This window comes from Leptosomus discolor, chromosome 1 (assembly GCF_034619465.1).
Source record: "Leptosomus discolor isolate bLepDis1 chromosome 1, bLepDis1.hap2, whole genome shotgun sequence".
Lineage (NCBI taxonomy): Eukaryota > Metazoa > Chordata > Aves > Leptosomiformes > Leptosomidae > Leptosomus > Leptosomus discolor.
This window is the reverse complement of record NC_141391.1, coordinates 176883275-176955363: the sequence shown is the minus strand read 5'-3', so window position 1 is coordinate 176955363 and position 72089 is coordinate 176883275. Positions and strand designations below refer to the sequence as shown.

At 43.3% G+C, this 72089-nt stretch overlaps 2 protein-coding genes across 4 annotated transcripts; both read right to left on the bottom strand.

The window, feature by feature from the left end:
* Positions 1 to 23440: 23440 nt before the first annotated feature.
* Positions 23441 to 23902, bottom strand: PHLDA1 (pleckstrin homology like domain family A member 1). The gene has a single exon (XM_086471588.1). The coding sequence runs from the start codon at positions 23900 to 23902 to the stop codon at positions 23441 to 23443; it is 462 nt and encodes a 153-aa protein (XP_086327714.1).
* Positions 23903 to 31788: 7886 nt separating this feature from the next.
* NAP1L1 (nucleosome assembly protein 1 like 1) lies at positions 31789 to 62307 on the bottom strand. Of its 3 annotated transcripts, none has more exons than XM_086471563.1 (15): positions 62266 to 62307; positions 48363 to 48397; positions 47560 to 47648; positions 44910 to 45012; positions 41452 to 41593; positions 40925 to 41005; positions 40548 to 40676; positions 40020 to 40091; positions 39221 to 39360; positions 37292 to 37437; positions 37189 to 37208; positions 35817 to 35939; positions 34776 to 34808; positions 34321 to 34371; positions 31789 to 32513 (listed from the first exon to the last, which is right to left on the bottom strand). In XM_086471563.1, the coding sequence occupies exons 2-15, from the start codon at positions 48377 to 48379 to the stop codon at positions 32478 to 32480; spliced, it is 1182 nt and encodes a 393-aa protein (XP_086327689.1). In that variant the 5' UTR covers positions 48380 to 48397; positions 62266 to 62307; the 3' UTR covers positions 31789 to 32477. The 3 variants fall into 3 exon arrangements, with proteins under 3 accessions (XP_086327689.1, XP_086327704.1, XP_086327696.1); XM_086471578.1 differs by having other exon boundaries at positions 31789 to 32510; XM_086471570.1 differs by having other exon boundaries at positions 34321 to 34368.
* Positions 62308 to 72089: the final 9782 nt, after the last annotated feature.

Genomic DNA, 72089 nt, shown 5'->3' with positions numbered 1-72089 from the left:
TTCAGAATACTTGGAGGATTGGAGCATTAAGCTTCCTTGTCAGCAAAAGGTATTAAATAATAAAGGCCCAGATTATGCTGCAGTGAGTCGTGCCTTGGAAGTAGATCCACAGAAATAAATAAAATGGATGTAACAGGACTATTCAAAGGCTTCATTATTGTTCACCAGAAGGATGTCAAAATCTAGTCTCAAATAAAGTAGGTTCTGTTCCTTTCCCTTGTTCATCTTATGATATTATTTGCAAGACTCTGATCAGTCACACGGGCCAGTTTTTAGTTAAAACCCAAGTATTGTGCTAATATGAATACCGGTCGTGACCTGAATGGTGCAAAGATCTGAAATAAGAGACGAAATGAACTGTGGTCAGTTAGATCATCCTCTGAATAAAACCTGGGCAGAAATGTTAAACCCCCATGAAGGCCGGGCACAGGAGGGAGTGCACAGGCGTGTTGGCAGGGCAGACTAAGCTCTTGCCACCGGACGCGGATGAGCAGCTCTGTGTTCAGAGGCTGGCTACCAACTGGCTTCATCCAATCCCTACTGAATCCCTGAATTGAATTCAATCCCTATTACGGGTGGTCATGCAAGAATGAAACCCGGCTGAAAGACAGCAAGTAGCAGAAGATCTTTCTTAGAAACAAGTAATGTACTATTTTAGCGGATTATTGTTGAGACTAATGCCCGATGTACAAGGAAATGAGCGTGGGATAACGTTTTCAAAATAGACCGTGACACTTTTGCTGCATCGGGCCCATGGTATTCTGATGAGTAACGTCCGTCCTTATCAATGTGCCGCATGATTCATGCCCAGGAGCCACGCAGCCGTTAACGGGGTCCAAATGCCAGCCAGCACCGCCACGCCCGCCCTATTACACGGAGCAGCCATCAACAACGGATGTAAACCTAAATTTGCTCCACGAGAACAAAAAGAAATTGTTTCCTTTGTTTTCACAGCTATCCCTGAACAAGGCACACTGGGCAAGAGAGTTTTGGGGTGCAAACACCTTCCTGGAGTGCTACCAGCCCAACCATAGGGCCAGAGTGGCCCTGGTGGCCCTTCACAGCTCCCTGGCACCAGATCTATGTCCACCTTCCACAGGGCTGTATCCTCACAGCACAGCTATTGCTGGCACCAGCACAGAATCCAGGAGGGCATTTCTGTGCTAAATTAAAATTCTTCTACTCTGGAGACATGTCAGCTCTTCCACATTTCCAGGATGGCCAAGTACATGGTGTGAATTGCTGTAGGGAAAGAAGTCAGAGACAAGAGGTATATGGAGAAGGGGAGAACAACTGGAAGGGTGAAAGCCGTATCCAACAGGATTTTATTGTTCTTGTCCTGATAAGCTGCCTGAAAGGTCTGGCACTAAACCCAGCTGGCCTTATGTGAAATGCACCTTCGTGGAATGTGGAGTGATGCTGAAATACTCATAGAAGTCCACGTCGCATGCCGTGAGTGGAAAGAAAATAATTCAAGGCATGAAAAAATCACAACGTCTTCTGATTAGAAAGACACAACCCATGTTTTCAGTGCCACGGTATACATGTTCTTACCGTCACCGTTTACAGTAGCAATAGAAATGTTTTTGTCACACGAAAAATAACAGTTTACATCAAAAAGATTATTTCTTTTCTTATGCATTTGTCTACATAGATAGTACATCAGGCAAAACCTCAAAATTATATTGCTTTTTTTCCCAAAAAAATGCATTTTTTCTTCACTTGATCCTAGCCTTTTCTTCCATCCTCATTCACCTACCCTCATAAGAAAAAACGTAATGTGGAAAATAAGGAAAATTAGATCATGTACCTAAATAGATGGAGAACTACTTGGACCGTGTCACAGCCCAGCCAGGATTTTGGAGTAGAATAAAGGGGGAGAGAAGCAGCTCAGTCCTGGTTACCAGGTGTCACATCATGCTTAGGAATTACTTTTTCTCGCTTGAAAGAAGTTACGAGGTAAAAGGAATTTCAGGGTATACTGGCAGTCTTTCCAACCAGATACTCTCCTTCATGAATCATTTCCTCTGAAGTTAAGGAGATGAGGTATACAATTGTATCATTGCACACGCTTGTATAAAAGGTACAAAAGGCCTTTTCTTTTAAAGTTAATAGCAGGAGAATGAAATAATCTCTTATTTTTTACAAGAGAATAGTTTCATTGTTCTGCCCACATACTTTAGTTGTTGAATTGACATCTGTAATAGTGAAATGGAAGAGGAAAGGGAAGCGGATGAGAGAAATAAGTGAATTAAAATATTTGGGATAAGCTTTTGGAGAACACTATACGACTATGTTTGAGTAAACTTGACATGATCTAAGCAATAGCACAAATAATCAAACACTCCAGGAAAAAGTCCACTCTGATCTGGTTGCAAACATTGACCTCTCTCATACATCACCCTTCCTACAGTGTTATTCTAATTTGCTTGTAAGGCTGTTCCCTGAAGGCCCAATTCCCCTTTGTGCGTAGACAAAATTTCCACTGCGGGCTCAAAGAGTTGGTTTTTTACTGTAACGTGTTTGCTTCTGACAGCAGCTCACTGTGCTGGGTTAACTCTTTCAACTTAAATTTTGTTCTCCAGTTTTAGATGCCCCATGGGATTCACACCATACTGCTGTGGACAGAGCCAAAAATATCTACTCAGCAGGGCTGAGAGGTCTTGTTCTTATCTCCAATCCAGAGTCCAGTCAAGCTGGCAGCCTCATGGCCTTGCAAGTTATGAACTAACCAACCAGGTGAAGAGAGCCTTTACATCCCACTTCTGCCAGAGAGGACCAACACATGCCCAATACCAGCAGCCCCAAGCCACAACTATTGCTGTGGGTGAGGTCCTGCCAGTGCAAACACCCTCATCAGGGGGATAACTCATGCAGAACAGGGCTGTCTGGAGGGCCAGCAGATGTCTGGCTTGGTGGCTCTGCTCCTGCCACGAGGCACTGGCGTTTGTGGTGGAGAGAAGGAGGAGAAGGCTGAACTGCAATGGAAAAAAAATACCCCAAGTTTTGCAAAGTTCTGATGATGAAGGCAACAGTCCTTGCTTTCCTTCCTTGTGCCAAGGATCTTGCCAAAATAACAAGACTGAGGACCTTGCATAGCAAGTTAGAAGAATTTGACACTGTGCAAGGGAGCCCCCCAAATTTTGCCAGTATTCCTCAGCATTGTTAAATATTCTCTGGGTGTAACGCGTCAGATAGGTTAATTAGCACTTACATTTTTATGTGGACCAGCTGTCCACTCTATCCGTTGTCAGAAATGCAAAGTCCTCTGGGAATCCCTATAAGAAAACACACTTTGTCTTCTAGGAACAGAATGGTTTTCTTTTAATATCCACTTCAACTGTAACTCATTCAGCTTATAAATCTTGACAACAGATTCTGGCCGCTGATGTATTGTTTTCTTATGCTAAGCCTTTTTTTCTCTCCTTCCTCCTTGGATACCTTATACTCTGTGTTTAAATGTGAGACACAGCTGTCTCTGCCAGCAGGAGTTCCCATTATAAAAATCACCAAGATTTACGCAACAGGTGTTCTACCAACCCACTGCGCTAACATTTTCTCCATGCAATGAAACAATATACTGGGCTGGGACAAAAAATAAATCAAATTAAAAGAAGAAGAAAACATTTGCTGGCTGGAGATTAGACTTGGTGCAACTTCAGCTTAAGAGCTCAGTTTATTTTTCTCTTACAAGAAACCTAGGTAGCTTCCACAGAAGTGGATGGGTGAAATTGGTCAGGCAGAGTATACACAAAGGAGTGACAACCCTGGGACATGCCTTAATAGGACGAGGATAGTTGGGAAGAATTTTCTTTTAAAATATATGCATATCAGTTGTCCTGATGCCACTTCATTGAATAGCCCAGGGACACTTACAAAGCAAAAGAAACAGTGCCACAAACTAATGCATTTCAACCTCTTGAAGCTTCCAGTCCTGTAAGATTTTTCCAGTCCATGATGAGCAGAGCCCTGGGCAGAGATTTTTAAGCCTAATGGCTTTTGTTTTTTCTTGTAGTCCCTTTTTGAAGATCTTTCAGTTACCCATAGACCACAAGTTTAAAATCATTGCTCCAGCCACACAAGGCTCATTGCTGATGAGAGCTCCTTCCGTCCTCCAAAAGCTGAAAACAGCTACTAATAGTTTTAAAATATACATTGTGTGTATACAGTATCAGCATATATACAGAGTCTATATATGATGTTGTTATATTTAAACGTGTGATACATAATATTACAGCAAAAATGCCCCTGCTGCCAGGCGGTTACAGAGAGAGGAACATTTCAAGTGTTTTATTCAGTGCAGTAAAGAAGCATTCAAAATTGCACACAGTATGTCTATGAGACACATTGACACTTGGTACTCAAGATTTCAACTGGATCAGATTAGTGGTCCCTCAGGAGGCAGGGTTACAGGCTCAGGAAATGCCTCAGCACTTGTCTGAATGCTTTCTTCTGACAATGTGTCAGGACACAGAAGGTGGGGACAGCAAGAAAAACAGCCATTTCACAGGGGAAATCCATGGTACAAAAAATGGCACCTGAATTCTAGGAGTGGGATCCTGCTCTTCACACTTAAAACGAAACAGATTTGAAGGCTCAGAACCCTTTGCACAAAGAATTTCCACCCTGGGCACGTCTTCCCATCTGCTGCCTCCTCCCATGTCCAATGCCTAGTGCTTGAACTGGCTTTATTCACACTCAAGAGCAGGACCACACTCTCCCAAGAGCTGTGCGGTTTTAAAGACAGATGGAGTGTTCACCCTGCCTTCTCCAAAGAGGTTTATGACAAGAGATTTCAACCAAAGAAAGAAGACAAGCTGAAAAGGAAAGCTGAAAGAAAAAATCATTTTTAGCTTACACAAAGATCCAAAGAGTGATCATACAGAATAGACGAGCTAGTACTGACCATGACCATACATATGTGTCTTTAATGCTAGTAACATATTTAAAGTAGAAAGTCTTGAATATTGTGTTCAAATCAGAGGATTCACTATCAAGTCATGTAAAGAAAAACATGCCAAATAGCTGGGAAAAAATTAAAATGTGGGAGGATTTTTGAAGTACAGTCATTTCTTGTTACTGACTTGTGGGTACCCATCAGAAAATTGGAATGTTAAGAAACTGGGCACAGTATGACCTGGAAAAGCATTGTGCAACTTCAAAATTGTCTGACATCCCTTTCTCAATTAATGCTGATCAGCTCAGTAAGATAAACCCGCTGCCTTTCAGTAGGCACAAAGGAAGCAAAACCTCCAAGAGTTACTGCTCACGTGAACAACAGTATCGATAAGCTCCTGAGGGAAATAAAAATAATTGTCTCCAGCCAAATGTTGACTGTAAGGATTTAAAACTCTGCTGAAACATGTGTTTCACATTCAAGCTTTTCCTGTGAATTACAGTGAGCTGTTCTGAGTATACTGAAGATATATGAGAAAGTCTTAAATTCCTAAACTGAATGGAGGGATTATATTTGTTAATACTACGCCACAGAGCTCTAAATCCCTGAGGATGAACAATACCTTCCTGCACGTGTGACAACTGCCATTGCGATTTGGGGTGCCTCTTTGTTAATCGCAATGCAGCCATCGGCACTAAAAGCATCCAGCATAGGACGTTACATTATTAAGACAACCTTTGTCTTTCTGCCGTGATTGGAGGTGGCTATAGATTGCTTTCAGAGGAAATGATCTGGCCTTCAGATGTGTGAAACGCTGAGACTTCATACTGACAGTTATTTAAAAACAAGGAAGCGTCAGTCACCTTCAGCAGGGTGGCAGCGAGACCTGCTCAGCTGGGGGAACCCCTCTTGCAATTGCCCACTGTGCTCACAGGAAGCCACAGGGGGTAGTTCGTTTTGTGCTTTCTGTCCTTAAAGAAAGCCTCCTCCCCCTGCTATGCTGTTGGCCTCTCCGGTCTCAACCACGGGCAGGATCGCACCACCACCTGCGCACCAGCCAGCCGGAGCCTGCCCGCAGCCCAGCTCCCCGTGCGGCCACTCTGCCTCGGTGAGCACCATCCCCACGCAGGGAGATGCTGCAGAAGATGCTCCTGCTTTGAGCCCAGCAAAGCCCTGACACAATGGGAGGGCCGTAACGCACAAGCACAACGCTTTCTTGGGCAGCCCCCAGCATCACCAGCTGCCAAGGCAGGTGGGGTCTCCAGGCAGGCTCAGCTGGCAGCATCCCATTGGTAGCACTGCAGACCCTTCGCTGCTGGGGTCCTCCTCCTGGCTGGCAGCCCTCAGATGACTGTACATGGAGCCACTTTGGCCAAAGATAAGTTATTGCCACAGGGTGTGATACAGCACAATTTCTCAAGGGCAGCCAGGGGCATATTTTGCAGGTGGCAGAGCGTGGTTCGGCCTGTCACTACCTCTGCCGCGGAGACAGGGCTGCTGGTTTGCCCCATGCTCGCTGCAGCAAGCACAGCATGGTCAGAAACAGCCTTGGCGGGAGGTCTGAGACTCCTAGCCCTCCTGTGCCTTGGAGCGAGCCCCGGGAGCGAGCCCTGGGATCAAGCCCTCCCCTTGCCTGCCTTTTCTGCCTGCTGAAAGCGAATGCACCATATGTTACCCCCTTGTAGCTCGTCTCCCTTTTAATTAGATTTCCTGTCTTACACTGACAGTTACCTCTGTAAGGCCACGGCCTCATGGCGGCAGTGTGAAAGGCCGAGCATAAAGCCCCGTGCAGCTCCAGGACGATGCTCAGATGGATGCCCTGTCAGGGAAACAGCTGGGAATATTATTTGGAAGTGGCTCACGCAGGAATCGCCGTCAGCCGACACACTCCCCTTCTACTTTTAGCCCCTCAGACCTCTGCCCTCCATCTGGACAAACGGGGAGATACATGACTCCGGCTTCAGCAGGAGCACTCCCACACCAGGGTGGGGACGGGATGGGCTCACTTCCCTCGCAGATGTCCGACAGCCGAGAGGGACCAGGCATTTGCAGCATGGGCAGCGCCAGGGATGGTCAGGCTCCGCTCCATCAAATGTGGCTGTACCCTGCTGGGCCCCCAAGAAAGCCCAGCCCCAGCTCTCTCCACCTGTCCTGGTGCTTCCAGCCACATGCATGCTAGGACGAAGGGATATGCTGGAAACCTCAGAGGGGTCTGGTGAAGAAGCAGTCTGACTTACCGCCACAGCTCCTGGTAGTCCTAATGGCAGCAATAGAGAGTATGGGGGAAACAGGGCAGTAAAAATAAATAACTCTGCTCTGGAGGAAGTTTTGAACATTTTAGAGCTTGCAGCTGGGCAGCTCTTCTGGAAAACATTTTAATACAAGGACTTAAATTTTTCCTGAGAGTGTGCACTAAAACTATCTCTTGAGTGAGAGGATGCATCCTTCGGGTGGTAATTTGCTGATGCGATTTCAAAAGCGTTGAGGAGGGTCACATACAACTTCTATTAGCCTCTCAGTCCTTTTAGTTTTTATGCTCTGCACTGTGGGGATGGGCTTACTCCATGTTTCTGCGGCTCGTAACACAGTGGTACCATATTGGCTCCTTAGTGTTAAAACACAGGCAAAGCCTGCAGCAGCATCACTTCTGCACTAACGCAGAAATTTCATTCCAAGGAGTAATCAGTCCAGCCTCAACTACTTTGTTTTACTGGCTTACTCCCCTTTGGAAAATCTTTCCCCTTCCATAACAAACAGGCATTTCAAACAAAAGCCCATCTTCCTAACAGAGGAAGGCATACTAGGCTTCCCTCCATCTTTTCTCTATGGGATACTTGCTTTGCCATCCAGGCAGTGATACATGTGAGTCCTTGCAATGCTTCCAGAAGAAGCAGGGTTTCTCACATACATGGCATACAATACCTACAATTTTAAGTAAACAAAGATATTTGTGACCAGGGATGAAAAATGATGATGGTAACTTGGCTGCAATGTCCAAGGGTCACTTAGGACCTGAAGGGCTTTTGCTTGGAGATTGTCACCTCTCTGGGCTGCTCTTCTGTGACTCATTCCGCAAACCAACCTCATTGCCACAGCCAGGAGGAAATGATTCATAAATACTGACCTTTCCCCTTGCCACCCCTGCAAAATGAGGTCTGTGTAAAAGCACTCACAGAGCTAGAGCCAAGGGAATTACAACTAGATAAACCATCCGCTGACAACAGCATCACACTACTGCTTCCCTGCCCGTGCTAACGGTGGAGATGTTTGCTGTAAGCTGGGCACACTCACAGAACAGATTTGGGCCAAAACAGAACAATTAGGCAAGGAGAAGGTGAGTCAGAACAGGAGAGGCTGAGAGGGAAGGGTTGGAGCTGGTTGAAATCCCTTGGTCTCTTCTTTGCAGGTACTACAAAGTCAATGTCTCACAGAAAAAGTAGACACAGAATTAATAAAACAAATATCCTTCATACCACACTCAGTCTGTGTGTGTCTCATTTACAATGGCAGATCAGCAGTCATTAAAGAGTAATATTGCTCTCTTATTATTTGCATAGGATGCCCAGTGTGTTGGGTGACCAGCCTGCCATCAACACGTTGCACAGACACAAGGTGATGAGGGGTTGTGACCCAAAGTGTTCTCAGCCCATGCTCTGTTTCCAGGGGTGGGTGCAGCACATGGGAAGCAAATAGGAGGGGGAAGGAGAGATTCCTCTTTGTCTCCCTTGTGAACCACCCTCACAACCTAGGAGGTCCTTACTGCTTCCCGGCAGACCTCTCACTGAAACTTCACAGTTTAAACATCCAAGAATTTATTTCAGTCCAAATATGAAGTCAATCAAAATTATCCAGGCCTTCCAATTCTTTATCACACCCTGTTGGGCTTGACCCCTGCCCAGCAGAGTGGTTTTCCCAGGTTTTGCAACGTGCCTTATACAGCTATATCCAGAAATGGCTAAACAAACCGGCAGGAATGTCACCAAGAACTGGCAAATGAGATTTGCTCCTTAGTTTTGAGTCCATACTTCTATGAGGAGCCACCAAAGAGGAAGACTGTCACAGCAAACTATTCACTCTCCTTCAGTGAGAGTTGTCTCTAACGACTAGGTACAAGTCACTCTTCACATACCAAATATAACGGACCCTCCACCTTTGGACATGGTGATTACAGATGGAGGGTATAACAGCCAACATGTGCTCGCAGGGAAAGCATCAGTCTTTAGAGGTGGGAATTTTCTTCAAGTCGAAGTGCTAGAGCTGGACCCAGCTCTGGCACACAGCTGTGGCTAGCCTGCGGTGGGGTGGGCATGCCAGGCTGCTGCAGGCACCGCTGTACCAGGGTTTGCGGCAGCAGCCCCACACACAGCGTTGCCCTGGCATGTCCCCAGGCAGCTGGTTCCTGACTGAGCAGCCGGCTCCTGACCGAGCAGCCCCGCAGCCACCAGCATGCAGACAGGGGCTTGTGGTGAGCGCAGGGAGTGTAGGACCACAGGGAAATCTCACCCCATGTGAAGGTGAGTTAAGCGCCTGCTCCTGCTCCCAGCACCCCACGATGAATTCAGACTGTCGTTTGTTTCCCTCAGCATTAGCAACATCTTTGCGAAGGAGAAGACGTCTGTGAAACCACCCTAAGCGTGGGGTGCATGGGGTGCTGGCTGCCTAGGCGCAGGCAGCTGCCTGACAGAGCATCCCTGAGGCAGCTGCGAGGGGGCACAGTGCCGCCTCCTCCATGGCCCTGCTCCCCGGGAAGCGGCTGCCCCACACAGCTCTCCTCGCAGGCTGCGTGGGACATGTCAGGGCTTGCGGGCAGCCGCAGGGATAGACAGCACAACCGTGACCCCAGCGGTAGCAGGGGCTGGCTCAGATGCAGGGTGAGCAACCGAGGAGAAGACAGCTCGGTAATGATTTATACTGCACAGAGAAAAGACTTACCAGGCAGCTGTTGGCAAGCAGGCAGGGGTACCAAGATGAGTCAGGCTTTGCAGTTTAAGAGCAGCTCTGCAGAACCAGTGACTGAGAGCAGCGTTTCAGCCACTCAGTGCCATACAGCGCCCAGCTCTGCCAGAACAACAGAGCTTTACCTTCCCCTCCACCGCCCTTGAGAAGCATGCTCCCAACTGCAGCATCCCACTGGCAGAGCAGCACCATCGGCGCCTGCCGGGTGAGGGAGGCCAGCGGGGCTGGAGCTGGGGTACCGGCAGGTTGGGAAGCCCAAGCGAGGACAAACAGGCCCCTACGGGCACAGCGCTCGGGGCAGCTGCGAGTGCCTCCCCCGGCTGGGCTGACAGGGCAGCTCTGGGCTTCGCTCCTGCATGCATGCTGCTGCGTGGGTGCGTGGCAGCTTTGCAACATGAAAGCAAACAGGCTCGAGCAGGGAACGAGGCTACGCTGCAATCAGGAGGCCAGGGAGATGATTCCCACCCTCAGGACAAATTTTGAGTAGGTGTTGGCCCATCAGGGTTTGCACAGGTTTCGCTTGAGGAGAACCTTGTGTCTGTTGTTGCAGATTGCCTGTTCCCTTTGGTATGTGCCCTCTCCTAGGATGCTACCTAATGCTGCCATGCTTGTTTTTCCTCACATTTTTATTATCAGTAGCATGAGAAACAACTCATGAAACTCTGTTGTTTCTGTACTGTTGTTGAGAAGAGGCCAACAGCTGTTCCTCCTGCAGAGGAATGTAAGTAATAAGAAAGATGGCAGAATTTAATTATTAATGAGCAACACCTATTTTGTTACCACTGGCTGATTTTGAATTCCCAGAGACAATCAGGAAAGTGGAACTGTGTTGAAATGGCTGCTACAGATTCAGGCCCAGGCCAGATGTCCCTTCAAGCATAAACAACTAAGGACCATGTGTCAAACAAGCTCTTCAACATCTTGAACAAGCACTGGAGCTTCTTCTGGGACCTGCAAGACTCAATTGTCAGAAATCACCCTATCAGAGGGTGAATATCTGAATATGTGAGGTTGTCGGTTTTGGTGCCTGCCTCTCCTTCTCCCAATAACCTAGTGGGTGAAACAAATTATGACAAGTGCAACTGAATTGTTTTTAAATGTCTGGTTTGTATTGGCAATTGAATAGAATCCCAAACTTCCTCCTATTTTGATCACAGACTTTCTGAAGGGACAAATCCTTCTTGACTGAAGTCAATTAAATTTTGTCATAGATTTCAGTGGTGCCATAATTTCACCTTTAGAGCTTTACTCTTTAATTTCCTGAATGCCCCATTCACTTTAGCTATTTCTTCTAAATTTTTGGAAAGGTTTAATTTGTGCTGTTACCGCAGCAAAGGTGGACTGCATCAGAAGCCCCAGAAGTGTGTTTGCTCTGAGTGGAAGAGGTCTTCGTGAGGTCAGGTAGAGGAAAGCCAGGTCTGGTCTTTGCTAAAGTTTCCACCAGCATGTTTTGAAATCTATTTGAAAGGCTTCCTTTGATATGGGTGCGGTATCTGATTATGAGGCTGGGAAGGAGCAGGGAGAGGCCCTGGTGTCCTGTATCCTCGAGACCTTTACATGGAGCTGCTGCTTTTGAGGTCACCGTGCTTTTTAAGCCATTTCACCGATGTGTCGCTCCCAGCGAAGGACCATATGCCACTGGGTAACGCTCAGGCTGAAGGGCAAAGGTTAAGGTATGGTATGCCCTTCCCTCTGGGGCAGCCTGCATGATTAGGAGATCATGTTGCCAAGGAGGCCATGCAGTTAATCAGAGGAAGGGGTGTGAATTATGCAGCCTCCTCCACTGTTCGCTTTCCATCAACTTGCATAACGATTGCCAGTAGCAAATCCATCCTCTGCAGAAAAGCCTTGCAGGGTGCCAGGGGATGAATCTGAGCTATTTCTCAAATTCTCCATCATGGACTCACCTCCTTCATGGGCACCTGGGCTGCAGTACCTGCCATGGAGCCCTCAGTGCCCCACTACTCCCATGACCTTCCCTGGGGATGCACACATTTCCACTTCTGTGCACGCCTCCACGCACACAGGCTTTCATTTCACAAGCAGAGCAGACCCCAGAGCTTTGCAATCCTCAGCTATGAAACATTGTCCCCATGTTCTGAGCTGTAAGATGTAGGAATATGACAGCTTCTCAAAGGTGGGCAATTATTGAACATCTCTGGCTGCTCAATAGACTAATTTTCCCTCATTCCTGGCACTTCACTTTCACATGTATTTGTGAAGGACTGGAACACCCTGAGTAGGTGGTGTGCAAACCCGGGGGCTGAAGATCTCTTTGAACCTGCTGACAAACTTAAGAGCAAGGTTTCTTGGAGGAGGGAGAAGTATACAAAAATTGAGTTTTCCTCTTCAAAAAGCTGCTAAAGGATGTGAAGAGAGAAGAGTGACAGGGTTTGTAAAAGCTGAGGATTTTTATGGTCTAGGAGTGAGCAGCAATTAAAACAGCTGATTGCAGTTCTGAGCTATTTAGCCCACTGACATTGCACCATCTATAGCAACACTGTTAAATAGACCAACAGCAGTAAATTGCAGACACAGCTTTCTAGCGTGATCAAGTCAACATCTGGGAGCTGAAAACCACTATGTCCTGGTGCCATTGTGCACAGGAACAGGGGTGTGACTCAGGAGTGTCCCTAAATCTGGGCTAAAGCTGCCAGCTCCAGAGAAATCCATGCTATTAGGAGTTGGGCACCTGCATAAGAATCGCACTGAATGAGGTCCTGGCCCTCTGACATGCGTTTTGGCATGAACTGGGAATCCTTGAGGTTATAAAAGCATTTTTCTTTTCCTAATGGTAAATACAAACCTTGCCACCCTGAGCCTGCCTCTCCCAGGCTGTGGGTCAGGGAGCTACCGGATTTTACAGCAGCTGTGGAAGTCAAGGTTAGAGAAAGGCCACAAGGAACAGGATTGGAAAACCTGTCAAGAGTATCACATAAATAAACCTTGCTTTTAGATCCATCGTTGCTTTCAGCACATCTTAGCTCTTGCCTGCAGCAGAAAGACCAACAGCAGCAGCAAAGGCAAACCAGATTTTGCCTTAATCAATCACGTGCGGGAAGCAATGTCAGCAGCTGTGAGAGGAAGCACAATCCCAACTCCTTAAAGTCTGCAAACACTTTTCAATGACTGCAGCAAAGGTGTGGCAATAAAGAAAAAAGCCACAAAGGACATTGGCGCAGGATTATCATTGTAGGGCTTTGCCTACCAAGTACCCCTAGGCTAGTTCGGGGCAGGCTGTGACAGATGAATTAAGAGCAAGCCCCAGCTATGCCGCAGTTTTATTTTACAAGGGCAAAGCCGATAGATGATGGCTGTGTACAGGCCGAGCAGAGGACATACCCGTGGCTGCTCAAGGGCTGCTGTATCTTTACAAGGTACTAGCCTCACCAGTGAGGCACACAAAATGGATGGCAGAACAGCTGCTGGCATCGTGGTTTGCAAACCTCTCCCACTAAATGCTGCGTGCTAAACTCAGAGATGGGGAAGGGAAGAGAGGGATGGAGAAAGACTAAGCATATCCAGAGCTCAGCAAAACTAAATTACTTCTCCCAAATTCAGCTTGATTTAAGGTTTCAACTTCATTTTGAGTGAATGCTTTGAAAAAAATCCTTAAGTGAATGCTCTGAAAATTAACCATTAAATCCTCTCAGATTCAGTTAAATTAAAACATTAGGAAATCAAAGCCAGCAAAATGATCTTTACAGCCATGCCAGCTTTGCATATATATAATCTTTCCTTTTATGCAAGCTTTGCACTGTGTTAGAGCCCTGCCATTGCCCAGAACAACAATTAAATACTACATTAAAGCTACCTGTGTAAGCACTTACCCTTGCTCACTGAGCTTCAGCAGCAAAAGAGACTGCTGCAGAATTTAATCTAACAGAAAAATTACCAAATTATTTAGAATTACCTTTGGGAAAAGAAAATACCTTTTGGTAGATGGCTCTGTGGCTGAAACATGCACTAGGGAAAACCTACAAAGAAAAAAAAAAGGACCTTAACCTTGCAAATAAAGGTGCCAAGCATGGGTGCTACACTCCTGCACCTGGGCCAGCTAGCAGGGCACTGGGCAAGGGGACCTCTGTTCTCAAGGTGGAGCTGAAGCGTTTCTCTCACACGTTCAGCTCGGAGCACCTTCTCCCCAGCCCTAATGCAAGACAGGTCAGCAGAGCTGCTTGTGAGGCTATTCACAGCAGAACTGCAGGGTTGAAGGTGTTTTGGAGACCCGTGTTAAACTTTCTGGAGAAGCCCTTGTTCAGCTGCTCATTCTCCATGCTCACACTCGCTCAACTGCGGCGAGGAACAGCAGCGCTGAAGCCACCAGCTAGGCAGTGGCATGGCACAGCCCTGGAGGGCTCATGAGTACCTTTGAGACCATTTACAACAAAGCCTGCTCCTCTTCTGCATGCATAGAGGCCTTCAGAGCACAAGTTGCCTAGGAAGGCTTCTCCAACCAGACATAAGCAGCCCCAGCAGGACGGAGGGGAGCCCTGAGCCCTCCTGGCAGCCTGCCCCAAGTCACCCCAGCAGGCACCTCCCTCCCAGATGACTAAGGATGATGGGGAGGATGGCAGGGAGCTGATCACCCCATGGCTGCAGTTGCACAATGCCAGACGTCTGTGGGCCATGACTGTGAGCTTCTTAAGCCCTCAGGAAAACAGAGAAGAACAATTTCCAAATTGTTTGGGAGTGATTGTAGCAGCTTCCCTGGGGCAGCAGTTAAGTGTTCCTTTGCAGCTGCTGCTCTCAACTCTCTCTGGGCTAATTCTTAAACACAGGAGTGGGCCCACAGATTAGCTGCAGAAGTGATCTCAGTTTCATCCCAGACATATCCACCCAGTGATCCATCATCCTCCCTTTTATGCAAGCTACTGTCTTTTCTCTAACAAGAAGGGGGGGGATAGTTTATTGTTGATAATTATCATAATTTCATAATGTCTTACTGCTCTCTGAGCCATAAGATACCCCTCTCTTTTTGCACCCAACCACTCAGCTTGTGCTGGCAGAATAGTAGCAGTCGCTTTGGGCTCTGCAGCTTCACATGTCTGACTCCACCTTTGCTCAGAGGTCGGCCAACCATCCCTCTCCATCTTCCTCAGCTCTGGAAGGACAGTCAACCTATTTTAGAGCCCCGGCTCCCCTGAAACAGCAGCCTTTTCCCAGGCCGGCTGGATGCCCTGGTGAGGAATGCTGACAATCTGCCGACCGGGAGCGGAGCTGTCAGCGTTACTTCCCTACTGCTGAGCCCTCAGTCATCACTTGCGTGAAGGATAAGCACGCAGCCCACTGCCTTGTGACAAGAGCTGTGACTTTGTTTAGGAGCCAAGCACTAGGAATGAGTACCAGGGAAATGTGGCTTAGTGGAACAGGAAATATTAACAATCTGTGATAAAAAATTAAAAAAGCAGCCAGTACATGTCTAACTCAGCTGGAGGCATCATTCTATGACTGGCTAAGAGTAGTAACAGCCCTCAAAAAAGCCAATAAAGAAATAGCTTTTCCACTTCAAGGCTGATGTTTAAAAGAACGGAGTAATCTTTCTCATGTTCATCTGTGTACAAGAAAAGCCCCTAAGCAAGGTCATCTGCATATTGCAGTAACCACTGGCACAGGCAAAGGCACAGAGGAGTTTTCAGCACCACAGATGGTTTAAGGGGCTGTTGCAAAAGCCCACAAGATAGACTCACACAGCTCCATCATCCTCCAGCAGTGGGTTAGGATAAGCTGGTTGTCTACGGGCTACTACAGCCTTGTGATCAACCAATTTTTTTTCCGGTTAGAAAAACACATGATTGGGACAAGTGTTTCTGGCTAAAAAGTTTTCTCTCAAAACTCCTTATTTCTGAATGAAATGGTCAAATTATAGTGGAATGGGAGAGAGAAGAAAATTATTCCTTTTATTTTTCTTCCTTGCGTTTCAGTTAAGGCAGGTAACAGGCCAGAAAAGTTGCATTAACACTGGATTCGTATCTATACAGTCCTTTCAATTATTATGGGGCTGATAACCTCCCTTTGTCCTTGTAATCTGCAGTAAAGAGAGTAACTTAATCGCTCCGGAAATGGCTAACAACCCGCAGATACCTTCACTCCTAGTACACTGGTTGCACAATGCCTAGCGCTGGGAATAACCAGAAGCTGATTTAATAATCTGAGGTTACCCAAAGACTCTGCTAAACCCCACATGAAACCTAAGTGTCTTGTCTTGCTCTTACCTCCACCGGGCAAGTGCACCACGATGATCTTTTAAGGCTGGAACTTACCTGGCAGGACAGTCACTCATTTGGGTCTCCATCCAAGGACCTGTGGCACTGGTGGGGGGCTTGGATGCTGCATTTGCAGTTGGCTCTAAAGTAGGTCCCTACCAAGTAGAGAAAAAGAATTGGCCTCTGCTGCAAGAGGCAGCGTTTCTCATGCAGGGACAGGGACCCTGCCTTTGGATGGAACGCTGCTCTCTGTTACCCAAGGCACGACCTTGGGCAGGCGGCACAGGCTCTCCGGTCCCGAGTTTCCTCTTCTCCAGAACAGAGATATGATATACAAGTGGGCTGAGAGCCTTGCAGAGAGGTGCTATCGCCGGTACAGGGAGTTATCGTCCCCAGGCCCAGGTCCAAAGCACACACCAACATGAAGGAGAGCTGTTCCCTCAAAGGACCCTGGCTCTGGCACCCAAGCCAAGAACAGGCTGGATTTATTCTCCAAGGGAGACACAGGTTCGCTGCTGTTACTGTATTCTGTGCTTTTACCTTTGTGAACAGCAGTAGGTGCAAAAGATCCCAAACGCTGAGTGACAAAACCCAACAAAAATTACAGTTAATGAAATAATCTCCGCCTAAACAGTATATGACCCAATTCTCCTGCAAGTTATAATCAAACCCATATGTACAGTCATAAATATCAGAAATGTTTACAAAACACTGACAAGATCTTAAAAACAAAAGCAGTGATTTCCTCATCTCGCTGGAAGTCTTACAAAACATGGGGTAGATTGTCTTGTTTAAAATATTTTGCTGACCACAGAGCACTGTATGCTTCATTGTAATGGCTAGGCTTTCTATATGTATTTACTGGTTCTGTTAATCTACTATGGCTGGTTACAAACTATTGCAAGACAAAGATTATGAAGCAGGGTCAATAAAAATCGTGTTTGTGTGTGCGAAATCCACTGTTGTCATAGCACATTTTACACAAAAGGTAAATGAAATCCCCATCCAACCAACCATTTGCCCTGCGCTGGCGGCTGGCACCACTAGAGACATCTAGCAGAATGACTTGGAGGGCTGTAAAACCAGCCAATTTAAAGTGGCTGCGAACAGTCTATACTGGGGTAAACACCTCTGCTTTGATGTTTTTCTAAAAACCTAAACAAAACAAAAAAATACCAAGCACTTAACCATAGAAGCCTCACCTCTGGCTTTGCCTACAAAGCCTCTTAAGGAAAACTTGCAGATGCTGCAATCAAAGCAGGCTGTTGACACAGAGCACGAGCTTCCCGTGGGCGCCAGCTAGCAATACAACCTCATTTCCCAGCGCCTCACCCAGGAGCTGACGCCCCTTTCCTTGTAAATTCAGTGTGTAGCACTAGGCCAAGACCCCACTAGTTACTGAGCCCCATGTGAGGTCCCAAGCAGCTCTCAGGTCCTTCAGGTGTCAGGACACCTTGAGGGTGTTCAGCTCTTAGCAGGACCGAAGTCACCGTCTTTTGCTCTGCCCATCTTCAGCACAGAAGGCATGGAGCAAGGCTGTGAGCGGCGCCTAACAGCTGTGCAGCGTTTCCAGGGCCCTTACCTCGCTCCAGTGGAAAGACAGAAAAAACATTATCAAAGACACCCATAATACCATTTATAACTTTATAAATTAGAAATATGCCTTTTTTTTTTTTTCTTTAAGACTTGAGTTGCCAGCCTTCACAACTGTTGATTTAAAAGAATATATGGGTAGGTGAGGAAAGTCATTTAGGTACTTTCTAGGAAGGACTGAGATGTTCCTGCTTAGAAACAGGCAAAGAAGCAAAGGCTTCAGTTTTGTAATTGAACCCAAAGCAGAACTAAGAAAATTGTTCCATTTCAGCTGTGCTGCAAATTCAATGAAATTGCAAGAAACCGATCTGGGCTAGATTTCGTTTCAGAGGGGAAAGATGACGTTTAGATTGGTCTTCTTTCATATTTTATTTTGCACAGAAAACATAGGCATTATTCCATCTTCTTATTCCTCTCCCCCTCATTTCATTGGCAAAGATGAAAGACCAGAATGTCAGTGTTGCCCTACTCACACACCATCACTACTGGCACAGATTATGAGCAAAAGACTTGCTTCGGGGGTTTCATTCCTGGGTTTTCTACACAGAAAAGGAGAAGCAGCCATCATTTTTGCAAAAGGTCAAAATCTGTCTTAGTCTGGAAAAATTCCAGTTGATTTCAATGGATTTTGAATCAGGCCCAGATTTTATCTTTGTACCTTGCATTGGTCCCAGAGTTTCAGCATTTTTTCTACTTTGGATCAGAGAGAACTTTTGAGAAATTCCTATTAAGACAATATTCCCCACTAGGAAATTAACAGCTCAATTTCTAGGACCGTTTCATATGTACCATGAATATGTGAGCAGCCTTATTTTATATCCCCTTAGTCAAAACTTAAAGCAGAGAACTTTCCAATGCACCTTTAGAAAGATAGATATCACTGTTGATGCAGGAGCAGAAACGACAAATTATTAAATTCTTGTTCTACTATATTTATGCCCTTAGAGAGATATTTATTTATCACTATTAGTAAAAGTTCATAAGGGACCTCTCTAAAAGCTGTAAATGACAGTGGGCCCTTGAATAGACAATAAATTCACAGATGCTTAATTGGCTTTTCTAAGCTGCCAAGCACCAGCGCTTGTGAGAGGTCAGCTCTTTAAGCCATTGTTTGTGTATCAAACAGTAAGTTCAAATGCCTACGTTTTGGATGTTTACTATTGAAAAGAGAACTTCTACTTGTTACAGCATTAGCCACCTTATGAAGGGGTTACTGACATTGCTCCAGTGAAGGCAAACGGCACCAGTAAGTCTAGGTCAATGCCCACTGTGCCATTGAAGTTAGTACGTTTTCGGAAGGTGCTTAAAAATGAGGACCTGCTGTAATACAAATACACCCCACGAGAGTTCAAGGCATCTGAACGGCTGCAGTTCTGCCAAGACCCCAAGGCAGCAGGAGTCATTGCACATTTTTCTTGTCATACCTCATTTCTTTTCCCACGAAGCTAGAAGAGAATGGGGCGGAGGATACGCTGAATGGTGGAAGTGTTCTTCCTGGACTACTTTCAGGTTACTTGAAATTCAATCACAGTGCTTCAGATACATAAAAAAGCAACAAGGCACATTTAATGCATCATCTCAGATCAAGGCGTTTGCGGGTAAAGATTATGAACCTGAAGTCCGTTTCTCAAAGACTCTACGTGGACTGTGATGCCAAGCAGAGTAATACTAAAATTAGTAGGACTCTGTGTGAGTGCTCACAGATCACACACAGCAAGAAGCAAAACTGAGGACTCTGAGCCTCGTAACCATGCTATGTAAAAACATTAATTGGAGCATCTAAGTGGTTCTTTCCTTCAGAAGGTACCTACACAGGTTCAAAGTGTTCCGCTTAAGCCCTTAGATGGAGTTTAACACGGAAAAGCTTAGATAAGGCTTTAATGATAACAATAGCCCACCAAACAACCATTCCTCCAACATACTGAAAGCTCTTTCAATAGATACCTCTTTATTTGAAATGGAATGCATCTTGAAAAATATGAAAAATAAATCACATCTCTCAGAAATCATTTATGAGTCATATTTACACACTTTTTTTTTGATGACACTGATATTTCTGCTCACAATAGGATATGCTAGAAAACATTTGGTACACCACTGCAGCTATAATTCAGAAGCTGGCATTTGCATATCATGAACCTTAAAAAATAATTACTTCAGGATGCCACAGAGATGACATCCACTTGATCTTTCTTTTCCCCCAATTTCTAAATTTTCTTGGTCACCACAGCTTGAATTTTCTTGCTGAATCTGCCCCTTAATCACTTCTTTTTTTTTTTAAGACGTGTAATTTTGACCTCTTTATAAACTGACTGTCCACACTTTCACTACCCATACCAAGCATTTGCCTCTGTGTGTGTGTTTTACTGGTATTTTTGTCTATTCTCTAATTTCTCTAATGAATTTACTTCAGCCACATGCTGTGTGCTTTTTTTTTTTCATAAGGGGAAGGACAACCTCATTTCTTTACTTGCAAAGCTCCAGTAAGATGGAGCATGATCTCCTAGACCTAATTTCATAGTCATTGCTTACAAGGCAGTGATGGACATTATTTAACCAAGTAGCTCCAATGCAGATTATGCAGTAGTAGAGGGGCAAGCCAGAAAAAGCCCAGAAGTACCTCAATTTCTTGGTCTAAAATTACTATCAGTCAAAAAAAAAAAAAAACCGCACCAAAACAAAACAACAAAACAAACCCCGTGGAATTTAGAGTGTGAGAAAGTTGTCAGATTGTCCACGTCAGACAATTTAGCTTTATTTATACTGACATGGCATGAGCCACGCAGTCCAACTGTCCCCAGGGGACCCCAGCCAATTTGTTCCCATTTAGTTTCCAGGAGACAGTCTGGATGCGCAAGGGGGAGGGTTTGATCCTTACACCCATTCCACAAACGCAGGCTGCAGGCACAGGAACAGCTCAAGGTGGATTCTGACACGACCACCTCCCACACTAAGAATTTGGCTGACACCAGCGTTTCTAAAAAGGTAATGCAGCAGGCAATGACAACTGGCAAAAGTTCGTTGGTCAACTACATCAGTCCAAACCATTTTGAGAGCATCCTCCAGACCAACTTAAAACAAGAAACAGAATGTGAAAGTGGGACATTGATCTTGAAGCAGTGAAAAAGAGCAGCAAATTCAAAATGAGAGCTGTTTCCTCAAACCTTAATGTCAATTACATCACTAAAGTTGTCATCCTCTGTTTTCAAAGCACAAATACTTCCAGAAGAGCAGTAAAATTTCAGGTTTAGACTACATCCATAGACTTTTGTGGCATTCAGGGGCTTGTATCCACTGAGGACAGGAATATCTGCCTCTCCTAGAGAAATAAGTGAGTCTCTGATCACACCGGAATTCATTTTCATCAATTACATTTATCCTTCAGTAGGCTAAAATGTATTTTAGTAGGTGAGAGATACCAGCGACACATCTGTATATCTGAAAAGGTGAATTAGTTACTCAGTAAACTGTAATTAATGACTCCAAAGAGAGGAGCCAAATCACAAATTACAGTCTATTTTGTGAGTCTTTGACTAGCTCATTAGAGAATCCCCTTGCAGCTCTAACATCCAAGCACTAGCAGAATGGTAACAGCAGATGTACAGAGAGGTGGAAATTGGCTATTACAATTGCCAAGACAGCGAATAGAATCCTAAAAGATGCAGGGCACCTTCGATTTCAATTAGTCTCACAGTAATAACTTTGTTAGGACAGCTGTAATCTACCACCCCAAGCTCGCCACGCAACCTCATCAAGGGACAGACCAGAAAGAAGCGCTCAGGAGGACTGCCGAGGTCCGAGCTTTAATTCTGCACCATGACATGTTCTGAACGTCTAGGTATGTGACCCCAATGCCTCGGGTCAAAGAACAAAAGAGGAACGCCAAAAGAGATCTCAACTTATTCCTTACAGGTCTGAGCTCAAGCTTAGGGTGCAGAGGAAGGGACCGTCACATGCAGCCACTTCTGAGATCTTCCCTTGAGTGTCACTTCAGCCTTTTGCTTTAAACACTTACAGAAACAGCTTGAACCAAGAATGCGGGGCTTTTACAGTCAAGCTGCGCCTCAGTTACACAAACAGAGAGTCCTGGATGTGCGGCTTTAAAAGATTTTGTTTACATTCACGTAACTTGTAAGGGGGCCAAAAGCCATTTCCTCACCATGCTAGTTAAAATAAATAGCTCCGCGGCTGCAACTTTTAACCTCGAACCAGAGATAATGGGCCACGTTGCTCCTTCCCGCTTACAACCTCCCCGCTCAATTCAAACCAGAGAAGCGGGGCTGCAGCGGCACACCGCGTAAAGTCACCCATTGCCTGACGGGCCCTGCCCTGGGAGCACGCCGGCCTGCGCCGGGCTCCCTCCTCTGCGCCGGGGCGAACGGCTCCAGCCCGCTCTCACCAGCGTCGACGGCCGAACTCCCACTGACTTTTGAGAGGCAGAGGAAGACACACCAGCTGTGCAATTAGCCCTTTGTTTTCCAACTTCATGGCTTTGTCAACGTTCTCAGAGGCGAGATCGCACGCCCCCCTCAACATCTGACAGCGCTAAACACCAAAATCCATCTAGTTTATCTCACCTAGAGAGCAACTTTCAGCTTATGAAAACTGTGACCAAAATAAACCGTTTGCACACTAAGACATAAATGGATTTTAAGCTAGGGGCTACTTTAATGCAAGACATTTAAAAACCGCCACGAAAATTCAAGACAGGTCGAGCGCCCAGACCGCTTACAAACCGACCGTGCAGAAGGAGCCCTGAACTCGGACACTGAGAAACGCTCACAAACGCGTCTCGGATCCGGCCCTCCAGCCTGGGAGCAAGCACATCAAAGGGGCAGCCGGAATCCAACTGCGATTCCTCTGTCACAAAAGAAGTTGGTCGGGTTCCCCTCCACTCACACATTAAACAGATTGGTTTTAATCTCAGAACAACAATCAATGATAGTTTTTTGAATAACCGAGTGTGAATAAATTTTATCATCTTACACAACGCATAATATTTTAAAGGAAAACCATTTAAAACCCAGGCTATAACTGGTACTCTTGTTAGAGAGAACAGCTTTCATATGCAGTACGGGTTTCAGCCAAATTCCAAACCACACATCACATTTTCCATGTTAGTGTAATACAGCATATTTCGGGTAAAAATGAAAAACTCTTTTGTCAAATTGCACACGGCCAAACTACCCAGAACTTTTTAGTTCCTTTAGGGAGCTAACATACACGTTGCGTTTTTCCTTTGCTTTTTGGATACGGCCTACATTCAGAAATGTCTTGCAAATAAGCCTTTAAAAAACCAAAACCAACAAAACAAAAACAAACAAACAACCCTAATAAATAAAATAAAAATACGTTAAAATAAAGTTACAGTACATCACGTCTCCTAGAAGTCCCATCACACCGAAAGATCCTTTCCAAGGTTCATAAATAACAGATTTGAAATGCTTCTCGGCACCGAGGGCGGCAAAGCAGCAGCAGCCAGCTGGGGTTCAGGTGGTCGAGCCGCTCCTCTCCACTCCGCCCGCACCTCCGGCGTGTGCCCGGCTTGGGACCAACCGAAGTACATCCGCGGCGAGGGTCGCTCAGTCCCGCTTCCCCGAAGCGCTCCGTTAACTTCACCTGCAAGGAGACAGCGGCGAGGCACGACGGGCGGGCGGCGAGCCCAGGGAGCGGCGCCGGAGCGGGTCCGCGGGGTCCCGCGGGCGGGTGGCGGAGTCCCGGGGGGAGCGGAGCGGGGCCGGCGGCGGGGTGCCGGGGGAGCGGGGCGGGCGGCGGGTCCCTACCTGGTCTAGGCGGAGTTGGAGGCGCTGCGGAGGCGCGGTCCGTGGGGCTGCTGCGCCAGGTGCTGCTGCTTCTGGCGGGTGGAGCGGACGGCCAGGATGGCCTGGCGGTTCTTGTACTGCACCATCTGCAGCGTGATCGCCGCGTTCCAGCCCTGCTCCTGGGCGCACCGAAAGTCGATCTCCTTCCCCTCGGCCATCACCACCGTGAAGTACACGTACTTGCCTTTCCGCTCCACGCAGTCCACCGTCTTCATGTTGGAGAAGTGCAGCTCTTTGATCTTGGCCGCCGGCTCGGCCGGCGGCAGCGGCTGCTGCTGCTGCTGCTGCGGCGGCTGCTGTTTGGGGGGGATGAGGAGCAGCCCCTCTTCGGTGAGGATGCAGCGCTTCTTCTTCCAGAGCTGCAGGAGCCCGTCGCTCCTCTTCTCCAGCACGCCCTCCTTCACCGCCTTGCAGCCGCTCTCCAGCATCCTCCTCGCATGGGCCGGCGGGCCCGGCCGCCTCCGCCCGCAGGGGCTGGGCTCGGGGGGCAGCCGGCACCAGCCGATGACTCTCCGCCCGGCGCCGGCCCCGAGGCGGAGGGCCGGGAGCGCCCCGGCCCGCAGGAAGCGGAGCGGCTGCCGGCCGTACCGCGGCGTGGCGAGCGGCGGCGGGCGCGCTGCCGGTGCGGGCGGCTGTGGCGGCGGGCCTCTCCCTCCCCCCGGCTTTTGAAGGCGCCTTTCCCACCCCAGAGTGACACCCAGCGGAAACGGCGACTCCTCCCGCCGGCCGCGGGGAAGCCCAGCGCCGCCGACGGCACGGCCGCGGTGCGGAGCGGCTGCCCCGCCCGCCCCGCCGAGGTGGGGGCTGCGCTGCCGCCGGCTGCTCGCCTGGCCCGGTCCGGTCCGGCCGCCCCTCGGCTCAGCAGCCCCCCGCAGCGCGGCGGCAAAGCCCGAGCGTGAAGGGGCTGCGGGGAGGGTTTCCCGCCGTGTTTGCTAACACGGGGATTAACCCAGCCCTTCAAGTGCTCCACAGCGCCGGCTGCTTCCACCGGGGTGTTCCAGCAGCGGGGGTTTGGAACTCAGTCTCCCCCCCGGGCAACAGCGGCAAAGGGCCCCCTCCCGCGTGTTTTGGGTTCAAGTCCAATAAAACCGGGGCCAGTTTTGAGCACCACCCCGATATTCAAACGCTCATCGCTCCGTTCCACAGAGGAGGGAGCCTGACACACAGAACCCAGCACCACAGCGTTACCCCCGCGCTCCCGCCTGCGCTGGGGAGAAGCACCTTCTGCCGTACCCGCACCACACATCTTCACTCGCAGCAGCAGGTGCAGTAACCTCTAAAGAAGGCAAGGAGCTAGAACCTCAGTACTCGGAAAGTTTGAAGGCAGATTAGGGGAATAATAAAAAAAAAAATAACCGAACTGGCAAACAACTAGACCATTTCTCGTTATCCTGCTTTGTTGCCATATATTTGCTTACTGTTTGGACACTCCCCTGAGGTTAGCTATTGAACTAATTTGAGTAGAAAAGGGACCTAAGGTTAATATTAAACCATTTATTTTTAAGGCCTTTGGTATTAGATGCAAATCAGAAGCCCACATAACTGAATTTAGCTGACAATGCCAGTGTAAACTGAACAGTAAGTTTCATAGTGTATTTGAAAGCACTTGTTTTTTTAAAACATGTATTTAACATGGCCATTAAAAAAAAACCCTCACAATAAAACTCAGCAGCTAGGAAATAGGTCATCCTGTAGCATAGGTCAGTGGGAGGACACTAGAGGAAAAAATATCAGTATTAATAACAGCTTTTATGTCTGGTAACATTTAAAAAAGGATTTCCTCTTATAATCTTTTCCTCTTGAAGTTCAGAGTTAATTTTGATAAATTGTTGAGATGTAAACCATTAAGGTAATAACAGCGATTAAAATTATTTAGCTGTTTTACCTTTCCTGAGGTAACTGGAAAACACTCAAATCAGTAAAAGGCAACTTGCTAGCCACAAACTGAACAAAAAAAAAAAAGAGGAGATTAATATCTTAAACATCCATTTCTCTAAAGAATAGTCCCTCCTCCTCAGAGCTGAACACATACACTATTGGATACAGTTCATTCTCACAACCACCTTATGCCTGTTTTAACAGGGGCACATGCTAGTTTCCAGGAGATCTGAAAACCACGCACAACTCTCTCGATCTGTAGTTCATTGCCATTCGAACCTGAATTCCCCAGCACAAATATTTGCATCTTCAGCTGCTGGTGCACTTACAAGGGGCCTCACATGCGGCTTGAGCGAGACAACAGAACTCCTGCTTTTTCACCTGATGTGTTGTTCTGCATCTATTTCCTCGCTCCTGATTAAGCGCCTCACATGAGCAGAGACTTAATTTTTAAATTGTCAAACTAAAGCTTAAAACACATTCATCTATACCAAACAACATTAAAATACTGAGTTTATGCAAGACATTGATGTAATTTAGGTAAGACATTGAGCTAAACCCACAGAGGATTAATTTCTAATAATTCACCTGTTCAGTTTTGGTTGCTGCTCCATTGCTGCAAACAGCCCTTCGCTTCCACATAAATGCACTAACCAGTACTATGAAAACTTGCCTTAGACTTAGGAGTCCCACATGTTATTCTGTAACAAGCATTCGAGAACTTTTCCTCCCCAGAACACCATGCTGAAACACTTAAGGACATTAAACAATCTATATCTATGTATTTTAATGTGAGCCTTTTTGCTTGTTCTCAGTGCTAGTAGTAATTTGTAATTAATCAAAGGAAAAAAAGCAAGACTAGTATGGAAGGCCAAAGATTTTGTCAAATATACAGGAGAAAGAGACTAAATTAGTTCTACTTTGGCCTTCCATGGCATAAAGCCCTCCAAAGTGTTGAGTGTCAGGTTTTTAACCCATATCTAAACACTGACAGACATACTCTGCTAATGTATCGACTCACAACAACTATTTATTCCTGGTGAAATTCACCTAAGCATGTGATCAGCAGTAAACATGCAAAACATCCATTCAAACTTGTACTCTGTAAGCCAACAAATCGTAACAGCCATTTAAAATACACTACACATTTGACCAAAACCACCAGGTCAGTCAAAAGCTAAGGGACTAGGGTAAGATGAAGTACTGACAGCTTCATGAGAAAAGAACAAGATAACCCAATTTAATTGTGCAGAACTTGCCACTAGTAAAGGATAGCAAACATAATTTTCCTAGGTGGAAGTCAAAACAACTTCCAGAAGTGTTTCTTACATTAGTTATTTTGGAAAACCACATTCACCACAGTTAAGCACACTACATTATCCCATTGAGATTTTACTGTACTTTCCCTTAAAACATATATTTAAACCACTGCAATGATATTAAATGTTCCACATCCACTACCTTTATCGAAGTTTCACTAAATACCATGCAGGTTCTGCAGCTGTTACTCCTAAAGTATGTGATGTGAGGATGCCTCCTACTGTCAAACCTGACATACTACAACCTGGAAAAACACTGAACCTTGAAAGTCTCTCCATCCAAGATATATTTATTCCTTACTGAATTCTTCTTTTTCCGTGTTCAAAGCTGACACTGGTAACAAATGTTTGGTTGTTAGATAACACTGGTCTCCAATATCATAAGCTACTTAGTCTCAAGTAGTTGAAATTTTGTATGTGTAACTTCAATTAAAGAGTAATTATGGTAAGAGTAATTGAAGTGTTCTTTTTAAACCCTGAGGCAAGTTAAACATTGTTTTGGGAAGCCACTGGGAAAGACTAAAAAGCCCGTAATTTTACTAGTGTTAGCCTGGGTAATGAATCTGCAGACAGCAGCTTGACACCAACTATCAACTATTAGTTTCAAAGGGACACTAAACCTATCCTGAGTGACAACCCTCAGATGTCATCATTTCTCCCGTTACTCAGAAATGGCTAAAACAAAAAAAGCATTAAGAGGGAAGCCTAAAGGAAATATGAGCTGGTCATTGCTAGACAGAAGGAAAACAAGGCAAAAACAATACTCAAGGGTTGAGAACACAAGACAAACAGAGGTGTTACAATATGCAGTTAAAACAATTAGACAGTACGTGGTTACTTCTTGAAGTATTTTCTTGACCTTTACTGTCTCCCAGTAATTTCACTGGAACTTGCTGCTGACGGAACATGAAGCACTGAACATGTGATTTTCTACAAATTACATCTCGCAGACACCTGCACGTACCCCACAGCAAACCAGGCATAAACAGATGGAAAATTTACCATAACTACCAACCACATCGCCCCAGACCCTGGCATTCCTTGTAACCCATGGCAGTACCAAACGAAGAAAACTGTGTGCAATGTACAGACTAGTGGCATTGCAGCTGCTCCAGCCTGGCTCTTCCAAAGTCCATGCACTTCCGAGATAGTTGTCTTCCAAAAATATCAAAAAGCACTTAAAGCACACATTGTAGAGCAAAGCCAGCCTGTAAGAGGGTTTAAAAGTTTCTCAGATTTGACCACCAGCATAAACCCTGCTGCAAGTCCAGAACATACTTCCTGCTTCTCATCACCTGCAGGGTAAAGGTTAAGTTTGTGCAGATACTCACGACACTTGAGCGTATAGAAGCAAAGCTCACAGCAGCTAAGTTCAGGAGCTAACCCCCCTCTGCACCTGCAGAGACAACTCTCATGGTCAACTCTGCACGCTTTAGACACCTGTGAAAACAGGAGCCCTTCTGCCGCACCCCCACACTCCTTGTGCACACACTTCTGGTATACACCAAGCAGACCCAAGTGTGGAATAGCTTCTCTTCTGCTTGTGGTGTGCTCTGTCTTCTCTGCTTTACTCTAATTTTCCTACAAAAGCTGAGACAGGCCACGTATGGAAGATTACCAGGTCGGAGCAGATGTCTAACAGGAGGATTTAAAGAGTGATGAGACAATTCTTGCCCAACGTGCCACACAGACAAACTTCCAACTCCTCTCGATAGCGTACAGAAGAAAGACCTACTATTTCCAGTAGATGGACTTACATTCACTTCAGGTAAGCACGAGCAATGAGAAGTCATTACTTCAACAGCCTCTTGAAAACTTGCAGGGAACCAGTGCATCTCAAACAGAACTAAGTTAAGAAATGAAACCCCTTGTGGTAGCAACAACTCTTCTGACCCATACAATAAAGTCTTGGATTGGAGAAGGCTACACCTGCAGAATAAAGGAGGAAACGCTGTAGAGCTGAGTCTACCTACTCCAACAGCAGTACAGCTCTAGCCCCAACCTAGCAGGCCATCAAGGCCATTACATACAGGAATTATTTCATTATCAGACTGTCCCCTTTGCACTGAGGGGTTCAGCATTTTATTTCCTTAAGACACTGAGTATGTCAGAAAAATCCTCCTCCCCAACACAAGGAATCGGAGAAACAACTGCTGCAAAGACACCTGTGGAAACAGGAAATGTCTGGCAGACATACACAAGTGGACGATTAGCTTAAGTTCCCTATCAATTTCTGAATCAGGTCTACAGCAATGGGCCTTAACACACAGGGAATATTTAAATGCCAGCTTGAGGACAAACATGAACACATTCAACTCCTGCTGTTTTCTATGTTCTGCCGTGCTTTTTCATTTAACAAACAAAAACATGTCAAAGTTAGAATATCTGCTACATAGCTTGGGAAACACCAGTTTCAAGAATCCAACTAAGAATCTGATCTTGTGAAACTACTTAGCTGTAGAAGACATTGGTAAGAAGCATTGCCATGCCTAGTGTTTAAATAACTCAAGGTAACATTTCTAACTGCACCTGACGTTGTCCTTCTCCAGAAAGCAAAACTGAAGAATGCTAAGCTTAAATATGGTCTACTACTTTATTTTAGCATACTGTATTAGTTTGGTTTTTTTTTTTTTACCATTAACAAAGTTACACCAGACAGGCTCTAATCTACACTTGCTTAAACTGTGGAATTACCAAGAAGCATCCCTCCCAGTCAAGCATAAGCTCTGAGCACCCCTCCCTCTCATCCAGTCTCAGTTAATTCTCCTGCCTCTTTCCTCACCAACCCCTTGTTTTTCCTTAAGATAATCCTCTTTTCAATACAGCAACCAAAACTGGACAGAAGACACCATTTACACAGACCTTAAATTTTGGTGCAATACTGCAACAACTGACCAAGAAATGCTATTTCAGTGACACAGTCTCCTAGCCTGAACTTGTAAAAACAATGCAACTTATCTTCCTCAAATACCAAATTAACGGTTTTCTCTACTGCTGGTGTAAATCCATGAGAAGGGAAAAGAATGAGTCACAATACTCCAATCAATGTTGAAAGTTTAATGTTCCTGCTACATACTGCCTTTCAGAATTGCTAAACAGTGTCATTGATCACAAAACTACGTTAAGCACCAAACCAGTTTTCACTTAAGCGATGCCATAAGAACTGGCACCTCAATTTGTATGGTTATATCCTTCCTTTCACTGCAGTCTGGAGAGCACAAGAACTGCTGATTTCAAACTAGTAAGTCAATCTAGAGAAGCTTATCAAAATCTATCAACAGAGATGGATTCATGGCTCTGGATCTTGCAGGCTGCAGGTGAGCTTTGACATCTAACGACTCCACTTTTCAAATACTGTATCCCATTGTATGATATTAATGAGACAACAATAGAAACAAGCCAAATTTCTCAAGAACAGTGACTTCCGAAATTTATTGGACAACTTTTAACAGTGCTTTCTTTTTAAGATACAGGTGCCAGATGCTGTTATTAAAAATGGGCTAGATCTAAGTAAGGACTTCAGATACTTCTCGTCCAAAAGTATGAACCCTAAAGCCCTGTATTAATGACTACTCAAGCTCATAACATACCATGAGTTTGGTCTCTGCATGCCCTGAAGTTTAAGTTAATCCTGCGAGACATTCAGAGAAGAGACCAGGTAATACCCAAACACCTTAGGTTCAGTGCCCCAGAGGATAAGCATATTCTGTCAGGATTTATGTCATCACAAGAACACAACCACATCTACTTTAACTCTCAGCAACTGGAGAATGATGTTAACTTTTCATTACTGTATTTTTCTATGCTATGATCTATGGGTTATCTAAAAAACACCTAAAAGCACAGCTTCAACAGTAGTTTTACATACAGCTATAAATAACAAGAGGTCCTTCTCCCAAATCCATGACTATCTGGAGCGGAGAAAGATGAAGCCTTACAGGGATTCTGAAATTAAGCAACATGGTATTTAAGTCTAAGGAATTAAAAAAAATCAGTTTAGTCAGAGCACACTAAAACTTCTCCCTCACAGGGGGGGCCTGAGGATTCAGAAGGGCACTTGGGATAAGCTTCATTCTGTATTACTTCCCTACCCTCCAGGCAAGAGACATGCTAGAGAAACTCTTCCACCAGCCCCATCCTCATGTGACTGTTGCCTCCTGCTTGCCCTGCTCTTTTCAAACCTTTATGGCTAAGTCAGTGTATCAGTGGCAAGAAGAAAAAAAAAAAAAAAAAGAGTAGCTACTGCAGAAATAGATCCATGGCCAGGCTGGACACTTCCTTCCAACCCTATGGGGATCGTCCTGTCCTTCAAAAAGTTATTTGAGTACTTGATTAGAAGATTAGAACTTCTGTAGTTACGTGAAGGACAGCACTGAGCAGAGTATAGTAGCATCTTACTGAGAAAACTCAAATGGAAGACATCAGTCCATAGTCTCTTCAAGCTGAGTACATTCAAATCCACATGTTATCAAGAGCACCTCCACTGCTAGGCTAGAGACAAGGTTAGGATAAGAAAGATCTTCTAGCCCATATGTTTCAACTGACAATGAACATCCAATATGGAAAAAGTACGAACCAGAACATGTAAATGTAAGCAAGTGAACAGAACATTAGGTGAGGAGAGAGGAATTCCTTGCGGTTCGTTTCCTCCTCTGTAGATGCTGGATACAGTGAGTACAAACTGGAATACAGCTAAGTGTTCTAGCACTCCCGTAGGCTGCAGGGCAGATTTTGTTCAGGACAACCTAGCTAGCTCTGTCTACCCAGACTGGAAATCCCTTCTTGGTTCCAGATTTCATACTAATAACCACTGCCTTAGTCAGGCACTGCAATACCGAAGTCCTTTATCAGATCTAGCCCCACTTCTAAAAACTTGCCTTCTCAAAATGGCAGTGTTGACCAATGACCAAAACACCTAGCTCAGATTCACAAGTATCACACTGCAAGTGGAAAGAATGGAAAGTTTGATCCAACTATTGCGTTTTTAAAATGCCATATAATTTACTTTTCAGTAACTCTCGGCTTTTGTTTCTAGCAAAAGATGAACTGCAGCATGAAAGATATGCCTTACCAGTTTACACATGCAGATACACACATCATAATAAAACAAGACTAGCTTCTGAAAATACTAGGTTTTATTCACACCCCAGTGGTAAACAATAACCTTAATATGATGACTAGGTTTCTTTTGTAGATCACTATGTCACATAAAATACAAAACCCATAGCATAAACAAGCTGACAGTTATGAATGTTTAATGTGGTCTCGTTGGAAATTAAACAAGTTATACTAGTCTTCTCAAGTAGTCAAATTCAAAAATGCATCATCATCTCCTAGTTAGTACAAGTCACTGCCATTTCTATAACAAAGTAATGAAGGCACAGCTAGTGCAAGCAGACTTAAACCCGTTCAGACTACTGGGCTGAAAAAATACTTTGGTTGGTTCTTCAGGAGAGAGTTTTCTCTAAACAAATATTGGTCTCAGTTAACAGTTCTGATAATCTTCACAGCTGCAGTCTAATAGCTACATGACAAAGACTTCACAAGAACCAAACTATGTAGCAATGAATTAACATTCATGCTTTAGGGGATTTACTGCATTCTACATATTGGCAGAAAATTATACTGTTAAAATGCTAGGTAGATTGAACCTACATTTTAAACTGGTTCTTCTGTGTTTGATTTTTTTTTTAACAAATTGGTTACTTAATTCTACCAAGATACAAAACATAAGGCTGTAAGTAACTAATAGTTGTGTTTAGGCTATTACAGTGCAGGTAATCCTCAAGGCCACATACACACTGCTTCACTGCTGCTTGCATTCTGCTGGGTTTTGATCCTTCTGTTGAGAAAAAAGGAAATATCAGTTTACAGGTATCAGTGTTTTAAAAGAACTATTAGTATTGCTAAACATACTTTCTCAAGTTCCAGTATTCAAGGTCTTCCTTCATCTTTTCCCTTAAAGTAATTGCCTAGTATTAGTAATACTGCTGTCTTTGGATGTGGCAGCATCCACAGTGCATTTATTTTGGGCTTTGTTAGTGCATAGCTGTATGATCCAGAACAAAAATCAGTTCAGAACTAAGTGTGGTGGGATACTCTGAAAGACATTAAAACCGGAAAAAGGAGGAGGACAGCTACACATAGTAACAAACAACTCTTATCAGAAAAAGCATCCAGGCCTGCTACAGTTTGAGGCAAAAGGAGCTTCTTGTGGTCAATAACAAGGGCACAGCCTTACTCCAGAAGCCAATGTAGAACAATGCAATGAAACACCAAATCATGGTACGCTCTTCACACTCTGGAAACTTCTTTCACAATAAATTCCAGTTGTTACAAAAGTCTAACATGGACAATTTCTTCTGTTACATTGAAGAGACAACCAACAATCTCTCACAGTAATACAGGAAATTAAGGAAAAGGCTTTTTGGGGGCAGAGTTCAGTCACAAGTTTTACTCCTTGGTCTGGACAGCTGTTCTAGGACCACAGTGCTCTAATAAATTCAGCTGGCTTTCAGCCTGTGATCAGCTTACAACTATTTATGCTTATGTCAATACACTATAGTACCACTACTGTGTCTAGCCCTTTGGCAGCTGCCTCTGAAACCAAGCATACAGTCTTGCCCTTTCTCAGTTCTCTTCAGTCTAGAAAAGCAATCTGAAGTGGTGGAAATATGAAACCCATCTTGCAGCTGTTTAATTCTGATTCCAAAACTTTCTTGAATAGGAAGCAATTTGAATACACTACAGCAGATGAAACATCACCAGCAGGCTGCACACTTTGATTAACAGTTCTATTCCCTACATCTTTTTTAGGTGCAATGCTAAGATTATGTAATTCTCTCAAAAGCACTTTGATTGTCGCTCACGCCATGCCTACTGAGAAATACACTGCTGCCTCGTTTGAAAGTGCAAGCGCACTTCACAGCGGACATTTTTAGTTCACACAGACTTCCATTTTCATGACTGCAACTTTCACCTACCGCCATCAGATGCTTTCAGGTAGCCAAACGTGCCCTTCCCTCAGCCAGGAAAAGCGCTATGAATGGAGTAGCTCACAACCACTTTTCCAGCAAACTGAGCCTGACTAGCGAATAGCCCATCCCATTGAACAAGCTGCCAGTTGCTCTTGGCTGTTCACATTTTAGTACTTGGCTGTAGATGCACTCCCGAACCTTGACTTCCGCTACCTCAAACAATAAAAGACTTGCTACTATCTATACCCCAAGAGTCTCAGTTTTGTACTCTGCTGGGAAAACTTGTTCTAGAGACAGCTTTTCACGAGTCCCCAAAAACTGAATCTGGATTACACCGTTCTCCGCAGGTCCTTGCAACCGTTATAGAACATTTCCATTATTAGCAGCAACTTGTTGCAAGACCAGTCCGTAGAAAAGCAGGCCTGGCTGATTTCTGTGCTCAAAGCCAAAAGTTACTTTTACAAAATGATTCCTGGAGAAAGAACTTTTTAAAAGTTTCTCTACCAATATTAAGTCTGTCAGAACTGAGACTGGAACAGCCTCAGCCAAAACATACTCACCATAGGAACTATTGATTAAATACTCCAATTAAAAAATCAAGATTTAACCTACATAAAATTTTAAGCATGCGTATGCACACACAAGCTTCAAATATTCTTTTTACTTCCTTACTTTTGGGTCATAATCAGGATCATTTTCTTCATCTGCTTCTTCTTCCCCCTCCTGAAAGAAAACACTTGTTTATATTTCTCTAGCTTATCTACAATCAGTTTCTTAAGCCATTTTCCAGAAAATTAAGTTATACTCTCAAATACTTTAATACAATATGCATAACTTAAAGCAGTAATTAGTTTGCCCTCCACGAAGCAAGTCATCTTTTTACATCAGTTGCAACTTAGTTTGTAAGATACCCTTAGGGCTGTCTTCATTTGGTTTGGTTTTGTATTTTGTAGGGTTTTAAAAATATTTAGCCTAGATCCACAAAACAATGCGTCTGTCATATTTTACATTAATAAGTAATACCTAAACTTAGTGTCCAGAGCATTCAAAAAACTAAAGGAACTCTTATTCCAGATGACAAACCACAAGAGGGAAACTATTTAAGTCAAGGCCATTTGTCAGCTTACCTCATCATCTGCCTCCTCACCTTCTTCATCGTACTAGGAGAGAAAATAAATAGCTTTAAGTGTCAAACACAGCCACTTGTGGCTCACATGCAGCCAAGTAACTCAGCAGATGCCAGAGACCACAGCGTACTGTGCTCTAAGAGAGCTTCCTATACACGACATACTTAAAAATGCTTTATGCATCAGCATGAACAATGTTCAACCCCTTAAGCTACCCTCTCGCAGAGAGAACTGTCTACCTTAAGTTCCTTACGTGCAACACTGGAAGAGGCCATTAGTTTGGGACAACCCTTCCGGGCAGCAGGGTGTCTCAAAGCCTAAGGCAATCTGTACAGTCCCTTCCCTCTCCCACCTCCCCTTGCCAAGGCTTTCAACTAAGAGTGACCATTTTACATTCTAAAAATTAATTTTAAGGCAGGACTTCTCAGCCAAATCAAACTGTCCTTTTTTTGAGTGGAGGTAGGGGAGAGAAAGTATTTTACCCATATAAAGTTCTGGGGTTTTGTGGGTTGTTTTTCAAGCCTAGCTCCTTTAAAAGTACTTAATTCAAGCTTTTGCATAACTTGCTTTGAACATCTTGGCATGCTTTGAATGTGCTTATCTACCATTTTCTAAGGAGACTGCCCTCCTGAAACGATCAGGCTTGAATCTCAAGGAACTTGGTAGCCCAGTATCACTGTAAGCACAAAGAACAGGCTGAGCAGCTAGACAGACAGATTTGTTCTCTGGCAGCTCATTATAGTTCTACCAAAGTATTGGGTACACCACCCTAGGAACATTTTATACACAAAATTCTACTCAATACATCCTCTAAAATGTTCAGCTTCTACCACCACTTTTGCCACAAAACTCTGAAGTCATTACTTCAAAGATTATTTACTTTTGGGCTGCTCTTTACCGAACACTCTAGGAAGCTCAGCAGGAAGTAACGTTGATACATCCCATTCTAAGGATACCAACACTGTAAATCAGAAGTTACCCCAAGTCTTTAAGCAGCATTATTTCGAAGTTTTTAGTGTTTCAAAAGAACGTTATACTTACATCATCATCATCGTCTTCAATAGCTTCTCCTGTGAAGTACAATACTGATCGGGGGACTATACGTTCACGCAAGAAATGACCTATTTCAAAGTCTGCAGCAAGGATTGCCTCAGCATCATCATCCTGCATAAAACAACATTATTTCCTAAACCATATGCTGATAACTGCTTTTGACACAAAAACACAAGTTGCACAAAGTTCCACTTTGTTGTGTCCAGATTTATATAAATCCCAGGTGCTGACTCTTTTGCTTCAGGACTTGCTCCATAGAATTGAAATTGCGGAGCCAAGTTTTACACTTTGAACAGCCTACCTATATTATGTGGTGGGGGGTTGCTTCTTCAGTAAGCTTAATTACACAAAATTCTGGAGTTTAAGCTTTATTCTTCCCCCACCCCCAACTTGCTTTTGTTTTAAGTAGAAATACTGTTTAATACCTCCCATAGACTTTAAGTTGGAGTCCACAATACCCTTAAGAACCAAACACTAGCCAGGTGAGCCTATCTAATCAAAGATTTCTACAAGCTACTTCTGATTCCTACAGTGCATCTCCTCCATGATTCCCACTAAGCCACTGTGAAGCACCCGAATGCCTAAAAACGTTCTCTGATCCAGTCCCAGGTTTTCACTCCTTTTGTTTACTTGCCAGTATTTTGCTGTCTCCCATCTGAGAAGTTATCTTCAATTCAAAATGCTTCTTTTTTTTTTAACACTATGAACATACACCTCTGTCTGTGACAACTGAAGTTTTAACAGCACGCTTCTGGAGGCTTTAATCAGATTTCTCACTCAAGCTGCATAATGCATTCAGCACTATTAAGCTTTTGAGGCAGTTTTTCTCCTTACAAAAACACGTTTTATGGCCACAGAGCTTTCTATTAGTGAGCACACCAAAGAGTGGGCTCTTGCAGTTTTCTATTCTTGTTTTATTATCTTCCCCAAAAGCTAATAGCCTGGGAATTTTTTAACAGCATAAAATACAAACCAGATACATACAGCCATTAAAGAAGATCAGCCAAACCATGCCCAAAGGGAGAAACTTAGACACTACCCATTAGACCAAGGACTAATAACAAAGATCACTACATTTGTACAACTGTTAACAATTCACAAGGTAGCTTTCAGGAAGGAAAAGTTGCTAAAGTTTACTAAACTGAACTCTACCATCCAACTCAACAAATACTCCTAATAAAGAAAACTCAAATACATACCATCCATCAGAAGTATTCTCAGTCAAATACAGAGACAGTTAAAGCTGAAGCTGTTTAACAAATTCCCAAACAATTTCAACAAGCACTTTTTTATATAAATGCATGAGTTTTTCTACTGGCATTTTCCCCTCCACCTCCATAATTTAAGTAAGCCAACTTACCACGTCTCCACTTTCGGGAACTGTAGGAAAACAGAGAAGAAACAAGTGAGGGAGGTACATACTACATTTAAAGTTAACACAGGTAAACTAATGTTCAGTTTACCTTCAGGAGGACTAAAGAAGTTGAAGAAAGAATCATTGGAAACAGTTTTTGTCACTGTTCTAACTGTTCCACGACCCTTATGTTTCTGCTTCTTCTTAATGGTTTTCAAAGTAACATTCTTTCCTTTTTTCCAGTCTATTTGGCAACTGAAGAGGAAAGAAAAAGAACAGAAACCAGCTTCAGCTTAAATACCATTCCACTTGTTGCAGGTACCTACAGAGACTATCACAACTGCAAGTGAATATAAAATATTCAGACAGTATTTCTTCACTGTTATCTTTTCATTCATTTATATGTTGAGAACAAGAGTAACAGGTTCATTTCAGGATTGGTGTGTTTTCATCCAAAAGCTTCTCCTTCCCCACCCAATCTCTGACATGCTGTTTTTCATTAGCTACCAAGTTCTACCTAGTTTCCTATGAAAGAATAGCATTACACCAGTTTGAAAGCTACCAATCCATCATAAAGTAACATCGTATTTGGGCATATTAGTAATATGCCAAGGTTTACCACACCCATCATCGTAATCAATAAATCCTTAAAATAAGGCATCAAGCAGGTGTGTAATTTTTTGGTTGGTTTAGTTGTTTGGTTTGTGGAGTTTTTGCTCTTTTGTTTTGTCTCTTTCGGGTTTTTTTTGTTGGTTGGTTTTTACTGTTTTAACTCTATCCTGCTTACAGAGCAAAATGATGCCCACAGGCTCGTCTCACACTCACAAGGAAGTCTGGGGACATATAAATGAAGAAGTCAGATCAATAAGACCATCTGCATTTGCAGAAGTTTCTGATTAGATTCCTTCAAAGACTCTCAAAGGAAGTGGGTGAGTTGTTTTGGGATAAGAGGCTGTCTTAGTTAAAACACAAAACAAGGACTAGGAATAAATCATTTTCACAAAAAAATCTTACAGCAACCTCTGCCAGGATTTATGCTTTTCAAAAACAGTCCACATTGAGGAAGACCAAACAGTTTGACCAAAGCTGCTTGAGCCCTTAAGACTAAATCTTACAGGACAACTGCAGGAATGTGTTACGTTAAGTGACTGGGAAAAGAAGTGGTAAACAGAAGTCAATTATCGGTAACTACAGATTAATATATGGGTAAAACCAACCCTGCCTATGCAGTGCTAGCCTCTACATTAGTCGTTATCACTCAGAAGAGCAGTCAGAACATTAGAGAGACATTAACACAACAGCAACTGAACAGGCCATGATGCATAGAGCCCTGATGTACCCATAAGGCTAGTTAGGTACAACTCAGGTTTCTCCCATCCTTCTGTTCACAACAAAAGGGACATGTGCAGAATAAAGAGATTATTTAGTGTGAGGAATAACAGCTAATTTAGAACAAAAGAAATCACCGAGAAAGGAGTGTGACAGCTCTTTAAAATCACAAGGAATCTGGAGTTAACATGAGATGACTGTTTGCTAATTCTCAAACAGATCAACTGAAAGACACTCAGAGGCAAACTTTCAACACTTATAAAACAAAACGGACAACTGCAATATAGAAAGTAAAAGTGGAATATACTTCCCCAAATGTTGCGTGTCAAACACAAAAAGATTAAAAGTGATCAAATAAATTTGGAAAAAAAAAAGAAGCTATCAAGGCCTACAAAAAGATACCACCACCCACTTTCCAATTCAGCTTTAGTGACTGCAGAACAGTATTTCTAGATAAATACTGATTAGATTTTTTATTTATATGCACATATATTATATATACACACACTTATAAATTATATAAAATATAGATTTATCATATTGAAGTTACTGAAAAAATCCACTAAAACACTTAAGTTGAACCCAACTGTTTACAAATTTTTAGGTAGTAGTATCTTTTCCAGCACCTTCCCAAGATGCTGTAAGTCTAGTTGGATAACACTAAAGAAGAAACTGTTACATTGCCTTAAAGCTATTTATTAGCACTTACCCTGTACAACCCATGATTTCCGGTCCATCAAAGGAGAAGGGATCAGAATCATCTGGCTCTGACCTCATTCTATATGTCTTTGTCAATATTTCATTTGTGAAGTAGTCATTTGGTTCAAAATGAAATTCTAATGTGAAACTCTTAAAAAGAATTGCAGAGCAACAACTTCAGCGATTTAGCAACACATAACTAACCTCTAAATACCTAAAATCCAAACCCAAAAAAATTCACATAAAACAGAATATACCCATCTTCTCCAATACTGAAATGGTGCACATACTTAACTTATTCTAGAACTTGCTGCCCAAGCTGTACAAGAAATCTTCAAATGTTTTCATTTACTATGTTGCTGATCTGCTTTTTAGCTAATATACTGTTTGCAGTAATGACATGAGATCTTCCTGTGCACAGTTTTCGTGGTGCTAACATACAGAGAGAACTTCTAAATTTAAAATATTAAAAGTTAGCAAGCTATCCGATTTCCGGCAAGGAAATTATATCCAATTATAACAGTTACACAAAAAGTACCTGAAGGTATCAAAATTCAAAGGTGAAACTTAGTCTTCAGATATTAAGGCCAAGTTATTAACTCATCAGAATTTCAAGGTTAAATTAAATTCATTCATATGGTACTGCAAGACTATTACTAGTCCTTGTACTGTTTTTCAGAAGACAAGCAGCAGCTACGTATTTCTCATGCCTGCTGTAAGACAACTGGCTAATCACAGACCATGCTACTAATACACAAATAAGTCTTAAGGTAACACAAAAGTAATCTTGTTTAATAGGTTAAACTAACCATGGGCTGTCCAACTTCTGAAATTTTCACTTTTATATCTTTTAAGTGTTTCAGGATGGGTTCATCATGTTCCTGTAAAGAAAACAGTTTATTCAGTTTTCATAATATTAAATTGTACACAGATTTAAGATCCTGCAGAGATAAAAGGCATATTTAGAACGAGTTTTACATAGGACAAGAACCTTGTTACAGCACTGAAACATTTTCACGAACGTGACCAGCAGATGGCAACAATGGCTGTACAGAGTTTCCACTGCAGTACACAACCCAAGCCCATGCAAACACCAAGTACAGTTTTTAGCAGTATCTAATGCACATCTCACACACACTCCTGTAAGCACAGAAAGTGTATTAGTAAGGCAAAATAAGTGCTGTCAGTTGAATAACGTACCAGAGAGAACACCTAAGTACTTGCTCCATTTTTGCTCTCCAACAGACACAGCAAGTAACACACTGTTTCTACTCCTTTCTCAAAGACACTTGGCTTAAGTATCAACACAACTTTAAACAAGCCTGGACCACACCTACCTGAACCATATCACTGAGCAAGTCCACGTTCTTGAACACTGTCAGCCAAAATTCAGGAATTCCTTTAGGGTCATCTTTTTCTTCATCTTTTTTTTCTTCTTCAAGCTTGGCTTTCTCTTTCATTTCCTCCTTGATAGAATAAAAATATTAGTCTTTCTTAGTTTTAAGAGTGCCCACAAGGTTCATTAACAGTCTTATATTGGTACCAGTACAGATTGAGTTTCAAGTGCACACTGTAAGCAATCAGGAATTATCATTATTATAAGCAAGTAATCATTATCCACCCAATTTTTTTTTTTTTAGACCTTAGTTACCGTATTGAATCTTGTTTCATGCTAAAACTTGATACATTGATAACAACCAGTTAAGTTACTCACTGAAATTTCTTCTTCAACATCTGCTTTCCATTCACATTCCTCCTCTGTAGGTTCATAAATTGCATTGATGATTTCACTTCGCTGGAAGATTAAACAAAGAATGTTTTCACACTTCCTAGTCATTGCAACCAGCAATGCTGTAACCAATAAATTCCTAATCCTAAAGTTACACAATTAGTAATACATTAACTATTTATCAAAACGTTTTCTTCTGGCCCTAAAAGGCGACTCAGCAGTTACAAGCTTTTCAACATAGTAAAATATGTACCAAAGTTCCAGAAAGGTTACCGTACCATTTAACAAGATGAGGCCTGGGATACTGAAGTGATTTGGATAACCATGGAACAGACTGAACCTTTCTCCCCCTTAATCTTAGTCGATATTCACATGGATGGTAAAATTTTATCAGTTTAATTGAATGGGCAACATATGAGACCAAAGTTACTCAGAAGCATAAGCTTTCAGTTTATATTCCCTTCTATTTTAGCTAAAGCTTTTAAATACAAACGAGATTAGCATTAAAATACCTTGTCGAATAAGGGCTGATAGACAGCAGCATACTTCCTTTCCAGCTCATGAACTTCCTCATAGAACTTTGCTTCTATATGTGCACATTGAACTTGAAGGTTCTTGAGAGCATTCACACGTCTTTTAACAACTTTAGGCAAGCTGAAAAGTTCAGTGACAGAACTGTTACTAACACTGCATTCTAAGCACATATTGACCCCTCCTTAACCAGTCCCCTTGCAAGTGAACCAACTTCCACCAATGCAGATTTTACACTCTATTTTAAGCTTTAGAAAGCTGTACAAATCAAAACTATGACCCACTGCACCATGCAGACTGAAACTGTTAGCACAGGCTCTTAAACTGAGGCTTACAACTTCAGTTAGAACCAGAGTATTCCAAACACCTGGGTCAATCACGAGACAAACTTGTGCAATAAAACTTCACACTAAAAGAGTTTTACATTATCAATGAGCAGCATAGTAAAATCATACAATTGAGCATAATTAACGTCTTTTCGCTAATTGGCTTGTTTTATGAAAGAAAGTTCAAGACAATTGAGTTACTCTTCACTAAGGAAGTTAATCTTCAAAATTCACATTTTTGTTTCATTGAGGAAAGTAACTGGTACTACTGTCTTAACATACTGTCACTCCAGAAGTGAGCCAGAACTGTTTTACTAAATGAGCCACTGTACTATACATGTGAAAAAGGAAAGCAACTAATGCAATCCTCAACATGAACACTTATCAGCCACGACTCTTTAATACTAGCTTCACTCCAGTAAACTATGCTGACACAGAGTTACTGTTAGCACAGAAAGTTACCTACATCAAGGCTACTGGTGAGATTCATGGGGTAGATTGCTGACAGCCTCCACTGCCTGTGAGACAGGCCAAACCCCAGCACATGGCTACGGAAGATTACTATGTTAACTTCCCGTATTTATTCTGTTGAAGTGGTTGTGCCATGTTATTTAGAATACAGCAGCAAACAACTGGTTTTAACTGTTAGGACCAGCTTCAGGTGAAACGAAGTAAGCACGAATGTACTAGCTTGGTTAAACACTGAAGGTTCATATTAATTAATAAAGCTATCTTACCCCTATTAGGTAGGACAAGCACCTGTTCCAGCAACCTTGTTCACTTTAAAATGCAGAACCCTTCCCTTCCAACTGCTTTATGCTCATCATAAATATACTATTTCTGGTTACTAAGATAATACATGTATTGCCATTAAATCCAATTTCCCTTAACCTTCCAATTTGGGTAAAAGTACATCTGCTACACAAACTACCAAAACCAATTAAATTTAGTCATGTATGCTCATAAAGGGTTGGTAACATTCTTGTTACTCTTGACATTTTTCCAGAAGTTAGTAAGTTAATTATTTGCTGTAATTTTATCTTCAAGTACAATATCAGAACTAACAGCAACTTAAGTAGCAAGTCCAGTTAGTTCAAGAAAAAGTGTTAAGGAAGAAAATTAATATGACCACACAGATAAGTCATACAGCAATCGCCCACTTAATGCCACACACATATACCTAAACTAAAAGTACTGGTCCTAGCAATTGCATACAAAGCACTACAACACTTCTAAGAGGTAGTGCCACACATGCAGCATGTCCAACTCTGTCCGGTACGTCAGTGTAAAGATTTTAGAACCATGGAATCACAGAATAGTTTGGGTTGGAAGGGACCTTTAAAGGCCACTCAGTCCAACCCCCCCTGCAGTGAGCAGGGACATCTTTAGCTACAGCAGGTTGCTCAGAGCCACTTTATTAGAGAATCCAGAATCTTTTGCATGTGTCAAAGCTACATTTCATTACAGTCCATGGCAACTAGTTCAAACTTCACAATGTGTACATCCACCACCTCTTTAAACTCTGCACTTTTAAAAAAAGAAATGTAGTTTCATGACAGAGACAGCTCTTACAAAATAAGTCTCAACTGGACTGCACAGGTACAACAGTGGCAAGTAAAACCTGTTGCTCCGAACTCAAGGCACCAGCAAATGTTACGATCACACAAGAATACAACCTCCTGTGAGCAGCTGAGGGAAATTCTACTCTATGAAAGTAAGTTTCATGAAAACTATGGTGGCCCAACACAGGTGAAGAGGTAAGTTATTGGATAGTTGCCAAGCAATTAGCAGATTCTAAGCCTGAGCAGACAGATGTTTTCCTGAAACCTGTTTAGTTTCCTGCCAGCTTATGCATCTAGTTCCTTAACAGCCCATATAACAGGCTTTTAGGATCCCAGATTCCTGCTGACTTCTGTGCCATCTCAGTGTCTAGACTCTTAAATAATCTCAAAATAATACTTGGGAAGACATGTAAGAGGCACCTGTAAAGCATGGTTAAGTCAGCATGCATATGTTGAGAAAGGGCAGACTTAAGTTACACACATTTTCCAGTTATTTTCATATTGCAAGCTAGGTAAGCATTTGGTACAACAGCAAAGTTGCAGTGCTTTTGTGGTAGAGAATGCACTACTGTACTTGGAGCTGATGAAGAAACGGTACAGTGTCTTAGAGAGCAGCTGACTAGAAGAATGCCATGTAAATCAGTGTTACCACTTTTGTTCACTTCTTAGATCAAGGACCTGAAAGATTAGTAGAGGTTAATTAACATCTGTTGAAAAACAGAAGAAAAATATTGGGTATAGAAAGCCTGTAGTGTACAGTATCTTGAAGAGAAAGAACCTGGGTACTCTAACACCATGCTCTTTCTTGGGCCAGTATTTATTGGTGAAGGCTGTTAGTTACATGGGCTTTTCTTCCATGCTATCATCTATAGCAGGAAAGTGGTTTGAGTAGGAGTAACAGCAGCAGCAATGCCTGTTACTCAGTAGCTGCCCCAGTTCAAGTCAATAGCAATGTAGGACGCTAACACAGCAAGACAGCTGTATGCTTTACAACTCCTGTGGATGTGGTGAACTGTTCATACACAATCAGAAATTACATAAGAGAGCGAGAAAATTCCGTTGACGCAGATCAAGAGGATTTTAGCAAGTGATTGTTGCAAGTTTTGATACCTAAGGAGACCACATGAAGTACTGATACAACACTCCCAGTTTTACGAGCTATTAGTTATACCCTAAACAAACAAAAAAAAATACTATATTAAAGACACTAGGTCTCCAAGCATTTGTCCATCTTAAGATAACTGACGTTCCACGATTAAGGCAAAGCTACAAAAGACATTCCAAGCAGCAGGAAAGCATCTTTTTTAAAGTGTGCCATATTGTAACTGCAAGGGACAGGGTCAGCCACTGTAAATATTTTAGCATTCTTTTCTTCATAAAAGTCCAAATAAAAGCTCTTTTAATTCTGAGATGCACTACAGACAGACTGTATTAGTTTTTCTGCAATCTAAGCAGCACAGTGGTTTATGACTATTAATGCTACAGACAATACTGTTCAAAAAGCAAGAGAACCACTTATACCACTCTGCTTATACTGAACAAATACTGTACCTTTCTATATATCCTGTAGATGTTCCCACCAGACCATCAAGTCTCTCCTGAAGGGCTGCAAGAATCTGAGGATTCTGCATCATCTGCACGGTCAGCTGCCGAGCTAAGTTAAAAGAAGTACATAAGTGCAAAGTGCATCTTTTAGACTAAACTTGAAAGAAAAGTTACTTAAATACCATAAAGGAGCAGTAAGTTTACTATATATACACACACTTGTAAAAAGAAACATAAGCAAAGAAATATTTCAAACACCTCTCCATTTTGGAAGCATGGATCAAATCCATCTTATTCTGAAGGTTAAAACAGCACCTGGATTAAAATGGCCACTATTCAGCAAGGTAAGCTTTTTTGTTAAAAGGGAAGGTTTTATATGATGCTCCCAAAAGTATCAGTTTTGCCTTGACTGCCTTTATTTTGAACCCATTAAGGAAAGGTAGAAGAATTTGTGCTTTTACTTCAAGAAAGCGATAAAAACTGGAATTGGGACTTTCATTCCTTTGTAGGCAAATGGAAAGAAACAAGGCAGTTTCAGACTTAGATTTGTAAAGCAGTTTTAAATCTATGTTTACCTATTTTTTCCCGCAAAACAATAAATCATTCATTAGAATAGTCTCACACATTATTGACTAGAGAGTATCAGTACTAGGTCCTTGAAGTCTATCATGTACATCATCTTTAGAATGCACTTTGTCCAAACAGGCAACCTGTTTCAAACTACAAGGTGAAAGTACATTTTAAAAACCTACAAGTTCACAGCCTGTGTTCTCATTATCCATATTAGTATCAACCCGTTTACTTCTGCTCAAAATCTGTGCCTCAACCCACAGAAATGAATTTCACAACTTCATATTTTTTTAAGAATTTATGATCAGTTTTTAAGTAAACTGTTTTACCTTCTTCCTCCTATCCTCAACATCTACACACAGGCAAACAAGTACTTTGCATTCCTTACAAGCTACTAGGTTTATATAGCATTCTTCTGACACCATCAAATTAGAGTGAATCTTTTGAATCCTTCCCGATACACAAAGCTTCTGGAAATGGCATACCATTTCCCATTTCTATGCCCTTCACTCGGGTAACCACACATGAATATTCTCTTCCACTTTTACGTCCCAGCACTGAAATTACACACTGAAAAGTTAAGTTTCAATTGACATCCAAAAAAAGCAGTCTTGTTTCTCCATAATGACTGCAATCAGTTTATATTTTGGCAGCAGAAGCTGTAATTACTTCTTAATGGTACTATCTCGCATTAGTGAGCACTACGCCTCTTGCCAAGGTATCTAGTTTTCTCTCGTCTTACTATTCGTTAGTCTTTCCTGTACACTTGAAAACCTACCCAGTTGTGCCATTTGAGTGTGATGACAATTATTCTTTAACACCAAATCAGCATACACATCACACACACGGTATGCTAATGCCACCAGCCACATCCCCTGACACTGAAATCCAACCATATTCTGTTTTGCAAGTTCTTGGATCCACGAACACTATATTTCCTCAAAGAGGTTTTTTTCCTAAAAGCATGAGTGCTTACTCAGTGTCCACAGAAAAACCTCTGACATTTAAAAATGGAATTATCTAGATTTAAAAAAAAAGTAAATCAGTAAAACCTAAGGAAAAGTGCATGAAAATAATACTAGAAAACTAGACAAGCAAGAGCTACAGATGAAACAGAACTGCTTAACACTGTCAAATTTCCCTAGTACTGAAACATGTTTTTGGTTTATAAAATCCAATTTCCCTCCAAGACTCCTATAGTGTAATTTCCCCTCAGATCCCCATCTACAATAGCTGGGATTAATCACTAAAAATACACATTATTCACTTCTAGGTTCCTTTGGGACACCTGAATACTTACCATTTCATTATTGTAAGCTGTTCTTCAGCTGACCAGTGTGTTCCCCAGCATTTTGCAATCCAGTTTTGAAAACACTTTTTTCAATAGATATAGCAAAACCTCTACCATCATCTTGAACAAAATTATGCTACTTTAGTGTTATTATTCTGTTCAAGCAATCACATAATGTGGCACTATCAGCAGTCCATTTTATTGCAGAGATTGATTATTACTTCTCTTTTGGCTACTTGCTCTTCAGATTCTATCTGTGCCCCCAGTCTTTAACTACAAAGCATGAGTAAGACTGTTCAGAGACAAAAAAAGTATTCTGACACATGTTCAGGTGGTTTTGTTGAGGAAAAAAAAAAGGATTCATTGATCTTAAGAGTGACAACACTAAGCATGATTCTTCTTCTGTTCACAATCAAACAACTCAGCAACTGATCAAAAAAATGACACACATATACATATATGCACTTGATTATTTTTTTTACCCAAAGCTTCACATTTTAAAAGCTTTTAACTGTTGTTTGTTTTGAAAGCTAGTCACATACACACAATAATCCCTCCTTTTCCAATTATGCAACCTTACAGGTGGGCCAGCACTGCTTGAACTAGTACTAATCATGAATGAGTGACTGCAGACAACTAATAAAAAAAACAATCCTTGCTTCAGAATTTAAATACAGTTGTGCATCAGCAGTTATGTTTTACCATTTCCTATTATTTTAAGCAGTAAAATCCTTTTAACACATTAATTAGAAAGCATGTATGCAACTGCTTAGAAATCCTTGTTTTCAACATTACCTTTGCTGTTGGCATCTTCACCAGTTTCTTCTTCTTCTACTTCTTCAACATCTTCCATATCCTGTTGATCGAGTTCAGACTGTTCTTTGCTATTACGAATATTCAATAACAGGATCAAGAAGTTAATTTTATAAAATACTATAATGAGCTTAAAGAGATCAACTTAGAGATCATGTGGGTAGAAGCAAACTGTTGCATCAGTTTTGATCTACAACAAACTAGAAGTCTTAATAGCCAAACAAAGCCAATTTTGTCTTCACAGCTGCAAGTTTCCCAACCAACAATCTCTGACAAGTTCAAAGAACTAGTAGCTTCCCAGAATTTAAGTTTCCTTTTTACAAAAGAATTCCTTCAGCTTCTGTTCACATCAACAAGTCAAAGCCTCCTTCTGCTCTACACATCCTCCTTGTTAAGATGTGCAGGCCTTCAGAACAGAGTAGGTTCACTTAAACTATACTTCAAATGCCACAAAATATGATCATTTAAAGTATAGGGAAAAAATTACAAACAGTGAAACAATAGTAATGGGCAGCACTACTGTTTTTTCCCCTCCAGAATTCCAACTAACATAGTAAGTTGACTGGTGCCTTGTCCCAGTTTTAGGTTTAGTTGCAATTAAGATCCCAAACCCATTTGGTCAGGAGCAACTCAAGCTTTTCTCCTACATGCTATAACCCTCACATCTTCCCGCAGTGCCAAGATCATTACCTAGACCCTGTCTATCAAGTGTCTGGAGATCACAGCCATCTGAAGTACAGCATGGGACATGGTCAGAGCCTCAGTAACCTACAGATTTTACTTACTTGTCTATGTCTGCCATTCTCCTAGATTTCAAACCCTAGAGGAAAAAACCAAAAATGTAAGAACAGCAGCATTAGACTTCACTTACAAGGTCTCAGGCAAGTGCCATAATACTAAAAAGGAAAGAGACACAAACCATGTCAGCTTTAAGAAACAGGATAAATATATATTATAGCCTGAAAAGCAGCATACCTCCCATGCGTTTTTTGAGCTCTCACTCTAAAGCACACAGAAATACTGAAAAACTTTCTTCTTGTTTAGAACCAACAGATCTACTCACATGAATCCAAGTACAGCAAAATGCCATGTTGCATTTTGTATCACAGGACTGTACTAACATCACAGATTCAAAGCTAGTCCTGTCTAAGTATAAAATCAAAATACAGAAGATACTTATAGCTAAATCAGTGTCTTTTAATACTAAAGACACCTTTTTGTTAATTTACTTTTAATCCCAATGTTACAAAACCCATCCAAGTAGTTCACTGGCACACCCAGAGAACTGCAACATTTTTAAAAAAAACTGATGCCAGGTGTCAAGCTATTTAACATGACTAATTTCCACGTCCTGAATGATCAGAAATTTCTTAAATATCTCAGTATCATCATAAACACATTCCAGACACAGTAACCAGAAACCTATGTTGAGACTACCACAAAGCTTGCATACCATGAAGCACCTATGCTCTCAAACGTACAAGATGAATAACATTTTCCACCAGCAAAACAGTACTTAGGAGTCTAGTCTCCAAAAAGAGTGTTTCGGGTAACTTGAAGTCAGAACCAACATTGCACACAAAAAACCACTGTCCCATTACTGCTGTCTTAGGTCAAATGGTTGAGGAGACACCAAGCACCACAAATAATCCACTGACCCAGGAAGCATGGAAACCACCGCTTCAGAGTCCCCATTTCAGCTGCTGTCCAGTAACTCTCTAAACAAATTCAAGTTTCTTTCAGGAAGTTCAACTCCTTATAATGTGTTCCAATGAGAAATTTAGTCAAAACATTGGAGGTGTGTCCCAGAAAAAATGACAGTTGCATTTGATCTGTCCGAAGCGCATAACAAGAGCACAATCCCAGTAAAATCAGGACATTAATGGCTACTATGAAGGGACATGCTTGAATCTAATCTTCCAAATTTAACACCTATATTCTTTGTAGATATAATCAAAATATATTTTTCTGGTGTCATAACTACTTCCCAATAATGACATAGGAAGAAGGTATCTGATGTCTTCATTTAGGACCACAGCTTTACAGTGCCAATAAAGTATTCAGAGGACTGTACACAATCAAAATGGCTCAGTTACTCAGTATGCGGGAACCAACTACTTGTCAATCTATTTCAGAAAAATAATACAGTATTTTCTATCTAATAGAATGGCAGGACTACTGTAAACAAAGGACATCTAACAATTCTGTAAGAAATCAAAGAGTTCCAGTAACATTTTTGACTCATTTTAAGTTTCTCAAAATTCAGATCACATTTGCCCGTCTTGTAACTTCAGGTTTACACACAGATGCAACCTGCCTATGTACCAATTCCAAAGAACCTCCTTTGAATACTGTTCTCAAAAGACAGCATGGACTGAAGACCTACAGAAACTGAAAATATACTACAACTCATTTAGATGTCTCTATTTCTTGAGCAACTTAATTAGCATTATTCTGATTTGCAAGAGATTTTATCCATGCAAAATATACAACTTTTTTCATACACATTTCCTCTCAAGTTATTCTTCATGCAGAGCCTTTCCAAGGAAACTGATAGAATCACTGTGCAGAAGAACACAAGATGCACAGTTTACCTGCCTTCCACACATTTTTATGCAAATGTGACAGCAATCACACTCACAAACTATTGCTCCTTGCAGAGACCAACATTTCCTCCCTCCGTTCTCCCCATTAAATTCCATAAAGCTAGAGACAATTCTTTCAAAGTTGTGACCAGTGAAAACACAAACCCTGTGGTCTCACCAAGCCAGTGGGCTAGATGAAACAGCAGCTGAAACATCTTAGGTACAGGTTTGCTGATCATTTAAACTTTTTTTTTTCCCTAAATGAGGACATGAGATTGGTATGACCAAGTCATGCCTAAAAAGTGTAAGTATCCATCCCATCTCCAACACTGGCCATTAGCAGATGCTGAGAAAAAAAGCAATGACACAGCAAGAATTCTCTCAGAAACTTCCAGCTTTCAATCACATTCAGAAAGAAACACGCTGGCTCAGGAAGTGCAGGTATTTGACATCATCATTATAAATTTTTATTTCATACACTTGTCCTGATCTTCCCTGAAACCATGCAGGTAAGTTGATGCTATCACTCAAGTACCAAAGCACTAAAATCCTGTTTGAGTTGCAACAATCACCTCAGAGATCATAACGAAGTCAGATTTTTTCCATACCGGGCAACGGTGCAGCAGAGGAAGTTTCAGCAGCAGACCTTGTGATGTTGAATTCCTCAGTGAGCCCCTATTTTCACCATTCTGAACAACGACCCCTCATCAGCAACCTTCACCCTTCACTGTTCACCCCTCCTTCCAAGACCACTTATGACCATGCTGAAGGTATTCACCTCATCACAGCAGCCTGTGGAAGTCCAGCATCTGCCTCCCCTCATCACAAGGGGCAGTTACTCACCCTCTGCTTTCTGGCTTTTAAACAATCCATGGAAGCACTGTGCGTTTTCTAACTATGGCCCAGTTTACTCAAAGACTTTGAATAACACTCTTCAAAGATTTTTTTGGAAATTAAAATAGACTGTATCAAGCAGCTGTCAACTTCAGAGCCTCCCTCCGGTGTGTTTCTATCTGCCTCATCCCCTTTTTCCTATTTTCCTTGCATCAGTCTTTTTCATGTCTCATCCTTTAATCTTCCCTCCATTCTTTACACAACTCAGTATCAGAACATTTGCAGTTGGAAGAGTTCTTCTGCAAGCTGAGGAGATACTACTGTTTGTCACGACACAGTCATCTGCCAGCTCTAGACAACAGTTCTTGCATGACGAGGCTACAAGGCACTATGCCAACAGAACTACGTTGGCAGATATTTAGACTAATCTGTGCAACCCACTAGCATGGATATATAGTTGCATCACATTTAGTTTACTGTCATTTACTTAAACAACCATAAGCTCCTCTGCAAACACAGTTCTACTGGTAAAAAACTGTAGAAGCAGGACAGCACTGAGAAAATATATTCCTTAGAGCAAACAGCCTCCACTATTTTTGCACAACGCCTAATACAATATCCCAGTCTAGTAACCAGAGCTTTGGATGCAACATGCACCACAATCAGTAATACTAAAATACATCACTTAAGTATTTATTTTGCAGTATCTCCCTAGAACTAAAATCTTCGGACCTAGTACCCACTATCACTCAGCTTTCCACAAGGACACTGCCATCCTTCCCAGTTTGTTTCATAGGTGCATTTAGGATTGTGAACAGCAGCTGCGCCTTGGCACATGAGCAGCACGAAGCATTTACTGGCATCACTCCATGAAGTAGTCCCTGGGAGACACCAGATCACCAATTGTCAGCGCAGGATTACAACAAACCTGGCTACAGCTAGTGTGTTACTTCAAGCTTCAGTGTCCAGGTGATTGCTTTGGGCTAGGATGCTACTTAGAATCTAGGCCCCTGACTGCAAGAAAAAGCTTGCGAGTACCCATAAAGGGTAGTCTCCTCCCCTGTTCAAAAGCCAGCAGGCAAATAACCTCCTTATTCACAAAATATTTTATTTCCTTGTTATTCAATAGCTACAGCCAGTAGCACTGCATTATGGTCAAATACAGAGGTGCCCAGAGGCTTCACTTAAAATGTTTTGCTCTTCACTGTAAAAATACACAGAGGAAAAGAAACAGTTATCTTATCTTTGCAAGGCTTTAAAAAGAAAGCATAGGAAGTTCATGCTACAAAAAGGAAGAAAAAGTACAAAAAAGCAAGCTACAGTGCAAGTTTGAAAGTGGCTAAAGTTAAAAATCTCTTTCATACAGGTAGCTTAAACTCAATCACAAGCTTCCCTGCCATGACAAGAAATATGTTCTTTTTCAAAACGGAAAGGTTAGGATATTCTTAATCCAGCACAAGCTTAGCCACAGTTTTGAGTGCATCCTGCAGAATTACTAAAAACTAGAAGTCCCTTAAAAATTTAAATCTTACCAAAACAATATGAAAATTTACTATTTTCCTGATGTTTAAAGGACACATCACCACTTTAATCTGTCATGTTTTTTTAAGAAATGTAGTTCAATATACGCAGAAACTACTAATGATATTGTCACGTGTTCATCCTCAAGCTACCCATCAGTAAGCTTTCAGTTTTCAGGGGTTATTGTTTCTTCACTAAGTAATTTTGCACAACTGAAGACAGAAACACAAACTAGAAATATTCAGCCCTTCCCAGTTCTTTCCTTTTTTTTCCCAGTTTGCCTTTATCTGCACAGAAACCAGCCTGAGTTTGCACAGCAGCACCAGCCATGTCACAGCTAGGACACAAACACTCTGGTGAGAAGCCCTTCCTTTCTGAAGGTCAGCTTTAAGTAAGCATGTCAGTATTAGATTACCCCAACATCCGCCCGGCCTCAGGAAGACAGGTCACAGTGAGGTGAATCAGGAGTCAGCTGAGGAGGCAAGACATTCCCAAGACACAGTTCCTCCAGCAAAACAACAGCTTTTTTGCACAAGCCCTAAGGCTGGCAGGCCACCAACAGATCTCAGCTGAATACTGTGCCACAGAGTACCCATTGCCCCCCTTTCAGGAAACACCTTCTCTAGAGGAATTGCTCACACAATTTGCTTGCAATAGCAAGTTGAAGACATTTATCAAGTAGTTCAAGAGACACGAACAGACTTGTTGGGGACACTGAGCCCAAACTACAGCCAAGCCTCGTTTACTCACATCTTTAAAAGAAATCTACCCTTTTGCCCAAACTAATTTCTTCAGTGGTCGGTAATTCAGAGAATTGCAAGTAAGGCAGCCTGTCCACAGAACAGCCTATCAGCCCCTTTCCGTCTCTGGCAAGCCTTGGGCAACCAAAACCAATACATTAACAGAAAATACCTAAACCAAACAAGCCCTATGTGGCATTAAGAAGCTGGAATATAAGATAATAAACTAAGTGGACTAAGTTAGATGTCAGTGAAGAAAAGAGAGGGCAGCTAGTCATTAAAAAAAAAAATCAGGATTAAGTCCTGTAAGCTATTTGCAATGCATGCAGAAGCCAAAGGTGCCAGACAAATGACATCATACCAGCCAAGTTCAACTCACTACAGATCGGGAAACTTGAGAGCAATATATTCACTGAACATTACTTCAAACCGACGATCTTGACTAGCATTCCAAGACAGCAACTTTTAACATTTTCCTTTACACAATCAGCATCAAAAGAAAAGATAAATTAAAATAGTAGTGTAGAGATCCATGAAAAGACACTCTTTGATTGTAGATGTTCAAAATAATTGTTTGGCGCAATTTTCTCCAAACCATTAGAGAGGTTTGTAGCTTTAAAGAGCTCAGCTGCTCTGCTTAGTGCAGTTTCATTCACATCAATGTCAGAACCGGGTGAACTGTTTAAAAAGTGCACACTACATGGCATAGTTACACACTTCAAATTATTTTGTTACTAAGACCTAAAATACCATATCAATCATTTCACAACTGCTGGCAGGAGCTATGGTACCAACCACCAGGTAGGGAAATTGTTACATGAGAAAGAATCACACAGTTCAGTCCTAACTAGTAGAGCATTTAGCTCCTCTTCAAAAAGAGGCAATTGAATAATGTATCAGATTAAAACATGCCATTTCAAAAGGGAATCAAGCAGAAGACCAAGAGTTTCCTTTTTGCTTGTGTGATCAAATCCATGAAACATCTATTATTAGCATGGAAACTGGTCATGAAACGAGGAGATACTGTGCCTGTCACTAACATGGCAGATAAGCAACATGTTACAAACAACAGATTATGTCATTCATATTACAGAAAAATATGCCTTCTTAGGAAAGCTGAAGGTCAAAAAAAAGAAAAACCAATCTCAATTAAGTGAGCATGGTAGCCCTATGCTAGAACATCAAGATACGACATTTATTTGATGAAAGACGTTATCAGCCACTGAACTCTCCAGAGAATTTCCTTTTATGAGTGCCTCAAAGTTCTTCTGTTACCAAAAGATTTCTGTTACTGTAAGAGTAAAAATTGAGAAAATAAATTTAAATTTTCAAAGCTAGAGTAGATAACTGAGATTGTCTGCCCAAATACAACCACATAAAACAAAAGTATGAGATAATAAACAAGATAATACTAACATAAAGGCTATGAAGGTCTGAAAGAGACTAAGCAGCTAATGGTCAATGGAAGCAAGGAATCCAGGTTTCTCAATACAGGAACAAGGAGGTACCACTGGACCCTTGTAGTAACTCAAACCCCTCTGTTTTGTTGCAATTTATTGTGCAAGCACCAACTCACCCACTGTGCTCAAAAGACAGACAATTGCAGAAATGCTAACTGGCATGGCAATACATGGGGATCTTCAGCAGAAGCTTGAGTAAGGGCCAAGCAGAGAAGGGTAAGAAATTCAGACGAGTACCGCTGTGTCACAAAACACACTCAGAACTTGTAGCTACATGCAAGTGCTAAACTGACCAAGATCGAAAGCTCTCACATCACCACAAGGGAGATAATGCCCCCTTCATAAATGGAACAAGATCCTCCAAATGATCTTCCAGTCAGCTAGAGTAAATATAACCGTCCAATGCTGCTGGAAAAGCTTATTGCCGTTCTTCCGTCACTGTGCATACCCCTTTTCTTTCATCAGCAACGTCTGAATGTCTGTAAAGTTAAAAAAAAGTGCTAGATATTTCTTTGTACAGGGCTAAACCTGTGGTTGCATAAGCAACAGCAGGGTCAAGAGCCAGAGGCCACCACAGGCAAGTACCTTTTATAACAACCCATGAATAAGGTTAGGCAAGTTCGCAGTTACTGTGAAACTGTGCTACAACATCTTAGCTTGGGATAGCACGGCAAAACTCAGAATCTGTCTGTAGAAACTAAAAAGACTAAATCATGATAATGCTGAACCAGGTAACACAACACAGTTCATTGAAACTGTCTGCTCTCTCCCTTTCAAGTGGTACTTTTTGCTTTTCTGAATAACTCCTGAGGTAAAGGCACCAACTTCAGCCATTTGCCAACATAACTCTTTCACTAGCGCTTGCAGGCCTCTGCACAGTACAGGTCATGGCATGAACACACAGATCTTCCACACTTCAGCTTTAAAATGTTCTACAACTTGCACAAGAACACCAGTTACATGATGGGAAAAACTCAAATGCTTCAAAACAAAACATGGTGATCATATTTAACTCAGTTACTAGTAACTGCAGGTCTTGCTCTTATTCATGTGGAAACACTTTTTGAAGCTTTCCCCTTAATTTTTAAATCAGGAAACAAAGATTGAGTCAACAAATACTGAACTCATATTTTTGTAGTATTTTTATTGAATTTCAGGTAATGCCTGTTTACTCTTGCAGCAAAAAAGAGCCTCCATAAGGACAGGGAACTGAGTACACAATCACAATTTAAAATCTGAAGACTGAATTATATCTGCATGTTTGTCTCTGCTACTGATCTGAGCTCCCTGATCATGTTCTAAAAATAGGGTAATTAACACACAATGTGGCCTTTGTTCTGGATGCCAAGGTTTTGTAGCAGAAAACCTACCAATTTCTATTCAGAACAATCTTCCATTATTAGAAAAGTAATACAGAAGTTTGAATTCAAATCTGAAAAACCTAAACAAGGATTTAATTTTTTTAAACAAACTGATCAGTATAGCTTGCTGCAGTTTCTCCTTTCCATCACTGATAACAGGAAAACAGCAGACATCCTGAAGGGCTGAAATCAAAATCTTCATATATAAAAAGATATTTAAAACTTCCTAGAGAGTCTTTCTCTATACAGTTCATGTTGGTACAAGTATTCAGTTTGTTAAAAAGTGTCAAAGTAATAACAAAAATCACGTTTTAACAAAGTACTTCAGGTAGGAGAGTACATTTTAACAGCTTAAAAGATCAACTTGTGCATGCCACAACATCAAATGAAGGGGAGTGTCAGTTGACTGCTGAGATTGCCACATAATCAAACACAACCATATTGGCAGTTAAGCTGCTATCTGCAAGACACACTGCAGCATTGAAGTTTTATCCAATTTGACTTAAAACACATCTAAAAATCCTTATGTGAAAAGAAAAAGACACTGAAAAAAGTGTACAGGTTTCAAAAGTGTGGGTTTTGCTGGAACATCTGATGAATGCAATATTGTAAATTTATTCACCCCCCAAGAAGCCACTGAAATTCCTAAAATATGTTTAGGAACTTTTTTGTTAGCTTCAGCTCAATATTTTTTTCCCTGGAAAAAAAGCCATTAGTAAATAGCAAACCTTAAAACATCCAGTTCTCAACTAACAAGGTAGCATTCACTAAAAAAGAACAAGACAACACTCTAAGACATTTTGGAGGCTGACAGGGGTGAGATGTTACAACAGGTAGTAAGCCCCAACGGAAGTATACACATGGTGGCTATGGTTTCAGTAAGTCACTTTCAAATGAACACAGGTACAGAGTTTTAAAAGCATTTGTAAACACATACTACACCTGTAGAGAAAAACTGGAGCCAAGGGACTTGACCCTTATTTACAAAGTGATCTTCATAACCATTTTTTGTGAACTTCACTCAATCACGCTTTTGGCACCAGTAGAAGTACAGGCACTTCACTTCCATAACAGTGAAGAAGGGGACAAATGAATCAAAAGGCCATGTCATGAAGATCTCACCAGTTCAAAAATAGCGAGAGTGTGCCTGATGACACTACCTTGCACACACGCAAGGAACAGAATAAAGCAGCACTTAAGCCAGCTCATACTTAACCATCCAAAGTGAAGACAATTTCCAAAACTGGAGTATCACAGAATTAAGAACTGCTTCAAAGGGTGATCCAAGCAAGGCAACATAAATAGTACTAAAATCTAAACTAACTTATGTTAAAAGAAGTGATTCAAGCTAATTTAGAATTCAAAAGGTCAAAAAAATCGCTGTGCAAAGATACAATTGTGTGCAGCTCACTGAAGACTTCTACTCAACATGCAGAAGTAGTCAAGATCTGAAATGAATGCATGATGACTAAACCACACAATGCAAAATATGATCATTACACACTTCAATAACGTATCTTCAATAAAAATACTGCATTCACTGCTGAACAGTGTGGAAGAGAGGAAATAGTTCAGAGCCTAGCGACATAAATACTTGAGGAACAGAAGCAGTTTAAATGTGAGATTAATAGTATTTGAGAGGTGAACAATGAGAAGTGACAAATCACACTTAAAAGGAAGTTCAAAAAGAACTGACTAAAAATTGGTTTGGATGTAAACAATTGTTTTATTTGTGTCCCCTCAACTTAACCTTTCAATGCTTAAGCCAGTTTTTTAACTAGAGCTAGACTCACCCTCACAGGCAAGTCACCCCACAAGAAGTGTGAAACAACTGCCCCTGCTTCCTTCGAGACATCACCTATTAAACAACATCTGGATCAAGTAGTGGACTGAACTAATCTTACTGCAGATGATCAGAAAGACAACAAGCATTTATGATTCTAACCTGGGTCTTAGAAGCCTGGGGGTTGTTCCATTCCAGATTTCAGGCACTTGCTTAGTCAAAGCTCTTAACCAGAATTTCCAACATTTAAAAGTGAGAATAATTCTAGTATCTCTCAGGTTTTGGGTGAGGGTTCCTCTGTTGTTTAGTTTGGTTGCAATTTGGGTAGTGGTTTTTTTTTTTTTTTGGAAGAATGAACATCAAATCAGCAACCAAATGCTTCACAGCTACATTTACATCCTGAAACCAAAGTTTTCATATCTAAAGAGTTGCTTTCACCTTCTGATCATAAAAAGCTACCAAGGATTTTGGTATAAAGACTACAAAGACCAGGTGAAACAGCTGATGTGCAACTGTCTACTCACTACCACACATTAAGCTTTAAGCTGAGACATCACCATCGTAAATTATGTCTGTGCAGGTGTACATTTGAGCACACATTCAGCTCCCAAATGTAGCTGTGTTTTCCAATACTAAAATCTAAACAGCCTTCCATCTAGGAAAGATATCCAGTCTAATCTTCGACAGAAGTTAAGATGCAGATTGTGTTTTAGTAATATGTAAATTTATTTAAAAGCTTAGAGAGAACACAAGTTACTGCAAATCTTAAATTATTTGTATTTTAAAAACAAAGTATCACGAGTAAATTAGCAAAGTCTTCTTTTCTTTTCTTTTTTTGAATGCAACTGAAGCTTTAGTCTGCAATATATGCAGTCCTCCTGAAAACTTAAGGTCAAAGTCATCACTAAATACATGAGGCCTTATTCATAATTAAGATTTTTCCCTTTGCATTAACTGTGTTGAGTGTAGGAAGTTCTCAAAAACCTCATGCATTGTTTCTGAATAGCTTAATTTTTCAGAATGTCACCAAATGAATCCCCAAGCAACTTCTGTGACACCTTCCAGGCACGTCTGGTTTTCTAGACAAATACATTATGACACCAGACCTACTCTCCAGATTAACGGCGTTAGGTGATGAGGAACTGCACTAACCTCTGAGCTGAGTGAGGATCAGCTAGATTGAATTAACTTTAATTATAATCACTTTTGAGCTCAAAGTAATTTACAAATGAAAACTGACCTACAAGCATTAAACCCATCATCACAACCGTTCCTTGGATTAAACACCACTTATACAATGCAGTTCTGCTCTGTTACTTACCTGCTGCTTTCCTAATGAGAAGTTAGATGGAATGCAGTCGCCCAGACCAGAAGCTAACTCGGAAGACTCCTCAGCTCTAGCAAAATACAACAGGCATGAAAAAGTCTTGTTTCTGCCTGCAAAGCACTGTCTTCTGTATAATACCTACTAGTACCAGACAAACACCAAAGCACTATCAGTCCATAGAAACACCCAGAGCTGAAGTTCCACTGAATGTATATACAAATGGAGAAAAACGAACAGGCATTTAAAGAACACCTGTATGTCCATTTTCTCCAATCTGTCCAATTCCTGAAGCTTCCCAAAGAAATAAGAACCAGACCTTTAGTTCGAGATATAGCATGTTTGCAGCTGTGTCACAAGAACCTGAAGATGAACTGGTTTACAACGCTATTAACAAAAAGGTCTAGATACCATAGACACACTCACTACAGCCATTGGTCTACTGGAACAAACTGGCTTTCACCAAAGGATTCAATGAAAAATTCAAAGTAGAAGATGCTTATTTCCCCTGAGATTTTTCACTAAGGAAATTAAAATCCTGAAGCTATTCTATTCCAAAAAGGAATACAATCTCTGTCACAGTGAGATACATTCTCCATGTTACAGTTACTTCAACTTTCAGGAGCTAAGTGAATAAATTAATTTATACCAGTGTGACTGACAGTACAGTAAGCCAAATTTTCCCTGAACACCCAGAGCTCTCTATTAAAGAACATGGTCTCAGCCTGGAAGGCTCAAGTCTCACTCAGTGCTGTGAAAACTCTGTTAACAAAGCTTCACCGCATACATACCCATCATGCCTTGCTTTCAGTTTCACTTGTTCATTGTCAGTTATGCAAGAAACTAAGGGAAAAAAACAACAGACCACCCATTTCCAGGGCGCTCAGTAAGCAAATCACCACCACAAGTCCCATGTGCTCCCAGGAACAGTTTTTGAGTGAGGCAGGGGCTAGATGAAGCACAAGGATGGCAAGAGCACTACTGTGCTTCACAACACAGCACTACAGCAGAGCGAGCACTTTAAACACTCTGTAACAGTGGGCTGGCTGCACAAGTGCAGCACTGCTGTGCACTGCCAGCAGTCCCTGCACTCACTTCCTAGACTTGAGTGTCAGAGATGGACCAGGGGCTCTGAAAAACACTGGATCTACCACCTGTGCACAAGGCCCTCATTCTACAGTCCTCTGTCCTCAGAAACCAGAGCACATGATATGCAAGATCGGCCACAAAATACAGAAAACACAGAGGGATGGAAGACTGCCAATACATACCACTCTCACAGGAGTGCGTGGGCCACACAAACAGAAGTTCAGGTACCAACGGCCTATTCTAAGCACTTCTATCAATGTTTCAGGTACCTGAAGCCTGAGCAGCCTAAACTTTTGTCTGATACAGAGGCATCCAAGTCAATCAAATTTCAATGCACATAGACTTCAAATCCTGTTTCGCCCTAAAGATTAAGGTAACTTCTGCATTTACAAAAGACTGGAAGCCCTTCAGCTTCCTCAATCCAAGTACAGTGCTCTTCTCATTCTTTAAAGCGTGTACCATAGTAAAAATGGGCACAGCAGGAAAGCTACTGGGATTTTTGTCAGAAGTTACCTACACCTCCACACAGTCTTGGGCCTCAGCCTTTTCTCAAGTTTTATTTCATGACTGACATGATAATAAAACAGCACTATCACCTGCCTGATTAACGTAATGTAATGATTCTGTAATGTCCACCAGCAGACATTAAAATCCCAATAGCTGGGGTGCGTAGAATAAAGTATCTGTCCTACCTTGCACACCCAGTGCCCACTTCTCTTACCTTCCTCAAGGGAGGCAGAACGTGAAATTTATCTCCATAAGGCTTCAAACACAAGTGGACACACACAGAACTGCAACGTGCTTGGAAAAACATCCTGGAAGATACTGATGTATTATTACTATACCACAGTGACTTGAAAAAGGTTTGTGTTTTCTTCTGCAAGCACATGGGGAAGAATTTGTATTAAAAATTGAAAGCCTTACAGGTATTGGCAGTGTAAGTCTCCTAAACATCTGGTATGGCGTAGGTGGAACATGTTTTACATGTAGATAGACCTACATGAATCCTAAACACAAGCCAATACTTCCAGTTGTAGCTACTGGATCTTTCAGAGAGTTTCTTAGCCTTCCTTGGTGACAGACAAGTCGTCTCTTGTACCTGCTACTGTGGACAACGGACACATCCGCCCTCGGGCGGAAAGCAAAGGCCGCACTGTGGGCGATACCAGCTAGCAGGCACCCAGCGAAGCGACATGTTGAACTCCAGAAAACCGAAAAACGCTCTTTCCTGAGGCAGGAACCAAGAGTTGCCCGTCCCTGGCTGAATCTCTGGGTCCCCCTGCCAGCAGCCAGCAGCACAGCACAGCCCAGCCCAGCCGCGGCTCCCCGTACGGCAGCGAGAACGAGGCGCGGGAGCCAGCAAAAGGCCACGGCGCGCTGCCGTCCGCCGGCCCCGCCGCTGCCCACCCCTCCGCCATGTGCGCATCCACCGCCCTCCCCTCCCCGCGATCGCCCCAGCCCGCCCGGACACCGTGCCTGCTCGGCACCGAGCCCCCTCCCCCTCACCGCAGCCGAACGGACACACACACCCGCTCCTCCCCGTGCGGCTTTCCGGCCTCGCCGCCCTCCCCCTCCCCGGAGGCGCCGCCGGCCCCGCTCCGTCCCCACGTGTTGCCGGGCAGACCCGCCTCCCCCACCCAGCGCCGGCCCGAGCCGCGCGGCCCGGCCTAGCCCAGCCCGGCCCGGCGTCTACCGCGGGGCGCGGCGGAGAGACCCGCGGGAGGGGGCGGCAGGCAGCGCGCCCCGCCGAGAGGCCGGGCGAGCCGCGGCGCTGCCGGCGCCGCCACCCCGCGCGGGAGAGGCTCGGGCCGGGGCTGCGCGGCCAACCGCTGGCCCCCCTGCGGCCGAGGGGCCCCGCTAGGCCGGGCCGGCACCCGCGGCCTCCCCGCGCGGGAGCGGGGCCAGGCGCCCCCCGCCCGCTCCAACCCCCCCCCGCACCCTCAGTCCCGGGGGCGGCGGCGGCGGCCCGCGGCGCGCGCCCCGCTCGGTACCTGCGCGGGCCGGGGCTGGCGGTGACTCAGGAGCGAGGAGGAGGCGCCGCGCGGCTGGCGGTAAAAAGACCCGAGCTCCCGCCGCTCGCGCTCATATAGAATTAACGTCACCACGTAACACTCCCCCCTCCCCCTCCCCCGCGCGCCCCGGGTCTCCTGGCAACGCGCGCGCGCGCGCTCGCTCCCTCGCGCCGGCCGAGTGCCTCGGGCACGCGCCGGCCGTCGGCCGAGGCGGTTGGGGCCTGCCCCGCGCGCGCCCGCGCGTGCCCTTCCCCCGCCGCGCCGGGCCGGGCCGGGCCGGGCCGGGCGGGCGAGCGGGGAGGCGCAGGGGGAAGGCCCGGGACGTGTGGTCCCCCGGGACGTGTGTCCTCTCACGTACCTCGGGCTGATTCCTCGTCCCCGCCGCGGGCCCGAGGGTGAAGGCGTGGCGGTGCCCCGCGCCGGGATGGCACCCTGCCAGCGAAGCCACCGGGGACCGGGCTGAGCTGTGGCACCCGGAGCTGCTGCCCCGCTCGGTGGGCCACGGCATGGGGCGGAAAGCACCCCGTCCCTGGAGCGGGGGGGGGGGTGGAGCTGCCAGGGCGTCGGGGTGTGTTGCGACCCCCACTACCTTAGTGCTGATTGAAACCTGAACTGGGAGGGTCTCTGGAGGCACCTGGGCCAAAATGAGAGTTACTCAAACAGGTAAACCCTATTCACACAGGCTACAGGTACCACAAAACCGCAGTCAGCGCTAGCTTGCCTTAAAAGACCAGGCTGAAAACCAGGATGGGTTCAAACGCTGTTTCGTCAGAGTTTCGATTGTTCCTGCCTTGGCCAGGATGGACAGCCAGAGGCAGCAACAGCTTCAACCCTCCCATTTTAACTTTCTATACTTGCCTTGTACAGAGACCGAGGCAGCCTGGCTTCCTACAAACGCCTCTCATGCCTGACTGCGAGCTCCCAGTGGAGCCTTTCCTGAAACCGATTCCTTTCTAGGATTTCTCTCCCATGCACATGGTCTTGAGTAACAGCATGGAGCACACTTGGAAAAGATCTGTGATCTACACTAAACTTACAGAAACGTAAACATCTTTGAGACTTTTAGCTTCTCTTGGCTGGAATGAGCCAGTGATTTCAAACATAATTAGAGGCAGATGGGATGGACAGACACAGGGTGTGATGGCATAAGAGCTGTTTGCTGAAGAGATATCATAATGTATTTAATGGGTATTCTTTACATTTTACTAAATGCTTGCATCTACTTGTCTAAAGCAATCTGCAGTCTAAGTCACAGAATCACAGAATGTTAGGGGTTGGAAGGGACCTTGAAAGATCGTCTAGTCCAACCTCCTGCCAGAGCAGGACCACCTAGAGTAGATCACACAGGAACACATCCAGGCGGGTTTTGAATGTCTCCAGAGAAGGAGACTCCACAACCTCTCTGGGCAGCCTGTTCCAGTGCTCTGTCACCCTCACAGGGAAAAAGTTTTTCCTTATGTTCATGTGGAACCTCCTGTGCTCCAGCTTGCACCCGTTACCCCTTGCCCTGTCATTGGATATCACCGAGAAGAGCCCGGCTCCATCCTCCTGGCACTCGCCCTTTACGTATTTATAAACACTGATGAGGTCACCCTTCAGTCTCCTCTTCTTCAAGCTAAAGAGACCCAGCTCCCTCAGCCTTTCATCATAAGGGAGATGTTCCACCCCCTTAACCATCTCTGTGGCTCTGCGCTGGACTCTTTCAAGCAGTTCCTTGTCGTTCTTGAACTGAGGGGCCCAGAACTGGATACACTATGCCAGATGCGGCCTCAATGTAGCTATTTACATAATGGACATGAGAACAGAAAACAAAAGAAGGAAAAGGGGTGGATCTGCCTGGTATCTGCAACGCAATCTCTGTTAAGAACAAGCAAAGATAAAGGGTCCTGTTCTTCACCCTGTGGTGCCACACCAGTTTTGTTCTGGTGTACAGCAGTAAAATCTCAGCCCCCAAAAGCAGATGTCTTTGTGGTAAAGTTATCCCATCTGCAAGACAGAAGTTTATGAACAGAAGCTAAGGATGCCCTATTCCCCAGCACATTGAATTTTGGGAGGTGGGCTTTTTTATAACGTGCAGTTTAAAATAGCTAGAAACTGCCAAAGTGTAAGGAGGTGAAAGAAAGGTCCAGGCAAAAGGTTGCACAGCATAGTCCAAGCGATAAAAAATAGGGAGAAACGGGTGGAGATGGTACGTGATTCTAAAATGAAAGTACACGCAGCCCCCTTGCAACCCTCAGATTTTAAAATTGTACTAAACACTGATTTTTTATTTATCTGACGTGTCCGGTGCTTGGGAATATGAAGCGAGCAGAGGTGTACAGAAGGCATTTGATAAAAATGAGCAATGGGTTGGTATTTATCGCCACAGCAATTCCATGCTATTGCAGGCGTTCCCTTTGCTCAGTCAGCTGAAGTGGCAGGCAGCTGTGAACAAGGGATTCGCAAGGCGGCGGCTGGCCTTGCTTGTCGTTCTGAGACCCGCCACCTCGTGACATGTAGAACCCCGAGGTGAGACCCGGCGACCCCTACGGGGGAGTGACGTACAGAAGAAACGAGATGTGCGGCAGCCAGCAGAGTGGAGTGGAGAGGAAGCCAGTCGACAGCAGGGGCTGAGAGTGGGAGGAGGTCTAAGCAGGTCTAAGCTGGAAACTTACTTCTAGGCTGGAAGGAAATGCCTCTTCATCCAAAATTCGCACATGTCTTTTAGGGGTTTTGCACCAGGCAGGTAAGTCAACCCCTTCTCAGGAGAAAAAATAAAACCCATGTCCTTATCCTAGGGCTCTTTAGCAGTTTTTGAAGAGCAACAGTTACGGAAACATTTTTCAATAAGAAGCTGTTTCTGTGAACAAGTGGGAAGGGGCAGGGGAGAGGATGTATGGACACCCCTCCTGCCTCCACATGGCACCTGCCATCACGTGTGTATGGAAAGAGGGAAAGACCAGCTTGTGGCTTACAATACCTGAACTGTGTGTTGGGTTGTTTTGCTGTCAAAACGGTTCAACTTATGCTGACGTTTGTGCAGTTGTAACAATGGGCCTAAAGAAACTTTAAAGTTAGGCTTGAAATTAAACCTGTACTTGAGTTTTAATGGCCCATGTATTTTTCTTTGCTTTGAATTTTCATCTTCCTGGGTGTTTCCCATGCTTAAGGCATGCTCTGCAGCTTTTAGTTTCAGTCTGGCTGGATAGCTGGAGTACTGCCTTGGTGTTACACAGAAAGTCAAACTAACACCATTTTTTGGATAATGGGAATCAAACCACCTGAAAATGCAGTAGGTGCTGGCACAGGTATATTTTCCTCATAAATGTGTGTGGTTTTTCAAAAAATTACACCTTGAAGCCTTTTTAAAAGCCTTGAAACCTCTGTGTAAGAAATGTGCAGGTGTGATCACTGAATGCGCAGAGGCACAGCATTTTCTCCAAGCTGGAAGAGCTTTGGTAAGAGACACTAGAAGAACTGCCCTATGATGTAGAAGCTGGGGCAAGTCTCCTGGGGACAGTGACTTGAAGCCAAATTGCTGCTCCAAATTAGAGGAAGAGGAGTTTGAACCGGGTCCCTCGCATGCTAGTTGAGCCGTCTTACTCGTGGAGCTGTTAAATATCAGGGAATCTGACCTCTCCCTTGAGTGCACGGGCCTTATCATCTGTGCTCACTTGTGCGTCCTTCCCCCCACAGTTTGCATCACGGACTTCCACGTTGGCTGTAGGGAGAGGCTCAGGCAGGGGCTCTCTCCAGGCAGAGGCCTTGAGGACGGAGCACAGGCCGAGGTTGGTCCATGGAGGGGCCCAAAGAAGGTCAAGCACCGAAGCTGTTGCAGCGGGCTAAGCCGGTATTTCTGTAACAGCCTGTTGCAACAAATGAGTTTGGCACTCACAGCCGGGCTCAATCTTCCTAAGCGCTGCATGGATCCTGCGTGCTTGAGCTGCGTTCAGGCTGCAGCTAAGCTGAAATGCTTTAGCTTAGGAAAATGTGGTGGTCATGGAGCTTGGTATGCTTACTTCGGATCAAGAACTCCTCTGTGGCAGGCGATTCATTGAACATTTAAGCTGCTTTCAGTCTCTTTTGTGCGCACAGAAAAATGCAAAAGGTCCTTAGTATGGAGCTGGATCTGATTACATGAACACTTAGACACCCCTTCAGAGTACTAGGCACTCTTGGCACCTACCAAAGGCTCAGTTTTACAGTCCCCGGGACCTGCTCAGCACTGTAAACCCGCAAGGCGTGAAAAGCTGCGACCACACATTCTCTTCTGGTCGTAGCTGATTTCAGATCAGCTCAACCCCGACTGTTTTCCAAAGTGCCGATTGCCCAAGGTTACCCTCTCCTGAAATCTGTTGGCAGAGCTCCTCATGTGAGCACTGAGTTACAACAAGGGATGATATGAGGGCTCCTTGTCTGCTTCTGTCTGCCGTAGCTGGCTGAGTTACAATCACCATGGAAGTTATCATCAGTCACCGAAAACGAGAACACCCTCACTGAACGATTTACAGAGTAAAAAACCCCAAGGTTCCCCAAATGCCACAAAGCGATGCCTTTTCCTCGGTACAGTATCAAACCACGATGAAATCCTGTGCGGAAGTACTAGGTTTACCAGTACACAATGAAAACAGTGAATCCAGAGTATTCCTTTTAAAAGAATGAATTGCTTTCTTGTGGCAAAAACCCAATTCTTTCAACTCTTACTGAATGATTATTCCAAGTTACACAGCTAGCCAATGAATGATACAGCACAGAGCTGTTGCTAGTTCTTCCACGTATTGTTTACTTTTTGAGGAACTACTTGTTTTCTAAAGGAAAGTACATCATCCCAGAAAGCAAGTCATAGTTTATAAACAGTGCCACAGACAGCATAGAAAGTTCTGCTGAACTGTCACGTGGCAAATCATGCAAATCCCCGTGTAGAGCTGAATGAACACCTCTCACGGATTTCTGTTTTGCACTTGCTTCTGCTTTTGTGAAATGACAGCGAATTTTCCCTCAGGGAGCACATTTGCAGACGGGGGTAGCGGCAAACTAAAGAAATACAGCGTGTGTAACCTTTAAGATACTATAATAAAAGACAAAGGAAAATGACATGGTTTGGAAAAAGTGAAATGCTGAAATGTGATTATACACTTTTTGATATAATAAACCTTCAACATCTTTCATTTCTCAATATTTTTAACTCTCCAGGGACTAAATCATGACTCTTCTTTTACATTACAGGGATTGTTCATAGATACAGAAGGTATAAAACAAAAGTAACAGGGGGGGGGAAAACCCCTAGGGGAGAGGTGAAGAAAACAGGGGTACAGTGTGGAGTGATAAACTGGGGAAAAAAGTAAATGGTACGGGTGTATTGAAATCAATGAAGAAATAAATGTACAAGTGGTTTAGAGGTAGTACAGAAGGTAAAATCTCAAGTACAGCGCACTCGGTGTTTTTTAGGGTCATTGCTGGGGGCTGGAACTCAATGCAGCGGGTTTTTTTTTTTTAATTATTGCACTTACTGTGAAATAATTCTGTTGGAAAAAGAGCAACTGTACCAGCTGAAATATCACTGTAGAGTAGACTTTTTAAAGAAGCTGTATGTGGAAACTGATAAATTATTAAATTATTACATTAGAACAAATCTTTTTATAATGCATATGAATTAGTTAACTCATAAGAAAAAAAGACATTAAATAGAAGAAGCTTTATCCCTTGTAGTGCCTGCGGTTGGTCCTAACGTATCTAACTCCAGCATGCAGTAAGACTAAATACAGAGGGATCCTTCTTTCTAGTATTATTGGTTACTTCAGAGGATAAAATAAAATGCCATGACATGTGATAGTTATAGTCAAGGGTTTTGCTGTGGTCTCATAAGGATGTAAGCAATATATTGCCTAAAGGCTGCCCAACTTTGTCATAGTTACCTTACACATGAAAGGAGGAAGCTCGCTCCGTTAAACTACTCTGGTTCTTTGACCTTCACAGGCTTCATGGTTTGGAGTTTGGTTTGATTTGGGTTGGTCTTTCGCTGTAAGAGGGTGTACTAGCCACTGTTACTGCTAAAAATGGCCACAGTAGCACCCCTGGCAGGGACAGGGTATATATTCAGCCCCAGAACTGTGCAGGAAATGGTTCTGAGCCATATGAAAAAATAGCATCCCAAATAGGGAGGAAAAGACAATAATCCGTTCTCACAGACTGTAATCCCTCCCTCCTCTTTTCCCCCCAAAAATCACAGATGGAGCAGATCCAAACACTCCATTTAGATCATATTCAATTGCTTTGTTTCATTTTTAACATTTCACATTGTCTTTACTAACATTAATTCCAATTTTTGCTATTAAAAATCATAATAAAGCTCAAATCTTTCATTTTATTATTAAAAATGTTAAAATGAAACTCTGAAATTTTTAGAGCTTTTTGTGCACTTCATGAGTTGAAACATTTACTGAGACCAACCCTTTCAGACAAGAAATTTTCAATGAAATGACAATTACCAATTTAATCTCTGACCTTGCCTTTTAAAAAAAGTTCTCAGCAGCTCTACTCAGAGTATGACCTGGTATGGGAGAGCTCGGTCTTTCCTCCCTTGCAGCCTGATTTCTCAGAAGACAGTGAACCTTCAAAAGACACAGATACAGACTACTTGCTTTTTTCAACACATTTTTCTAAAACTTTGTTTTTTTCAGCAAGATAGACAACACTTTTGCCTGAAGGCAGGTGCCTTGGCGTCACATAGCAGTGCAGAATACGGGTGGAAAGAATTGCTGCTACCCAACTTTGGTCAGCAAAAAAATTAAGGTTTTACATAATTTCGTTTCTTAAAATTATAGTTTGAAACACAGCACTTCAATTGGATGGCATGCAAAGGCTGATCAGCTGCATAACAAAAGCTGTCTGAAGAAGGTCAACACAGGGATATGAACAAGCTCTATTGAGTAAATTCGTAAGAAAAAGTGCATATTTTAAACCTTTTTGTAACAATCGTTTTCTCTCTACTCCTGTGCTGCTTCTGTAGCTTTGGCTTGGGGCTAGAACTGAGAGGAGGAAAAAGGAAAGGGAAGGGTATTCAGCTGAAGACCTTCAAGTTTGGGTCTACAGCTGCAGTATTGCACGTTATCCCTGTGTGTTCCCAGATACAGTTTCTCAGTTCAGTCTGTCAGTGAGTGACACCTTTTCTGTCACAGAGGGCATATGGAAGAGTTTGTACTGATGGGATTCTAAGATGCTCAAATCCTGTTTACTGCAATAACCAAAGCAAACTTTTGACCACAAAATTGTGCTGGATATTAATATTGCTGCAAGGCCCCCATCTACCAACCTGGACTGCTGTCTAGGGAGGTTCGCTGCTTGCTGGGGGCTTAGACCTGGGACATTGTGGAGACACTGGTGTGGCTTGTCCAGTCCTCAGACTGTTAACCCCTGCTGCTTTTCCAGGTGGACACCAATGCTGCTCCCAGGGGAGACCTGGAGTGTATCAAGCATGACTATGTGACTCTGGGTGAGGGCGTGGGGGCCCAAATGCTTTTGTCCTTGATCCTGCTGGTGAGGGCAAGGGGCTTGACAAGGAGTGAATGGGTCCTGTGGATCAGCAACTGGTTGTGCAGCTGGTGTCAATGACAGCAATTTGTTTTTGTGACCATGGATCCTTTGTGAGGATCAAAGACTGTTGGGGAAGAGATGGGATCCCACCTGACTAGGCAGGGCAAAAACTTCTTTGCCAACAGGCTGGCCAACCTGGTAAAGAGAGTTTGAAACTGGGAATGATGAGGGAGGGAAATGACAACCTACAGGCAAGTGAGGAAGTGGTGGACCAGGTTGGCAAGCAAAAGGTGTAGAGTGGACAAGAGAGACCTTGAAACCACCAGTACAGGACTGAAGGGGACCTCAAGCATATATACTCAAATAAGGAAGTGCCAAGAGGCAAACACTGTGAGGGAAGCTTTCACGCTTTTCCTGGGAAATCAGCACAGCTGTGTGCCTCTCTGAAATGCCTGTACACTGGCACACACAGCGCAGGGAGCAAACAGGAGGAATTTGGGCTCTGTGTGCTGTTGCTACAACCACATTGGGGTTGCTGGTTTTGGCTAGGGTAGAGTTAATTTTCTTCATAGCACCTAGTACGGGGCTATGGATTGGATTTGTGCTGAAAACAGTGTTGGTAACACAGGGATGTTTTCATTATTGCTGAGCAGTGCTCACACAGAGTCAAGGCCTTTTCTGCTCCTCACACCACCCACCAGCGAGCAGGCTGCGGGTGCACAAGGAGTTGGGAGGAGACACAACTGAGACAGGATGTTCGGGGTGATGGCATTTTTTTTCTCAGGTAACTATTACACGTGATGGAGCCTTGCTGTCCTGGAGGTGGCTGAACGCCTGCCCGCCCATGGGAAGTAACGAGTGAATTCCTTGTTTTGTTTTGCTTGTGAGCACGGCTTTCTTTACTTATTAAACTGTCTTTATCTTAACCCATGAGTTTTCTCACTTTTGCCCATCCCACCAGGGGGGAGTGAGCAAGCAGCCATGTCGGGTGTAGTTGCCAGCTGGGGTCAAACCACAATAATGGAATAGCTCACATGTCTGGAGTACTGCCACGGAGGGATCCAGGTGTGTTGGTTGTCCTTTGAGAAGAGGGAGGAGAGGGAATTGCCTTTTATGTGAAAGTAGCAGGAATATGTGGGACTCTCCCTAGGGAAGGATGACAAGCCAGTGGCAAGTTTACCGGTTAGGATTTGAGGGCAGACCAACGGGGGCAACATTGCGGGTGTTCGCTGTAGACCACCTGATTAGGAAGAAGTAGATGAGGTACCTTCTTCGAATAACTGGTAGAAACCTCATGTTCACAGGCCCTGGTTCTCACAGGGGACTTCAGCCAGCCTGATAGCGGCTAGAGGGATAGCACAGCAAGGCACAAGGAGTCCAGGAGGTTTCTGGAGTGCTTTGATGGTTACTTCCTGGCACAGATGGTCAAGGAGCTGATGATGGGAGGCAATGGAGTGGACTTAATACTTACAAACAAAGAAGAACTAGTCAGGGGTGTGGAGCAACTTTTGGGAGCAACCTGGGCTGCAGTGACAGTAAAGTGGTGGAGTTCAGGATACTGAGGGGACAGAGCAATGCAAAATCAAGTTCACAACCCTGAACTGCAGGGCAGCAGACTTTGGCCTGCTCAGGGACCTACTTTAGAGGAATCCCATAGGAGATAGACCTGCAAAGAAGAGAGGTCCAGGCGAGTTTGCTAATTTTTTTAAGGACCACCTCCTTCAAGCTCAGGAGCAGTCCATCCTGATTTGCAGGAAGTCAAGCAAAGGTGGCAGGAGGTCTGCATGGATGGACAAGATGCTCCTGACAGAACTGACATATAAAGGAAGCATAACAAGAGGTGGGAGTAGTGACAGGTGATCTGTGAGGAATACAGAGACACTGTCCGAGCATGCAGGAACAGCATTAGAAAAGCCAAAGCCTACCAGGATTTGAATCTGTTAAGGGCCATGAAGGGACACCAGAAGGGCTTCTACAAGTATCTCAGCAGGAAGAGCCCAGTGCTGAATGGGACCAGGAAACTGTAACAAATGACACAAAAATGGCCAAGATACATAATGCTTTCTTCACCTCAGTTTTAACAGATAAGATTTGCCTTCAGGAATTCCAGGTTCTTGAAAACAGGGGGGAAGTTTGGAGCAAGAAAGACTTATCCTTGGTGGAGGAGGATCAGATTAGGACACATTTAAACCAACTGGACACACAGAAGTCCATGGGATCTGACAGGATGCAGCCATGAGTGCTGAGGGAGCGGCTAATATCATTGCAAGGCCACTCTTTATTGTCTTTGA

Excerpts from the sequence above, each read along its gene's own strand:
- PHLDA1 (XM_086471588.1), bottom strand. The coding sequence starts at position 23,902 with ATGCTGGAGAGCGGCTGCAAGGCGGTGAAGGAGGGCGTGCTGGAGAAG.
- NAP1L1 (XM_086471563.1), bottom strand. Across the intron at positions 45,013-47,559 it reads TGAAGATGCCAACAGCAAAG|CTCGGCAGCTGACCGTGCAG; the intron begins GTAATGTTGAAA and ends CTTTTAACTTAG. Across the intron at positions 37,438-39,220 it reads GAAATCATGGGTTGTACAGG|TTGCCAAATAGACTGGAAAA; the intron begins GTAAGTGCTAAT and ends TTTCCTCTTCAG.